At 37.6% G+C, this 72,089-nt stretch overlaps 2 protein-coding genes and 3 long non-coding RNA genes across 11 annotated transcripts; 3 read left to right on the forward strand and 2 right to left on the reverse strand.

The window, feature by feature from the left end:
* Positions 1-31,677: 31,677 nt before the first annotated feature.
* LOC113742524 (glycerophosphodiester phosphodiesterase GDPD6) lies at positions 31,678-38,259 on the forward strand. 7 transcript variants are annotated; one of them, XM_027270355.2, is made up of 8 exons: positions 31,678-31,842; positions 33,493-33,674; positions 34,682-34,865; positions 35,088-35,162; positions 35,964-36,073; positions 36,204-36,422; positions 37,141-37,296; positions 37,749-38,259. In XM_027270355.2, the coding sequence occupies exons 1-8, from the start codon at positions 31,830-31,832 to the stop codon at positions 37,992-37,994; spliced, it is 1,185 nt and encodes a 394-aa protein (XP_027126156.1). In that variant the 5' UTR covers positions 31,678-31,829; the 3' UTR covers positions 37,995-38,259. The 7 variants fall into 7 exon arrangements, with proteins under 7 accessions (XP_027126156.1, XP_027126157.1, XP_027126158.1 ...); XM_027270356.2 differs by having other exon boundaries at positions 33,496-33,674; XM_027270357.2 differs by having other exon boundaries at positions 31,679-31,842; positions 36,012-36,073.
* Positions 38,260-38,509: 250 nt separating this feature from the next.
* On the reverse strand, positions 38,510-40,532 carry LOC140006096 (uncharacterized). Its single transcript, XR_011813703.1, has 2 exons — positions 40,345-40,532; positions 38,510-38,712 (listed from the first exon to the last, which is right to left on the reverse strand). It is a non-coding gene; the product is annotated as an uncharacterized lncRNA (long non-coding RNA).
* Positions 40,533-41,545: 1,013 nt separating this feature from the next.
* LOC113741581 (replication protein A 70 kDa DNA-binding subunit B-like) lies at positions 41,546-45,450 on the reverse strand. Its single transcript, XM_027269133.2, has 12 exons — positions 44,957-45,450; positions 44,386-44,532; positions 44,074-44,298; positions 43,753-43,930; positions 43,400-43,670; positions 43,210-43,312; positions 42,997-43,121; positions 42,838-42,916; positions 42,617-42,761; positions 42,325-42,485; positions 42,121-42,241; positions 41,546-41,989 (listed from the first exon to the last, which is right to left on the reverse strand). Exons 1-12 carry the CDS (start codon positions 45,082-45,084, stop codon positions 41,792-41,794), a joined length of 1,881 nt encoding a protein of 626 aa, XP_027124934.1. The 5' UTR covers positions 45,085-45,450; the 3' UTR covers positions 41,546-41,791.
* Positions 45,451-46,411: 961 nt separating this feature from the next.
* Positions 46,412-47,346, forward strand: LOC140005761 (uncharacterized). Its single transcript, XR_011813330.1, has 3 exons — positions 46,412-46,991; positions 47,088-47,133; positions 47,221-47,346. It is a non-coding gene; the product is annotated as an uncharacterized lncRNA (long non-coding RNA).
* Positions 47,347-69,582: 22,236 nt separating this feature from the next.
* LOC113741785 (uncharacterized) lies at positions 69,583-71,282 on the forward strand. The gene is made up of 2 exons (XR_003460728.2): positions 69,583-69,684; positions 70,885-71,282. It is a non-coding gene; the product is annotated as an uncharacterized lncRNA (long non-coding RNA).
* The last annotated feature ends 807 nt before the right edge of the window (positions 71,283-72,089 follow it).

Genomic DNA, 72,089 nt, shown 5'->3' on the forward strand with positions numbered 1-72,089 from the left:
CGGAGGAGTAAATTTCTGGAACCTCTCAAGAGCCTTATCTTCTCCGATTTCAGGGTTCCGGGGTTGATTCACGGCCATTTGGCCTTGTTGATCCACCAGTCTTGCCAAGATATCTGTCATTTGTTGCATTACCGTTGTCATTTGGTCTTCGGCTTCAACCCTCGTTCCTTGCTCTTGTGCAGCTATTGTTTCTCTTTCCTCTCTTGGCTCTTGAGCTCGTTCATTCCCACGGCCACGTCCACGTCCACGGCTACGTCTCCCGTCCATATATATGTTTTCCCTCTCTTTTCTTTTCCCCCCCAAAAAGGTAATTTAGTAAATAAACACGATAAGGTTACTAAAGTAACTATTGAGGGCACCAAATATGCAAATAAACATATACCCACATAACACGCCATACCAAGAAGATGGATAAGCAAATACACAAATACATATCAAGTTGGATAGATAACCATGTACATACAGGTATACTAACGTCATGTAGTAACAATATACAGGTAAATCAAAAGAAAAAAATAAAGTCGCCCCAGTATCAGCCCGTCTGGTCTCTCACGTCACTTACTATCCAAACTAGATGTCCCTGACCTCTTGTGCTCATTCTAGTCAGACAAAGCCTGTTCATGTTCCCAAAATACAAGTCTCAAGTATTTAGCAGCACCTCAACTATAGAGTACTCAGGCACGAGAATCCGAAATAAGATAATTCACATCTCGAGCTGCAGTCTCAAGAGTAAACTATCTACAATCGGAATTCCTACCTGACATACCTATCTATGGTCTTCAGATACCATGAGAAAGATTTAAGGCCTATAACATTCGCAATTCATAGCTTCACTTAGTCCCTCATACTTTTTCACCACTTAGTCCAGGGTCACTCCACGTAGAAACCACGCGAAGCAGCTATAAGTTTTATCCCTCAATCGCTTAACTTTCAAGTCCAATCAAATCCCACAGTCCGGTATCCTAATATTTAATCTAGGATACACTACAGAGATCTGAAGCCTAAGCTCTGATACCACTTGTGACGACCCCACCTCCCCCTAAGGCGTACCAGAGGGTTCGGCGGGCCGCCTGCCCAGCTCTCGCCGGGACTCAGTCGTTCGCTACAGTCCTCAATTAAAAATTGAAATAAATCACAAGAATAAATAGGGCATTGATTCAAACTTAAAGCGGAACTTATATACATTGCCAACCCAAAAGAGAATATGAACATCAAATATACAAGGGTTCTCAATCCTTCATACGTCCAGCCCGTGCCAAGCACTAGGTGAGAACCACTACAAAAGAAACAAAAGAAACAAAACTAGATTGGCTAGTCTATCTCAAGCTCACGTCCTCGCTCGTCTTTCCCTGTAAGGAAAACAAAACTAAAGGGATGAGCTAAAAGCCCAGTGAGGTTCCGAACACATAATCAGATAATCAATCCAATATATTAAACATGGAGTATCAATAATTCAAGAAACATTTACAATGGAAAGCGGTAGTAACACATTCATTAAAAGGATACGGCTCACGAGGAGCAATTCGTTATTTCGTTCATTCGTTCTCCTGACATTTCCCCTTATTCCTCCAATCATTTGAAAATACATTTTTCGTTTATCAATAAACCCTCGTTCGTTCGTTCGTTCATTCATTCACCCCCGTCCTGGCCGTTGGCCAGTCTCCACCAACCTACAGGGTAATACTCGAGTATACCAAACGTTCACCCAAGTCCCTAATCGCCCGACCGAGTCCGCTTCTGGCTCGAGACGATCGGTAACAAGGGGCAATGGCCAGTTCAGCCCAAAAGGCTTACATTCATGCGCAAGTAACATTTCAATCATTAAATCCTTGAAAATTGCACAGTTATTTAGGTCGAGTGCGATAAAGTACACACTCGCCTAGAAAGCTCGTTTTGAAAATCATTAAAAGCACTTAACACATTAGCAAATGATAACAACAAGCCATAGAATCAAATAAGGAACACTCACCTAGAAATGCAAAATATCCTTCCGGATATTACCCTTAATCACCAATGAAACCTAAGGTTGAACAAGAGAACATATTACAGTTTATCGAGCAAAACATTTAAGGGAAACAAAGAAACCCGACTAATTAGGAGTAAAACGTGTAAAGATGACTTTCAAGTAAGAAGAGGGTTGTTTGAACCCAAGGATGAAAAATCATGTTTTAAAATGGAAAACCGGTCATGGTATTGGCCAAACAAAAGCATACAAGTTCAAATAGAAACCTAGCCATCGAGCGAAAATTTGGGCAGCACGCCCTTTGTGTTTACCTAATTTTCCAGCCATTTTGGCTTCATTATTTTTCCTCAACCACAACCCAACATCACACATAAGCAATTCAAGTCAAGAGCCATTCCATAGGCTCATAATATCATAAGAATAAGAAATACAGTAATAACAAGTGCAGAAATTCAATTTAGCAAAAGACAGATTTGACGTATGAAAGCGGAAATAACTTATCCGAGGCTACGCTTATCGGATTAAGACGGAACCTATGCCGTTTCGAAGCTAAGACCCAGGGCTACAATTTTCATGAAGTTCACTTAGTCCAGTTTCTAATGTAACTTGGTCAAATTCTCGAATTGCTAAACCAGAAACCAATTCATCGGCTGCTTAATCACAGAACACTGTAATGGTCATAACTCAGTGTACAAAAATCCAATTCAGGTGTTCTTAGAGGAATTTTAAAGCTACTTCAGAACACTACAACTTTCATGTTTTGGCCCAGAGCTAAATCAAAATGGATCCTGGTCAAAAAATGTGATAAACTGGACTTAACTGGTGAAACGGACTGCTGGGAAATACTTAGAACAGTAAGGGTATTTTGGACTTTTCACGTCCCACGTTGCTCCGATTGAGCTGAAATTTTGTAGGCACCTATAAAATGCCATTCTATACAACTTTACTTCTTTGAGCTAAGGCCAATTCGGCCTCTAACACACAGATACAAATTCGGACAGAATATTGGGAAAATTTTCCAGATTCTGGAATTTTGAGTTTCTAGTGCAACTTTCCTTAATTTCTTGGTCTAATCACTACCACAACACCCTATAAAACTTCAATTGCAACATATAAGCATCTTACAACAATTTGGGCAGAATTTCCACAAGCCCTAGTTCATCAAATAAATTGGGGAAAACTTCTAAAACATGCTAATCATCCATGATTCCACCACAAAATCAAACTACTAAGCTTAATTTAACAAAATTGAAAGCAAAACTTAGAGAGCTAAACTCTCTTACCTTGAATAAAGGTCACTACAAGTAGCCCAAGCTTTCTCCTTCAAAAAACTCACCACAACTCACTCAATAAACACTCAAGGGTGCCTTTAATCGGTTTAGTTCCTTTGTTTCCTCACTTTGTGACTTGATTCAAGAAGAAATGGAGAAGCTTTTCTCTTGTTTTTGCTCTCTCTCTCTCACGGCTCTTCAGAAAAAATAATGAGGAAGAATGGTGCAATTTTGGGGATAAGAAGGTTGGACAATGTCTTGGTCAATGGCCTCTAATGGTGTGACACTTGTCACAACCCTTACCAAGCAAAATTTCCTTTTCTTTTCTTGTATTTTCAGCCTCTAATTTCGGTCAAGCTTAGCTGGAATTTAGGAGATATTTTGCTCAAATATCAATAAGCTTGTATGGTAAGAAAGTGGTGGTCAAGTGGTGCGTTCAACCGGTAGTGCGCGGGACCCGCCGGTTCGCGCCGTTTTTCTTAAAAACTCATTTACTAGGGTTTTTTCTTCCCATTCACTAACCTTATATCATTGCCACTAGTCACATATTATTTCTCACTTAAAAGTCACTTTTAATCCCCAAATTAATTCTTACTCTGTACCGAAAATTCATCCGGCGAAAAATCGCGAAAACCCTAATTTCGCTCCAAACTTGAAACCGAAGCGTAAAACCCTATTTTCTAGGTTTATCTACACTTAATATGAAATATTTGGGTAGTGGCCTTTGATAAATACTAATTTTCAAATAAAAGGGTATTTTTGAGAAAAATACAAGAAATTTGCGAGTCCTCACATTCTCTCCCCCTTAAAAAAATTTCGTCCTCAAAATTTTACCTTCAGTTGCCTCAGACGAGTCCGGAACTTGTCGGTTGTCTAAAGCATAAACCTTTGCCGGTCCGCTAGTTGGTTTCCCTCCTTCATTCACTTGTGACTTAGCTCCATCCAGTTGCAGAGTATTGCTTTCACGTGACTGTCTCCTCGGACAGTTGCTAACTTGATGATCGCCACTTCCGCAGATTAAACATTTCCGCCCCTTTCTCCAACAATCGCTTTCGACATGATTTGCCTTTCCACAGTACCCACAGACTACGTGAGAAGCCATCTTTTTGCTTTCTTGAAAACTTTTCCCAAATCTGGTTTGGCTTTCTTTTGTAGATCCTTCACCTATCGCCCCTAATGTCCATGGTGGGTGGGACAAAAAGTTCACTTTTTGCACTTTGGAAGGGACTCTCGCTTCACTTAATTCCTCCACTACACTACTCGATGCACTCCTTTTCTGGGTCTGGGAAGCTTTTATCTGTGCCTTTGCAGTCTCGATTCTTTGAGTTTTCTCAAGGGCCTCCGTAAACGTATTCACTTGTACTGCCGCTAATGCTTCTTGGAGTTCCAAATTTAATCCTTGTATAAACCGTCTTACTCTTCGCCGTTCTGTGGCTACCAATTCAGAAGCAAACTTGGATAGTTTCGTAAATTTCGTTTCATATTCGGCCACACTTAACGTTCCCTAGCGTAGTCCAATAAACTCTTCCTCTCTCCTTTCTTGAACTAAAGGAGGGAGGTATTTCTCGTTAAATTCCCTTATGAAATTCGTCCATGTCCATACGGTCTGTTCTCTTTCCCATTTTGCTTTAATAACGTTCCACCACGCTCGGGCCGATCCTTCAAATTGGAACACCGCAAAGTTTACTTGTCTTTGCTCGGTGTAGTTCAAGACGGTGAAAATATTAATCATGGCCTCTAACCATTGTTCGGCTATATCCGGATCAGATCCTCCAAGGAATTTCGGAGGAGTAAATTTCTGGAACCTCTCAAGAGCCTTATCTTCTCCGATTTCAGGGTTCCGGGGTTGATTCACGGCCATTTGGCCTTGTTGATCCACCAGTCTTGCCAAGATATCTGTCATTTGTTGCATTACCGTTGCCATTTGGTCTTCGGCTTCAACCCTCGTTCCTTGCTCTTGTGCAGCTATTGTTTCTCTTTCCTCTCTTGGCTCTTGAGCTCGTTCATTCCCACGGCCACGTCCACGTCCACGGCTACGTCTCCCGTCCATATATATGTTTTCCCTCTCTTTTCTTTTCCCCCCCAAAAAGGTAATTTAGTAAATAAACACGATAAGGTTACTAAAGTAACTATTGAGGGCACCAAATATGCAAATAAACATATACCCACATAACACGCCATACCAAGAAGATGGATAAGCAAATACACAAATACATATCAAGTTGGATAGATAACCATGTACATACAGGTATACTAACGTCATGTAGTAACAATATACAGGTAAATCAAAAGAAAAAAATAAAGTCGCCCCAGTATCAGCCCGTCTGGTCTCTCACGTCACTTACTATCCAAACTAGATGTCCCTGACCTCTTGTGCTCATTCTAGTCAGACAAAGCCTGTTCATGTTCCCAAAATACAAGTCTCAAGTATTTAGCAGCACCTCAACTATAGAGTACTCAGGCACGAGAATCCGAAATAAGATAATTCACATCTCGAGCTGCAGTCTCAAGAGTAAACTATCTACAATCGGAATTCCTACCTGACATACCTATCTATGGTCTTCAGATACCATGAGAAAGATTTAAGGCCTATAACATTCGCAATTCATAGCTTCACTTAGTCCCTCATACTTTTTCACCACTTAGTCCAGGGTCACTCCACGTAGAAACCACGCGAAGCAGCTATAAGTTTTATCCCTCAATCGCTTAACTTTCAAGTCCAATCAAATCCCACAGTCCGGTATCCTAATATTTAATCTAGGATACACTACAGAGATCTGAAGCCTAAGCTCTGATACCACTTGTGACGACCCCACCTCCCCCTAAGGCGTACCAGAGGGTTCGGCGGGCCGCCTGCCCAGCTCTCGCCGGGACTCAGTCGTTCGCTACAGTCCTCAATTAAAAATTGAAATAAATCACAAGAATAAATAGGGCATTGATTCAAACTTAAAGCGGAACTTATATACATTGCCAACCCAAAAGAGAATATGAACATCAAATATACAAGGGTTCTCAATCCTTCATACGTCCAGCCCGTGCCAAGCACTAGGTGAGAACCACTACAAAAGAAACAAAAGAAACAAAACTAGATTGGCTAGTCTATCTCAAGCTCACGTCCTCGCTCGTCTTTCCCTGTAAGGAAAACAAAACTAAAGGGATGAGCTAAAAGCCCAGTGAGGTTCCGAACACATAATCAGATAATCAATCCAATATATTAAACATGGAGTATCAATAATTCAAGAAACATTTACAATGGAAAGCGGTAGTAACACATTCATTAAAAGGATACGGCTCACGAGGAGCAATTCGTTATTTCGTTCATTCGTTCTCCTGACATTTCCCCTTATTCCTCCAATCATTTGAAAATACATTTTTCGTTTATCAATAAACCCTCGTTCGTTCGTTCGTTCATTCATTCACCCCCGTCCTGGCCGTTGGCCAGTCTCCACCAACCTACAGGGTAATACTCGAGTATACCAAACGTTCACCCAAGTCCCTAATCGCCCGACCGAGTCCGCTTCTGGCTCGAGACGATCGGTAACAAGGGGCAATGGCCAGTTCAGCCCAAAAGGCTTACATTCATGCGCAAGTAACATTTCAATCATTAAATCCTTGAAAATTGCACAGTTATTTAGGTCGAGTGCGATAAAGTACACACTCGCCTAGAAAGCTCGTTTTGAAAATCATTAAAAGCACTTAACACATTAGCAAATGATAACAACAAGCCATAGAATCAAATAAGGAACACTCACCTAGAAATGCAAAATATCCTTCCGGATATTACCCTTAATCACCAATGAAACCTAAGGTTGAACAAGAGAACATATTACAGTTTATCGAGCAAAACATTTAAGGGAAACAAAGAAACCCGACTAATTAGGAGTAAAACGTGTAAAGATGACTTTCAAGTAAGAAGAGGGTTGTTTGAACCCAAGGATGAAAAATCATGTTTTAAAATGGAAAACCGGTCATGGTATTGGCCAAACAAAAGCATACAAGTTCAAATAGAAACCTAGCCATCGAGCGAAAATTTGGGCAGCACGCCCTTTGTGTTTACCTAATTTTCCAGCCATTTTGGCTTCATTATTTTTCCTCAACCACAACCCAACATCACACATAAGCAATTCAAGTCAAGAGCCATTCCATAGGCTCATAATATCATAAGAATAAGAAATACAGTAATAACAAGTGCAGAAATTCAATTTAGCAAAAGACAGATTTGACGTATGAAAGCGGAAATAACTTATCCGAGGCTACGCTTATCGGATTAAGACGGAACCTATGCCGTTTCGAAGCTAAGACCCAGGGCTACAATTTTCATGAAGTTCACTTAGTCCAGTTTCTAATGTAACTTGGTCAAATTCTCGAATTGCTAAACCAGAAACCAATTCATCGGCTGCTTAATCACAGAACACTGTAATGGTCATAACTCAGTGTACAAAAATCCAATTCAGGTGTTCTTAGAGGAATTTTAAAGCTACTTCAGAACACTACAACTTTCATGTTTTGGCCCAGAGCTAAATCAAAATGGATCCTGGTCAAAAAATGTGATAAACTGGACTTAACTGGTGAAACGGACTGCTGGGAAATACTTAGAACAGTAAGGGTATTTTGGACTTTTCACGTCCCACGTTGCTCCGATTGAGCTGAAATTTTGTAGGCACCTATAAAATGCCATTCTCTACAACTTTACTTCTTTGAGCTAAGGCCAATTCGGCCTCTAACACACAGATACAAATTCGGACAGAATGTTGGGAAAATTTTCCAGATTCTGGAATTTTGAGTTTCTAGTGCAACTTTCCTTAATTTCTTGGTCTAATCACTACCACAACACCCTATAAAACTTCAATTGCAACATATAAGCATCTTACAACAATTTGGGCAGAATTTCCACAAGCCCTAGTTCATCAAATAAATTGGGGAAAACTTCTAAAACATGCTAATCATCCATGATTCCACCACAAAATCAAACTACTAAGCTTAATTTAACAAAATTGAAAGCAAAACTTAGAGAGATAAACTCTCTTACCTTGAATAAAGGTCACTACAAGTAGCCCAAGCTTTCTCCTTCAAAAAACTCACCACAACTCACTCAATAAACACTCAAGGGTGCCTTTAATCGGTTTAGTTCCTTTGTTTCCTCACTTTGTGACTTGATTCAAGAAGAAATGGAGAAGCTTTTCTCTTGTTTTTGCTCTCTCTCTCTCACGGCTCTTCAGAAAAAATAATGAGGAAGAATGGTGCAATTTTGGGGATAAGAAGGTTGGACAATGTCTTGGTCAATGGCCTCTAATGGTGTGACACTTGTCACAACCCTTACCAAGCAAAATTTCCTTTTCTTTTCTTGTATTTTCAGCCTCTAATTTCGGTCAAGCTTAGCTGGAATTTAGGAGATATTTTGCTCAAATATCAATAAGCTTGTATGGTAAGAAAGTGGTGGTCAAGTGGTGCGTTCAACCGGTAGTGCGCGGGACCCGCCGGTTCGCGCCGTTTTTCTTAAAAACTCATTTACTAGGGTTTTTTCTTCCCATTCACTAACCTTATATCATTGCCACTAGTCACATATTATTTCTCACTTAAAAGTTACTTTTAATCCCCAAATTAATTCTTACTCTGTACCGAAAATTCATCCGGCGAAAAATCGCGAAAACCCTAATTTCGCTCCAAACTTGAAACCGAAGCGTAAAACCCTATTTTCTAGGTTTATCTACACTTAATGTGAAATATTTGGGTAGTGGCCTTTGATAAATACTAATTTTCAAATAAAAGGGTATTTTTGAGAAAAATACAAGAAATTTGCGAGTCCTCACACGGAATCCAAAATGTGTTGTTCAAGTCCATGGGATCGAAGCTAGAACAAGTTCGTGGAAAAATCAATTGAAGTCTGACATTAAAGTCTGCCAAACTCTATAAATAGCTAGATGGCTTGGAGAAAAGGGTAATTGATTCCTTCATTGAGCCAACAAAGAAACTTTGTCTTGTAAAATTTTCTCTCATGTTTAGTGAATAGAGAGAGAGAGAGAGAGAGTAGTGTGCCAAATCTATCTTGTACTACAATCTCTTCATTAATAAAAGAAGAAGTTTTCTTCATAGCTTTTCTTACTTTGCATTTGAGTACGCTTAAAGGTAGGAAACAAAACTAAACTGTGCTGCAAAACTCTAAAGCAACTCTTAAAGGAAGTCACCCTGGTGGTTGAAGGCTGCAACGCCCAAGTAAGAAATTCTCAGGGAGGTAGCCGGAGTTTTGTCGGTCAAAAATCAGATTTAAGGTATGGAAGCATATTGGATCATTTTCTTTTTGTTAATAAGAAATTGTTAGTCTAGATATGGTATGCACTCTATTCTCTTGAAAATTTTATGGACGATACGTCAAGCCTAGTTAGTACTTTATCAATAAATATCACACATCCTGAATATACTTTACAAATAAAAATGTCTTTTACATCAGGAATGATAAATATAAATATCTTGTTAGCCAACCCAAACTTAAATTCTGAATTAAATTTGGGCACCGAAATGGTATCATAGCCCAAAAATGATCTACATATTCCCTTAAATTATAACAATGATTATATTTCTGATGAAGAATATGACGCAAACCCAGTTCCTACTAGATATTTTGATAATGGAATAGAATTTGATGATTCTGATTGGCATTATCCTTCTCCTTAAAATTGAAGAAGGTGAAATATGTGATTCGATGTTATTTCTTATTAAAGAATATGCATATCAGTTACAACAATTAGATGGAAGAATTACATATTATCAAGAAAGGTGGCTTCATGTTACTTTGTATAATTGTAATCCAATCACCTGCCATGATAGATACAAGATCTTAAGAGAAGCTGAACATAAAAAATATTTAATAACTAATAAATATGCACAACTAAACAAAGAATTTATAGCACACTATAGAACTGAACACTTAGATAAATAATGAATAACTAAGAAAGAATAACACATTGCCAAGAATATCAAAATTTTATTAGTAAAGATCTAGCAGCCAAAGCTAAAATAAATAAGGTAAGACATCTTATTGTTAAATATTCCTCTGAAGAAATAATATTAAAAACATTAAATATATTATTAGATATTGAAAAAAGAACCTAAAAAAGATTGTTTCAAATCGAAGCCTCAACAAGTGGTGATCGATGCTATCCAAGGTATATAAATGGTTTGAGCTCCTGGCAAAGGATACATGAGATGGAACGTGCATATTGGTTCATGATCAGGTTGAGTAGAAGACATGTTTCTTGGCTTGCGTTCATCTAGACTTTCTCCAATGTACTCTATTGTAAGCAGTACTTTAATTTGAGGACAAATCGCTTTCACAAGGAAGGGAATGATATGAGCTCGGAGTTCTCCACTAAAAGGGCTGCTCAAATTTATTTGGAAGCAAGATTTTTGTGGACAGAATTTTCTAGCTTATGGAGTTATTAGTTTAGTCATTAGTTAGTCTTTAATTTGGGTCAATTAGTAGTTAATAAAATGGACCAACTTTAAGCTTGGAGTCGACCTTAGCAAGGGTAAAATGGTTCGAACTAGTTAAGTTGTTTGGCCTAGTTTCATTAGGAGTTTTGTAAAGAAATGATAAAATATCGTTTTTCCTCTTTCAATAATAGATTATGGATTTTTAGAACAATCGTTCTTGACAGTTTCTCTTCTTTGGCTCTACGAGCTATCCTTGAACATCTAGAATTGTCTAGTCTTCGTTCGGCTTATCAATCAAGAATACCATCCTTGATTGTGGCGGCTTCTAACAATTTCTAAGATTCACTAATTTGTAAGTTGAGGTTGAAATAGTATCAAGGTTTCAATCATGGGGATTAGAGGGGCCCGGAGTAGGAAATTTCGCCAATTCAAAGCATATTACAATCACCACTGATCCGGGGTTGTTGTTCACGAATTTCATCATCAATGGGATTTGTATCAACGAACCCTAGGGATTCATTCCTAGGGATTCATATCAGCGAATTTTCCAGCTTATGGAGTTATTAGTTGAGTCATTAGTTAGTCTTTAATTTGGGTCAATTAGTAGTTAATAAAATGGACCAACTTTAAGCTTGGAGTCGACCTTAGCAAGGGTAAAATGGTTCGAACTAGTTAAGTTGTTTGGCCTAGTTTCATTAGGAGTTTTGTAAAGAAATGATAAAATATCGTTTTTCCTCTTTCAATAATAGATTATGGATTTTTAGAACAATCGTTCTTGACAGTTTCTCTTCTTTGGCTCTACGAGCTATCCTTGAACATCTAGAATTGTCTAGTCTTCGTTCGGCTTATCAATCAAGAATACCATCCTTGATTGTGGCGGCTTCTAACAATTTCTAAGATTCACTAATTTGTAAGTTGAGGTTGAAATAGTATCAAGGTTTCAATCATGGGGATTAGAGGGGCCCGGAGTAGGAAATTTCGCCAATTCAAAGCATATTACAATCACCACTGATCCGGGGTTGTTGTTCACGAATTTCATCATCAATGGGATTTGTATCAACGAACCCTAGGGATTCATTCCTAGGGATTCATATCAGCGAATTTTCCAGCTTATGGAGTTATTAGTTGAGTCATTAGTTAGTCTTTAATTTGGGTCAATTAGTAGTTAATAAAATGGACTAGCATTAAGGCTGGAATCGACCTTAGCAAGGGTAAACTGGTCTGAATAAGTTAAGTTGTTTGACCTTGTTTCACTAGGAGTTTTGTAAAGAAACGATAAAACATCGTTTTTCCTCTTTAAATAATAGATTACACATTTTTAGAACAATCATTCTTGAGAGTTTCTCTCCTTTGGCTCTCCGAGCTATCCTTGAACATCTAGAAGCATCTAGTGCTCGTTCGGCTTATTAATCAAGAATATCATCCTTGTTTGTGGCGTCTTCTAACAATTCTTAGGGTTTGCTAATTCGTAGGATTGAAGTCAAGATAGTATCAAGGTTCCAATCACGGGGATTAGAGGGGTTCAGTGTGGGAAATTCCACTAATTCCAAACCTGTAACAATCACCATCGATCTGGGGTTGTTCGCGAATTTCATCATCAACAGAATTCGTATCAGCTGGAATTTGGAAATCGATTGAAATCTAGAATTATGCGGTTGTTTCCTTCCCTTTTTCCTAAGGAAACAAGGATTAGAAACTACCTTTAACCCAATTCCCACAAAATTTAGGACAATGACACAAAAAGGAAGGCTGTTTTGAAGGAAATTTCCAATTCCAACTAGGAAAGGTAGTGAAGCTTTTGCAATTTTTTCCTTTGGAATCCCAACCAGATTTGGAAATTGGCAACGTAATTTAACGGAAACAATCCCCTTTCCCCACGTGAAACAATAATTAGAGACTCTTTTGTACCAATCCAAAGTATATTTGGGGAGAAATTGTAGTTAGGAAACTACTGGAACAAACACAGCTCAAATTAAGAAACTAGGAAAGTAAGGCTGTTCTTGTCTCCTTTTCAACAATGGATTGGATCCTTTTGTTTCAAAACTCAACAACAACTTTGTTTTGGAAACCAAATAAGGCTCATTGCATAGAAATTTCGTTCAAGAATTTAAAGGCAACCCACAAAATTCAAGAATTTTTTCAAGATCTTCAAGAACTAACCTTAGGGTTACAAGAACTTCTAAGATTGATATTTATCAATCAAGAACTTCAAGAAAACATAAAACCAACTACAAGACTCAAGAACAACAAGAGACAAACACAAGGTATGGAATATTTTTTCGGATGAATAGTAATGTGAACAGTGACAGCAGGTGAACAGTACCTGGTGAACAGTATTTTTTCTAAGGACTCAAGAGTAACAACAAGCACTAAACACACACAAACGACACAAGGAAATCATAAGAGATTCAAACCCCAGAACGATGAACAGATTTTTTTTTATGAATTGGGTAAGGTTTGGTAAAGGAACAAATAGGAAAACAAGAAAAGAAAAGGATATTAACCTGGATCAAGAGGCAAAACTCTAATACCAACTGATATGACCCCGAATTTCCAAGGACCACTCAAGAAGAAATTGAATCGGTCAGGTAGTGGAAGGATCTATCTTGATCAGATTATGAACACAAAAGAACCTCAACCCGTTGTTCATGTGGACAACGAATTTTGGTATAAGGGATGAACCTAATTCAATCAGGGACCGCTTAAGACGAATTAAGGTTGGTCGGAAGGTGCCACAATCAAACGCATTCTTTGATTGATAAGCCATAGATGAATACTCAAGAACCTATCTAAAGTATTCAAGGGTTCAGCAACAAGTCAAGAGAAAACTCTCTAGAAAAAAAATCAATATTTCTTCCCTTTGAATGAAACTATACAAATATTTATAACCCTACTATACCTAAACTAATGGACTCAACTTAACTTACTTAATACTAATCAACTAACTCACGGCCCAATTAAGAAGCTTATTGCTGGCCGATTATTACACTAGGAAAAAACTAACAAAATGACTCAATTGACCAATAGACTTGACAACTAATTCGGATCCAATTCAACATGAGATTTTGGACCAAGTTTATTCCTACCAAATTAACTAGAAATCTGGAAAATAAGCTACTAAGTTATTAATAAAAACTCTAACTACTTGAAACTTGAAACATGGCCCATAAACAACCCATATTTCTCGCATTAGACAAAATGTGAATAGCAAAAACGAAGGAGAAAAGCTATGATACCTGGTCTTTTAAGACAAACTACAAGTTCGAGTAGCCCATTTAGGATTTTGATTTTCAGGTGCTCTCATTGAATTGTGTCGACCACAAATCTAGTGCATCTAAAGATTTTAGAAAGCTAAATGCGTACTCGTGAATTTCATGCAAGAAATGACAAAACTAAGAATCTCAACTTAGTCTTGTTTCTTAAGTCTATCATAAAGTCTCTGTATGAGCGAAAGAGAATGGAATGCACATAAATATTTATAAAACAACACAACAAGAATAGTCAGTTTGCTCAACAAGAATACAAATGAGAAAAGAAAAGAAAAAGAAAAATCTCTAAAGAACTCCCACCCACTCACTCTCTCTCTCTCTCTCTCTCTCTCTCTCTCTCTCTCTCTCTCTCTGTGTACAAAATGTGTTGGGAACAAAAAAAATTTTTTGATAAATAAGCCATGAAACCACTATAGCATCTCTAAACTTGTGTTTCCAAATGAATTCTCTGTGTTTTGTATTATAGGATCTACTCAAGAATCAAGTAACATTTCTAATTTTCAAAACTTTATCAGACCAAAATTATTGTCAAATGTAGGAGAAACTTTTATATAGGGGAGGGGAAAAGAAAAAGGAAAATACACAAAGTTAGTAAGCAAAATCACAAAATCAGTATGCATGTCCTATGGGTGAGTTCTTTTATGCCAAGAGTTGGCCTAATATGAAAATTGCAATCCTCTAGGGTAGGCACTATTCCTAATGGATCAAATCAATTTATTGATATTTGATTGAAAAACAACCTAAAAAATTGGTCAATTGGAAAGACATGAGATATTTGACCCAATGGAATGAGGACAAAATCCGAATGGATTGATTGCTTTAGATGGCACATGAAAAAATGTTAACAGTCAATTTAATATGAAAGGGCTTATTCTTGAAAGGATTACAACATTTTGACTTGTTTCTTTAGTAGAGCATGGATTGAAACCCTAAGAGAGAATAAACTAGTTCAAATGGATTGGATGGGATTAACGATTTACCCAAGAATCGACTGGATCGCCCACTCATTTGTAGCTCCAAATCTCACAATTTTCATTGCAATGCACTAGTCTATAAGGCTTCTAAAATCAAGATTTGACCTCAATATATTTATTATCTTAAGAACAAAGAATTAATTATAAACATTTTGGATTTAGCATCCTTATGCAAAGGATTTTACCAGGTTTAATAAAATGATCAAAAGGTGATTATTAGAAGCTCATATTCTATAGTGTGCAAAAGTTACTCCACAATCTTCGGTGCCATCATCACGGCAGGATTGGATCCTATCTTTATGTTGTGCACTACTGTTTTAGCTAATACAAAAAGATAAATGTGCAAGTCTCATTAGATTATATATTCATTTACTCCTAACGTAGGATCCCCAAAATGGCATTCCCTCTATGGTTAATACATTATGAAAGTTTATTAAAGCAAATAAATATGCAAAATGTTGTAATTGATAACATGACCTAAAGGAGTCCCATTTGGATGTCAGGGTATGCCTAAAAATTACATGCAATATATATACATAATTTTAATGCAATAAATTGAAATTTAGATATGTAATAATCTATCTAGAAAGGCAGTTTTCCTTAAATGAGCATTGTGCAAAGACTCCTGAAGCTTACGAATACAAGAAAAAAGAAGAAAATATAGTTAGTTCCTTTGATAAATAACATATAACACATTAAAGAAACAAATCGTACAAAATGTAAAGGAAAAGGGATAAAACCCCTCCACTCGTGTCTAGTGTCCCTAATAAGGCAAAAAAGACTCTTCCAAGGCAATTTTACATGGATGCATGAGGTTGAAATTCACTAATACATCTAGACTCCATAAGGCCTTTAGGTCCCCAAGCCTTCAAACTAAAGGCCAAAGGGTCATCAATCCCAAGGTTTCAAGTTGGTGGTTCGAATGATCTCTTAGACACTGCTACATGCATGTCACGCCACAGCCATATGTCTAATAAAGAAGAGTGGTATGACAACCACTAAAAGGAAAAAAATTATAAAGAGTTGAAAAGAATAACGTATGCACATATGAAGTGCTCCTTCAAAAAGAGAGATTAATACTATTAAACATACATGAAGGCTCCTAGAGTAATATCACCCCCACCCCAAATGCAAAGTGTGACAAAAATAAGTAATACAAGTAAATCAATAAACCATTCATCACACACACAGAAAGCGAGAAATGAACATAAGTGTGAAATGCAAAAAATCCCAAAAATTGCAGCTTAATACATCTAAATGTGATTTGTTAAAAAGGTTGGAAAAAGAGAAAAAATGACTAAACCAAGTGCTCGAATTCACTATTGATTCCCAACCTATCGTACGTTGTGAGGATCCGAAAATTTTCTTATTTTCGTCATATATTACTGGTTTATTTAAATAGTTATTCGCTCTTTTTCTCCGAATTATTTAATTCGACTACTTAAAATCCATTTCTATGGAAAAACGCCTCTCTTATGTTTTAAAGCGTTTTGTAAGAAAATTTACTTTTCGAAAACTCGTTTAGTACGAAACAACGAGTACACGTTTTTTGAGACTATATTTGAATCGAGAGTGTATTAATTTTGGAGAAGTAAGAATGATCAATAGTAGATTAAGAAAAGTTAATTTGAGATTTGAGGAGTTAAAACTCGACTCATGTGAGGACTCGCAAAATTTATTATTTTAAATTTCATTTCGAGCTTATTTAAATATTTAATTGTTCATTTACTCCGAATATTATTTTCTAACATATTTAGACCTAAATACATGGAATTATAGCTTCATTATATTTTTAAAGTGACTTGTTTCAAAAATTAATTTTGGAAGCTCGTTTAGTGAAAATAGTGAAAACGTGTTTGGAAATTTTAACCGATTGAGAGTACAATAAGTTTGAAAAATTGGAGACTTACACAATGGTCCTAAAATAGGTAATTTTATGTTTAAGTACTCAAGTGATAGTTATTAGTACTATTGTTATAAGAAATTCTTGGAAGTTTCGTTTTATCGCGCTTAATTTGGAAATACGGGTTTCACACGAGCGATTTAATTGAGGGACTTTAGACCCTTATTTTAGGACAATTAAGAGTGAATAATATTAATATGAACACAAGTGCATTAGAGGTTTAGTGCACAAGTGAAACAAACCCGAGAGGAATCGAGCACAAAACGCGCGCGTACGCGCGCTAGTGAGAGTTGACTTTTGTGCTCAAGGCCACTAACTACCAAGCTTCTCTAGGAAGCCTCTTTTGATCAGCCTTTTCTCCTTTTTCTTCACTCCATGGTCGGCTGCAACTCTTAGCAAGGAGAAGAACAAAGCTTCATTTCATTTCACTTCCAATCTTTCATCCATTTCACCTCAAATTTTGCACACAAGCTCACAACAACTTGGAGCATCACCTAAGCTAGGAAAAGAGCTTGCTTTTCACGGTTTTCTTGGCCAAGGAGAGGACCGAAAATTTCTGTTTTGCACACCAAGTGAAGTAGGTAACGATCAAACCTTGAAAACGTGGTTTATGGAAGTTCTAGTGCTCATATATACTCATGCATGTTAGTGGGTAGCATTATTTTGAGGAAAATTTGGTTGTGTGGGCTCTATGAACTCCCACCTTGGATATATGGACTGATTTTTTATGTTTTGATGGTAATAATGTTTATTTAGTGCTTAAACTAGTGGATTAATGTTGGGTTGTTGATAGAAACTCAAGGATGGTGCAATGACCAAAAGTGACCATTTTGCCCCTGCTTTGTTCTAGCACTTTGGTGTGAAATTTTGAGGTTCTAATGGCTTGTTTATGTTGTTTACATGTTATATTGAGTGTGTAAAAAGTTTCATTGAAAAATAACTTGATTTGGTCACCCAAATGTTGGATTTACGAAAGCTTAGAAATCTGGAAAATATTCCCGTATTCACCCCGGCAGTGTTTTTGTTTCGGCTATAACTCATCGCTCCGATGTCGGAATCGAGTGCCGTTTGTGGCACTGGAAACTAGACATTCCCAGATTTAATTTGGTATAAAATTCATATTCTGGTTCCACTCAAGTGAGCCAAACCATTCGTTTGAAAATTTCTGTCCTGTTTCATTTGTCACAGGGAGGCAGATTATGAACTGCGATTTGATGCTCACGTATGAGCTGGTTATGGACAGATTTTGAAAATGGTTTCTTCTGAGAAAATGTATCCTTATGAATCTATTTTCCAACGCCACCAACCACGCTCAATTCCGAGATGAATTGAGTGATTTATGATAAAAATTCAAAACTGATTTTGTGAAGGAAAACCATGCATTTGGACAGATTTGAAACTAACGATGCTTTGGGACTTGTTATCCGAAACTTCTTGGTGTAAATCACCTATCAAATGTACCTTGGGAATATTTTAGACATTATCTACTGGAATGGACCATATTTGAGATGTTCTTGGCCGAATGTTTGAAAACGGCAAAACAAAAGTTCAAAGGCAGCTTAGTCTTAGAACTTCTTGTGATTTCAACGGTCTCGTTAACTAATTTTTCGTACATATTTTTCTATGAAATTTGGCAAGGGAGTGGCCCTTATATGGTACTATATTCATACTAAATTTGGTGCCATTCCGAGTCCGTTTCGTTGCTCAACTAAACTTCCAAAGTTCATGATTTGAGTTGGAAAACCCTTGATTAACATGGAAATTTTAGTAACTTTGAGCTACAATATCTTGGTTCTCAAAACTCCGAATCTTGTTCCGTTTATTTTGTTTTAAACTTAGATTGCAACTCTAATGGAGTTCCAAATTTCAGAGGTTAGTTCGGATCAAGTGAATTTTGCCAAATTTTCAAATTTGGCCAAAAACCAACCTAAATCTGTCTTCAATGCCCCAGAACAGCAACTTTGAGCTAAATTTTGGATATCTTCCGTTTGGAATCATGGAAAATTGTCTTATAAAAACTTTTAGTACTTTCTAAGAGGTTTCCAACGGTACCAAGTTTTCCAATTCTGGACTTATAGAGAATGAGATACAATTTTTCAAAGTATGGGTGACAAATCTGAAATTTCCGAACTTAAAGGAAATTGAGGGTTGCGAACTCTCTATTTTCCTTCGATATTGCTAAACCGTTTTACACTTGATTTCAAAATGAAAATCAGATTTCACTTGTGTTTTAAAACCCCATTTTTGAGTCTCGATTTACGAGTAATTAAGGCTCATTTTCGTGAAATTTTCTTAGATTGTACAAGTGTGCAATCTTCCTCGATAATTAGGGATTTTAAGCGATAGTGTGTAATAGACAATTACTATTTGCTCAGGTGCTCAAGGAGACCTTCAAGAGGATCTCGAGGGGAACACCTAAAGGCTCGTTTATGCACTTACTCCCTTGTTTCGATTGGTGAGTGTCAAGTGCATGAATTTGTTGCTAAGTGATTAACCGTTTTTATCCGTTATACGAATTTGAACTTTGTGAGACGAATGTGTACTTTACCGCACTCGTTCTCCTTCAAATGAAATTATATTCGTATTTGGCTATGTGAATTCATATTCGACTTGTACTTAGTAATGTGGATATGATTCGTATATGTGATTCCTATTTGGAATCGTCGATTTGAGCGTTGCTCATCGACTTATATTCGTATTCGTATTCATATTCGGGGGACGCCCAAACTCGTTGGCTAACTTTGCGAATCGAGCCAGCATGGACTTGGTCGATAAGCTTAGCAAACCATGAGATATTCGTAGAGCATGATCTATTGGAGAGATCTTGCTCGGCATTACTCGTGCAGTACTGCCATGATATACTCGAGTATTATCAAATAATTTGATGAGCGGGCCTGGTAAGGGGGTGTAACGGTGACGGGATTCGAAGTAAAGTGGTGTATCTACGGATTTGATACTTATGTGGTTGACGGAGTGTCAACATGAGATGTGATCAAGACTTCGACTGGACTACGTGGAATTTAGCTCCTGAGAGCTGCAGTATCCTTGAATTGTTTCTGTTTATTTTTTTTTTCCTATTCGAAATGTGAATTATTCGAACTTATAGCTTTACTTACTATGTAATTTGTGGCTACTTGGATTACATGTTTGCATGTGTGTTTCTTGGCCTCACTGAGTATTGGCTCATCCCATTAGTTTGTTTTCCTTAACAGGAACCCGATTGGAGGGAGTTAAGCAAATGCCGACTTGAGGCACTTTTGTATTAGTGTTGTAATTGTAATCGACTAGACATTTTGGAGGTTGTATATTTATGGGAAAAGTGATTGTAAATTTGAAATTGTGATGTAAGACTGGGTTCGCCTTGGATACCCTTGGGTTCGCCCTTGGGAGAAGTGGAGGCGTCACATACGTCATTTTTTGAAATGAAAAAATCTTTAATGAAAAAATGTGATGCAACCCAGAAACTACATGAGTTCAAGTGGTGAATGCAACCCAAGGAAGAATACAAAGAGGATCAACAAAGCTACCTTATGATTAATGTTTTAGATGTTTGTTCTAGTTATTATTTTCCAACTTAATAAGTCGGCTAGGTTACTTTCTAATTCAATCAAATCCTAGTTGATTAGATTAGTCATTTAAGTAGTTTAATTAGGTGGTTAAATTTGGGCAGCTTAGTGAGTAAAGGCAGCCGAGTTTTAGTCCAAATAGCATTAGGGTTTTGAGTCATTGTAAGGCTATAAATAGCCTAGTCTTTTCCAATGTTTGGGTTAATGAGAATTTTACAGAAATTACGTGAGTTTATTCACTTTCTCTCTCCAAGAGAGCTTTTCTTGAATACTTTAGAATCTTGAGAGTATTCAATTGAACTTATCAATCAAGTATCCACCTTGATTGTGGCGTTCCTCTACCTTACAAATTTGGTTCATTAATTCGATTGGTTACGAGTTGAGATAGTATCAATATTGTTTGTGACTTGTAGGGTTAATTAGGGTCAAGTTTTCCGCTGCCAAACCGTTGGTATTAGTCGTCTAGATCCAGGCCAAACGAATACGGGTTTCGTCTTCGACGGGGTATGTATCAGTTGGTAATCAGAGCTAGTCGACAACCACCGGGTTATATCCTTCTTTTCTTTGTTTCGAGTCTTATATCATCTAGTTTTCGAGTCAATTTCATGTGTCAAAAAAAGCCAAAACAAAAAAATTCCAGTCGCTAGTTAACTATTTCGTGGCTGTCCGCAATTTTTCTCTTGCTGTCCGAATTGTGTCTTTTGTTGCTATTGTGATTCTTGTCTTTAATTTTGTCATAGCATCGTGTGTTATCTTGTTCTTAGGGTTTTGTGTCAATCAAGTCAAAAAAAATTTCTGTTCGTTACCTCCACAAGTCTGTGGCTGGTTTTCCTTGTTTAATTGAAGTCGTGGCTGACCTTGTTGTTTCTTGTTGAAAAACATTTGAAGGCTCTTGAATTTTGGGTAAATCTTGAATTTCTTGAGTTCTTGGATGAAATTCCAGCAATAAACTAGAAGTTCTTGGGGTATTATTGAGTTCTTGAAAATCTTGAAACAAAATCTTGAACCCTAGTCCTTGTTCTTGAACAAAGGTTGCGGCTGAACTTGTGCATGAATTGAGATTGAATCTTGTTCTTTGAGTATTGATCCGAAGTGAAGAAAAAGAAAGAAACACAATCTGTTTAGCATGGAAAAAAAAGAAACAAAGAGAGAAAAAAAAAAAAAAGAGCCACGCAAGAAAAGAGAAAGCCACTCGGATCCTTCTTGAAGTGGAACACGAACGCAACCTGACATTGGGAATTCATGTTGGCTTGGGATTGAAAACAATTCCTAGTCACACTTGACTACCAATTCAGATTTGCCAACTTATTGCACATGTGAAATCCTCCCCAAAAAAAATACTAACCGCTGACCTTCCAAAAACGACCCAAGGAAACCTTGAATAAACTTTCCAAAAATCCCAGCCAAGGTGCAATTTGGGTAGAGCTATTCTAGGCCCCAAAATTTCTGCCAACCTTTTCTTTATTTAAGTCGTTTCTCTAATCTGTCCAGGCCATAAAGTTGTGTCTTTGAGTCAATTTTTTTTTTAAGTTATTTTCGTGTCCAAGTACCAAAAGGAGTCCCAATCAAATTTGACTTCCTAGTTTCCTAAATTGAGTCGTTAGTTTCCTAGTTTGAGTCTACTTGTTCAAGTTAGTTACTTCCAATTTCGTGCCTTTCTTAGTTGATCTATGCCTGGAAATTTTCCAGCACACTTCCGCATATTTGAGTCACTAAAAATCTGTCCAATTTGAAATCATCTCAGCTTAAGCGAATAACATCAAAAAAATGCCACTTCCCTTAGTGACTTGTTGGGGATCAGTCTTGAACCACTTGCAAAATTTCTGATTTCTTCAAGTGAGGAGATTGACGAATTTGAGAGTTGCTTGGTGAGATTATTGGAATGTTTAAAAACTTGAACGATACACGAGGGTGAGTGATACACGTGAGGAAGTGGTGAGATAAAATTTTCTGTCTTATACTAACCCTTTTTTGCAGGTTTAAATCAAAGGCCATGTCTAACGAAGGAGAAAGCACAACAGTTTTCGATTTTTCCCGTTTGACAGAAAGTTTGAAGGAGGAGATGGGACGTCTCTTGGATCAAAAGCTTGAGCCTATGAATGCTCGCCTTGGTAGGCTGGAAAAGGCACAAAGCAGCTCAAAAGGAATTCTTCAAGGTAGGAGGAACCGTGATAGACCCATGCTAGAGTTTAGTGACTCTAACTCGGATGACGAATTCGACCATGGACAACGAAGACCGCGGAGGAGTATCAAACCCGTAGGGGACACAATCAAAGGCATCAAGATGAAAAGTCCACCTTTTCAAGGCAAATCTGATCCAGATACATACCTTGAATGGGAGAGGCAAGTGGACTTAGTCTTTGACTGCAACGATTACACGGATGAGCAAAAGTTGAGATTGGCCGTGGTAGAATTCACCGACTATGCTATAGTTTGGTGGGATCAAGTGGTTACAAGCCGAAGAAGGTGTGGTGACCCATCTATAACCACTTGGACTGAGCTTAAATGCCTCATGAAGAAGCGATTTGTACCAAGTCACTACCATAGAGACTTGTACTAAAAGCTTCAAACCTTGTCCCAAGGAAATCGTTCGGTTGAGGACTACTACAAGGACATGGAAATCTCCATGCTCAGAGCTGACATTCATGAGGATGGGGAAGCGACAATGGTGCATTATCTCAGCGGTTTGAGACCGGAAATTGCTGACCAACTCGAGCTACAATACTATGTCAAACTAGAGGACATGGTGGAGAAGGCGATCAAAATTGAGCGACAGCTCAAGAGGAGGGGTACAACCAGAAATTGTACCTCTATTTACACTTCAAATCAGCGAAATTTCCAGCCTAGGGTAGATGATATAGCCACTGGTAATCCAACAACTCCATGGCTGAAACAAGAGGTATCCATCAACCCTCGACCAAATGCTTCTAAATTTGATTCTAGAGGAGCTTCCAAACCAGTAAACAAGACCTCAAAACCTAGGAATCGAGATACGAGGTGCTGGAAGTGTCAAGGTGTCGATCACATTGCAAACCAATGCCCAAATCAGCAAGTAATGATTGTGCTTCCTAATGGAGACGTCATCACCGATGATGAAAAGGAGTATGACGGAATGCCGCCATTGATGGAGGATGCTGGTGACGAATCAAGTGAAGAGGTTCCTATCGATCAACCCATTGGCTTAGGATTGGTTACAAGGCACAATGCATTGAAGAGGATGTGCAACGGGAGAACATCTTCTATACACGATGTCTTGTTAATGGCAAAGTGTGTAGTTTGATTGTCGATGGTGGGAGTTGTACTAATGTAGTAAGTTCTCTAATGGTGAAGAAACTACAACTACCTACACGGGATCATCCTAGCCCTTATAAACTGCAATGGTTTAGTGATTGTGGTGAAGTACGTGTCTCCAAACAAGCGCCTGTGAAATTTAGCATTAGTAGATATGAAGATGAGCTATTGTGTGACGTGGTGCCGATGCAAGCCACTCATATCATCTTGGGACGCCCATGGCAATACGATAAGAAGGTTATTTATGAAGGTCATACTAACAAATATTCTTTTTTTTATAGGGATAGAAAGATTACTCTTGCCCCACTTACTCCCAAGCAAGTGCGAGAAGATCAAGACATGCTTCAAAGGGAGTGGGACCTAGATAAAGTTGGAAGTAAACAAAAGAATATGCAAAGTGAACAAAGGACGGAGCACGATATAGGAGACAAAGACGAAAATCAGTCCGCCATAGTGGGAAGAAAAGATGGGAAGTTTAGCATGTTTGCACAAGCCATTTGTGCGAAAGATTATTCACTTTCTAACCCACTAACCTTTGTTTTGTTCAACACCGTCTCCTTTATGCAACTGGAGCAAGGAGCAAGTGCATTCCTCTTACTTTGTTCAATTCCTAAATCCTTTTGAGAGCTCGTGTGCCTTCAAGGACTTTGTAGTTCAAGCGACAAATTAGCTCTCCAACACTTCATGCACATGTCTTCTCCTAGAGCTGTCTTCCCTGTCGAAGAGCTTAATCATGTCTCAAAGGGAGTAGTTCCACTTGAATCTTATTCTACACCTCATTCTCCACTCCTACATGACATTGTTCCCATTTTTGAGCAAATTTCTGGTTCTTTAAAGGCTGAATCTTGTAGTTTGCATGCAGGTATTGAAGCTGCCCAGGCCAAGCCAGCCCAAACCACACTAGCAGATTTTCTTGAACAACAACCATCGCTAGATTTTGAAAATTTACGCGATCAATTTGCTAGTTTTGCTCATTTGTTTGCACATCACTATGAAGACCCTTATTTTCTGGATATGACTGGTACATTTGCAGGTGGCGTTCTGTTCATGTTTAGCCATCATGAACCTTTGTTGCAAGACGGTCGATACGTAGTGTGTTCAAGCAGACTCATGGGCCTACATGGAGCAAGTGTAAGCAGATTGTTCATAGGATCCCCACCATACTTCGGTGCGAGAATCGGCTTAGGGCTCATTGGTTCACAACCTCGCTGAAGAAGTTATTTGTGTACATCTGGCGATTGTACAAACGCCATGCGTTACTGCTGGTGCTTATGCGAGTTGCTCCCACACTGTTGCTATCCAAGCGAACCTACGATTTGAGGACAAATCTCTTCCAAGAGGAGGGGAATGATGCAACCCAAGGAACTACATGAGTTCAAGTGGTGAACATGGTTGTCAAAATCGCGATCCGAATCGTAGGATCACACGATCCTACGATCCGGATAACCAAAATCGATCCGGATCGCATTCAGAATCGTAAATTGCATTAATCGACCATAAGATCGAGTAGGATCGGTAGGATCGTGTAGAATCGTATAGAATCGTACGATCCTACGATCCTACATCGATCCTACAAAATTTTGCTAATATGTGAAATATGAGACTCCATTTTGCAAGTAAATGAAAATATTTGGGGTAGGCTTATAATTTATCAAAGAATTGCAGCCTTTAATTGCAATGTTTTAACAATTTTTGCTCAAAAAGTCAAAAAAAGCACCCAAAAATAGGTCCAAACCCCCGAACAGCTCAGCGACACGTAACATAGTCGAATTGCCGTAGGTTGAAAACCTGATTCAAGGCATCCTAACAGATGTTGTGAGAACCCGTAAAATTCCCTTCATTATATTATGTTATTTTCTTTTATTTCACATGCATTTTCTTCCCTTTATTTTAATTTTTCTAAAGATTTTATAAGTGAGTATAGTTTTTAAATCATTTTCCTAGTATAAGATCGTTCATGTTAAATTTGAAGTGTATTATGGGCGTGGGACCCGCTAGTGCACTAAGTGCGATAAATTTTTGACGATTAGTGGATGATTTGTATAAAGGGATATTATTTTACAAGGTGCTAGGAGACAATTAGAGGTTAGCTAGATAAGTTACCATTTGTAGATAAAAGGATAAGATTGAAACCCTAAAGGACAATTTGTCACAAAACCATTGGAAGTTGGATTTTTTACCAAGGTTATTAACTTTACTAAAATCAGATTTTTGACCAAAATTGCTTCATTTTCTTGTCTCTTTTGGCCGAAAAATTGAAAGAGAAACCAAGAGAGTTCTTCATCTTCCACTTCAATTTCTTGTCCAAATCTTGAATTCCAACCGATTAAATCGCAAACTACTCCATAAAAGTGCTAGTTAATGTAGTTTCCAAGGTGTTTGTGGAGCTATTTTGGAAGGAAAGACACTAAGCTACTACCTTCCTGAGGTGTCAAGGTATTTTACTTGGAAACTCACTCTTTGTTCCTAATAGTGGTAAATTAGTGACTTGTGGTAGCTAAATAGGTTGTTTTATGGAAGATTTCATGGATTAAAGTGGAGTTAGATAAATTTCTGATTTTTTTTTTTGGGATTTTTCTGTTTTCTTATGATGGTTATGATTGGCCTTGGATTGATAGCTCTAAATTGTGTTAAATGAAGCCTTTGTGTGTTAATTGCAGTTGTTTGCTTTGTGCGGAAATTTCAGTTTTAGGGTTCCAATCTGCCGTGTTCTGACCGGCTTTATTTGTGCATGTTAGAGGCCGAATCAGGCTTAGGTTAAAACATGAAAGTTGTAGCAAATGGTCTTAACTAGTTGCCTACAAAATTTCAGCTCGATCCGAGCACTGTAACATGTGAAATGACCGAAATACCCTTGACTACCCATGAGCCCTGTTTCGCGGACAGATTTCTGTTTTCGTGGAGATTTCCATTTTTTACCCTGAAAATGCATGATTTGGCTGTAGAAGTCTTCATAAGAAATGTTGACTAATGTCTTGGTTTTGAAACGCTATAAAATTCGTTTCAATCCGATAAGTGTAGGTTCAGTTGTGATTGTTATGCCGAAAGGTGTGTTTATGATTTGTATGTCGAATTGTGATTGATTTGAGATGAGTTGGTGTTGATTGTAGGATGGAAAAGTAAACAAATTTAGGAGAGATGCTGTCCAATTTTCTCGGCCGTTTGGTCCCTTTAAGTTTGAGTTGCCCTTTTTGGTAGAGATGAAGGGCTTTTGGGTCGTTCAAGCCTTAGGTCCTCTCGTTACCTTTTCGTTCCAAAATCACGCTTTTGCACCCTTGCATTTAATTTGATTAGGCATATGACTCATAGTTGAGTTTAATTTGTAAATGTCGTTCCCATAGGAACCATAATTGTTTTACTTTGATCATTTTAGGACGTGCTGGTGATCCAGGAAGTACTTCGGGGGGGGGGAACGTTTGAATTTGTTTTACTTGAACTGGTGAGTGTACCACTTCCCTAATTTGTTGCTTATCTGGCTATCCGTGACTTCTATACACTCTGTATGAAACGAGGGTGTACTTTATCACTCTCGTTTCTCTCGTCTATTTACTTTGTTTCCTGCATACTGTATAAGTCTGTACTTGCTCTCTGTATCTGTTCTCTGCATAAGTCTGCGACCTCCAAACTCAAAACCTGTGGCTAGTTACTCGAGTCGAGCAGGCAAGGGTCAGGTCGATTAGATAACGAACCACAGTAGTCTGTTTCTAAGAATCTTTGGGTATTGAGACTCTTGATTCCGGTATACTCGAGTATTACCACTTCTGTTTCTGTTGAAGTGTTCGGGCCCGGTAAGGGGTAAGTTTGGTGGACGGAATTTGGTGTAAAGTGGGGGTCTACGGACATGGTTGTTCTTCATACGTTGACAGAGAGTTAATGGGTTTGGATCAAGTACTGCAACCGAAAATTTTGGGCTCCTGAGAGCCACCCGTATCCTTTCTATCTATGGTGTTTATTCATTTCTTTATTTGATTTGCATATGTGACTAATTGAATATGATGTTCCATGATTCTTAATTGCTATTATTTTGGTACCTCATTGAGCGTAAGCTCATCCCCTTCCCTTTATCTTTGTTTTCCTTATAGGGAACCACACTTTGAACCGTGATTTTGAGAAAAGGGTTGAGCTAGTGTAAACGTTCTTGTGTTAGCTCTTGTGTAATCAAAACCCTAATTGTCTTTTAATTAAGTATCACGCTTTTAATTGTAAAGTTTTCAATATATGTATATAAGTGTTTTATCATGTACATTAAGTGTATTCATTTGAGATGGTACCTTTGCGTTTGTTGAGATGCTACTTGTAACCATTGGACGATCGAACGGGCGCGGCATTTGAACAAGGAAACAAAATTCTGGCGGGAACTGTTCACCAAATCCGGTCGTATCTTGGTGGGATTGTGATGTGTCCACTTTCCATTTGCATTTTCGTCTTCATTTTCGTTTCCGTTGAGGCGTTTAATCGAAGTACCATGGTACCTTACGGTGTAGAACTCATGTTTCTCAACTTAGTAGTTTTCGATTGATTGTTCTCTTGGGGATTCGTTTGTGCGCTATATTGGGTTTGTGTGATTCAACTCCGTAGTCCTGGCGAGAACTGGGCAGGTGGTCCGCCGAACCCTTTGGTTCGTCTTAGGGTGAAGTGGGGCCGTCACAGATGTCATTGCTTAGATGGCAGCCATGTGTTTAGATTTCATCATTGGAGGTTAATAATTATTTTATATTTGGATATTATGATTGTGTAAACTGTAAAGCATTTGATTTTAAGACTTGAAATCATGACAGATAACAAGTTTATGTTCTCTTCTTTATTACTTGTCATATAGTAAGTAAAAAATGTTATATATTTATGAGTAATTTATTTATTTGATATCTTTTAGGAGGTACAAAATGGTATATGAATTTTAAATTCATTAATTTAGTAAATTTAGGAACTTTTGGTGGAATCTTACGATCCTACGATCCAATTCTGTGAAACTAAAATCGATCCTACGTAGGATCCCGATTTTACAAACCTTGGTGGTGAATGCAGCCAAAGGAAGAATACAAAGAGGATCAACAAAGCTACCTTATGATTAATGTTTTAGATGTTTGTTCTAGTTATTATTTTCCAACTTAATAAGTCAGCTAGGTTACTTTCTAATTCAGCCAAATCCTAGTTGATTAGTTTAGTCATTTAAGTAGTTTAATTAGGTGGTTAAATTCGGGCAGCTTAGTGAGTAAAGGCAGCCGAGTTTTAGTCCAAATAGCATTACGGTTTTGAGTCATTGTAAGGTTATAAATAGCCTAGTCTTTTCCAATGTTTGGGTTATTGAGAATTTTACAGAAATTACGTGAGTTTATTCACTTTCTCTCTCCAAGAGAGCTTTTCTTGAATACTTGAAAATATTGAGAGTATTCAATTGAACTTATCAATCAAGTATCCACATTGATTGTGGCGTTCCTCTACCTTACAAATTTGGTTCATTAATTCGATTGGTTACGAGTTGAGATAGTATCAATATTGTTCGTGACTTTTAGGATTAATTAGGGTCAAGTTTTCCGCTACCAAACCGTTGATATTAGTCGTCTAGATCTAGGCCAAATGAATACGGGTTTCGTCTTCGACGGGGTATGTATGAAAATGTGTTTTCTAAGGTGGCGTTTGGTTCCCATCTTGGAATCGGATTCGGATTTGGGATCATTCATCATGGGTTTGAAATGGAGTCAGTCATTCCAATACATCTGTTTGGTTCAGTACCAAGAATGCATATCATTACTATAGTTGATGTTTGGTTCGTTGGTTCTTTCAAAACGAGATATAAAAAAATTTTCACTAATTAAATGCATTAGTAAATTTAGTATATCTAATTAATAATTTCTATTAGTAAACATGTATAATTATTAGTATAATTTAAAATATCAATTATATTACATATACTAATACACATTATATACTACATATAACTAATAATATCATTATTATAAGTTTGTAACTAATTAAATTAAATATTATATATATAATTATACAAATATTATAATATAAATATAGAATTATAATTATATAATATATATTAATTATATTAATATGTTATATAATTATAATATATATTAAATATAATTATTAGTATATTTATAATAATAAATATAATTATAATTATATAATATATTATTATATGCACATATATATTATAATTATATGCACAGATGATATACATTTATAAATATTATAAATATATTATTATATAATATTAATAAATTTATATTATATATTATATAATTATAATTATATTTAATTAAATAATTATAAAATATATATATTTATTTTATATATGTATATAATAATTATAAATATATTATATAATTATACTAATATTATAATAATTATATAATTATAATTAAATATTATAATTATAATATATATTATATATTAATTTTTTAAAGGGTGGTGGGATGGGCCCCATTTCTAAACGTTAATCAAACTTGGGTTTTATCTAAAACCTTCCAGGTTACTAGGGAATTGGGAAATTCCTAATTTTTAGATATGATTCTAAAATTTCAATTCCAATAGTAGTAACCAAACAACAATTATGAGATTTATTCCAATTCTTCATTCCGAAACCCTCTTATCAAATGCCACATAATTTTAAAAATAAATCAAAAAGGCCTAAAATGAAATTTTGAAAAATGCAACGGTTTTGGCCCAAAAAGATAGTTTAAAAGGGTTTTTAGAAAAATGAAGTCGTCACTTGGTATTGAAATTAGGTATATCAAATCACTCAAAAATGTTTATAGTAAAAAAATGAAAAAACAACAAGTAAGATGACTCCAGATCTTCGAAAATAAAAATAAAACAAGAGGTTCGAGAGTCACTGTTGAAACAAGGGAAGGCAAAGATTTGATCGGATCAAACTTAAGGCATCCTTTCAATCTATCCAAAGTTAGTTATGAGATTTAGTCAAATTTTTCCTGTTTTAATCATTAAACTTATCACATTCGGATATTTTCTACATGGATGCAAAACTAAATCTAAAAAGGGCATCAGAAGGGACACACAAAATTTCTGTCAATATATATATATATGTATATATTTTTTTCTAGAAAATCATTATTTTTGTCGATATATATATTTTGGAGAAAATGAATATATGTAAAAGGGCACACAAATAGGCTGCAAGAATATATATATATATTTATATTTATATTTATATAGCTCAAAAAATTCGTGTCCGCATTAGGTAATAGAAGGTAATGGCTGCATATAGGGCTGTCAACGGGCCGAGTCCGGGCCGGAATTCATTATTCCGGACCCGGACCCGAATTACTGTGCCGGATCCGGATCCGACCCGTTTACCCGACGGGTCTTTTATTCTATGTTCCGGATCCGGATCCGGCGGGTCCCGGATCCGGATCCGGGTCTATCCGAACAAATTTACCAAAATTTATAATTTCTAATAAAAATGAGAAAAAAATATATTTGTAAACTAATTTCTACCTAATGCAAAGAAAAAACCAAATAAGAAAAGAAATCAAATTAACTTTATTAAAATACATCACCCTAATCAAATTATATTTATAAATATATATATTTTAAATTATTAATTCATTTATATCCGGATCCGGGTCTAATACGGGTCGGAATACTATATTCCGTATCCGACCCGTTTTTTTGTTTGACAAAACGGATCCGGATCCGGATCCGGGAAACGGAATTAAATCCCTACCCATACCCACAATAATTTCACGGATCCGGTCCGGATCCGGGTCTAGACCCGACCCGTTGACAGGCCTAGCTGCATAGCTGCAAGAAACAAAAGCAAAGAAACAATAATTAAGAGAGATGACAAGTTAAAGACCGCAAAGTATAAAATTAACAACGAAATTACAAAGAAACCAGCACAAAAGGACATGATTGGAATAAAAATGACAACGTAATATGAGGACAGCAGCAATAGCAGGCAATAAACTCCACAACTGGCCGCCCATAATACTAAAAGACACAAAAATCCAAAATCAGTGGCAAAATTGCATCGAAATCGAGACAATCAACTGTAGCTCATCATTCGGCGTTTTATGTATTTTAGAATTAGGATTAGGATAGAATAGGATTGGGATAGGATAGGTTAGGATATTTCAAACGAGGAGGAATCCGTCAAGGGGCACTAACAGGAACAGGAACGGGGATCCTCATGACGTCAGTCCGTAAGCATCCAAATCCAAATCTTATTTCTTGCCTATAATCTCAATTGTAGAGAATCCATAGGAGAATATACTTATATATGAGATAGATTGAACTAGTTGGTCATGTATGCATTTCTGTCGTTTGTGGCATTCATTCTTCTTTTGTGGATTAATCTGTTGGCAACCGTGGATTGGGAATATACGAATTTGTAGCTAAGTTGAACTAATCGTGGTAAAGGATCTTGGTAATGATTTAGTGAAGTCCGCTTGAGGATTATCTCAGCTTTTTGAGCTTAAATTCAATGAGTAAAGAAAATAAGGCAGCTGAGAACTCCTTGGATAAACCAATGGAACTTGGTTTTGGAAATAAGAATTAGAGTCTTTGGCAGGAAATTGCCTGCAGCTATTGGTGTGAGTTTGTTGATTTTTGGTATAGATTGACCCTATAGGGAGCTGTCAGATATCATAACTTGTGTTTTACTTGACTCCTTGCTTGGGTGGAATTTAGCATTATCTGATGATGGCATTAACAGCATGTTATTTGCAAAGCTTTGTCATGCTTTTGGAAACAGTCATTAATTTGCTCCGAAGGGCTCTGCTTAAACATGTTAGGTTGTTTTTCACCACTGACTTGACCGATTTATTTGCTGAGTGTAGTGCTGTCCGGATGCCTTGTATGCTCAAGGACTTACCTAAATTACTAGCTGACTGTGCAATGATGATAAAAGACACTAACTTTCACGTGCTCAAACTTTGTTTTAATCAGTCTCTCAATGTTGTAAGTGAAATCAAAATTCATACACAAATAAACATGAAGCTCGATGATACCACTTACATGTGGAAATGGAAACTTTGCGGTAATTGCTGCTACCGAAACAAAAACAAAGCTTGACATGAGCTACATTTAGAAGTCCTATTCTCATATAGAATAGAGCTGACATATAATAGCAAGGGATGACAAAGTCAATGAAAGAATGAGTAATGGAGAAATAGAGTTAATATAAATTGGAAAAAAGAGATGAGAGAAATGAGGGTGAGGATGAAGAAGAGATGAGCAACTGAAAAATATTTCTTCTTTTGGGAACTCTTTCCTTAAGATTCAGGGATTTGTACCAGTCTCAAATGTGATTCACTGATCGGCTGATATCTCTTTTATTAACTTATGCCTCTTAAGTGACTCCCTTTCATTCGACTGCCATAAGTATATGACTCATTTAGTGTCCGCTTTGCTTGTTATTATACACCAATTTTGTGCATTCACTCCTTAGTTTTGGCTTAATTATTTGATAGTATCATTACTTTTGGTGGTTTGGGCCAATAGTTACAAACGAGAAAAGCAGCTTTACACCAAAGTTGTAAATCCAGTTTGCATTTAAAGAGTCATCAAGTGATAGAGTGGCGGGATACTCTACCTTTGTTGCCAGATTCTGCTATTTATACATGAAAAGAAAGTCTATTTTTATTTTGCCAGTTTGCAAAAGACTATTTTTATTTTCTGAAAGTGTTACAGAAATTTTGTTTATTGAAATCATGTAAAGACATTGAGAGAAGTGAAAACATCACTCTATTTGAGGAAAATGATATACAAGTGAATCTCATTCCCGTGATTGTGTATGCACATATTTTATGTACTTGCAATAGTTATATAAGCTTTTTCATAAATGCAAATAGCAGGTACTGTAAGTTCCATTTTGCTGCTATTATTGGTTGAGTGTGCTGCAAGGCCTTTCTACCCGCTTCCTAGCAGAAGAAATGATAGAAGTAAACAACCACTGCAAACTTTTCGACCTTACAACATCGCACATCGAGGGTCAAGTGGTGAATTTCCTGAGGAGACTGCCTCTGCATACAAGGTATATATGTAAGGTACATTTATTTATATACTTCAGTCACTTTCACTCCAAATTCGTATGTTCAGTTATACTCATGGACAGTCACAGATTAGGTAGTTCATGCTTCAGTATAATTATTCAATACAAGTTCCTACCAATCATTAGGCAATGAGCGTTTGCGAAAATTTAATCAGCTCAGGGAAATACAGAGATATGTTTGCAAAATGGAACCAGAAACTGTAGGGTGGCAATACTTCTTTAAACAAAATTTGATGCTGAAATAGAAACTGAACTAGCTTTCTTCATAAAGTGATGTAAAACATCTTTGGAGCTGTGGACAAGATTATGAAGAGATCTGGATTCAGCTCAGGGAAATACAGAGATATGTTTGCAAAATGGAACCAGAAACTGTAGGGTGGCAATACTTCTTTAAACAAAATTTGATGCTGAAATAGAAACTGAACTAGCTTTCTCCATAAAGTGATGTAAAACATCTTTGGAGCTGTGGACAAGATTCTGAAGAGATCTGGCCCTGAATCCTAAAGGCCCTAGAGCCAGTTTTGAAGCTGGTCAGATGAGGCAAATTTCTGAGCTCTTCGACTTTGATCCAACTTAGGATCCTTTCCTAGAGAGCTCCAAGGTGGTGCCAGATCTCATGCTGGATTTTGAGATGCTTCTGATCTCAGTCTGGCCTAGGATCCTGCTTTCTTGAGCATTGGATCCAGGGCCGGATCCCATGGTGGACAGATTCGTTACTTGTAGTTATTTTTACATTTTCTTGAGTTATTTCATTCTTTTTTTTGTTATAAGACATTGTAGCCTATAAATAGGTTTCTCTAGGTTTATTTTATTCAGCCTATTCACTCAATAAACATATTTTGGTGGGAACTTTTCCAACTGGTCTTGAGATTTCTCCAGGTTTTCTTGAATCCATAGATTCATTTCTCAGAAGTAATCATGCAATACTTTCCTTGGATTACACTTCTGTCTGACAAAGTCACCCTCCATGAGAGTTCATTTCCTTGCAGAGAGCTATTGAAGAGGGTGCTGACTTCATAGAAACTGATATACTAGCATCCAAAGATGGTATTCTTATATGCTTCCATGATTTAACACTTGATGCTACAACTGACATTGCTCAGCACAAGAAGTTTGAAAGTCGAAAGAGGACCTATGAGGTCCAAGGCAAGAACATCACTGGCTATTTTACCAGTAAGGATATAATGACATTTAGTTCTATTAACCAAATGTCTATGGTCCTTGACTGTTTCAATTTTTTGCATTTAACCTTCGTAGCTTTTTCATTATTATGGTGTTTATTGCTTCTGATGGATAAGGATGACACATAGTATTTACATTTTGAAACTCATCCTTTAAATTAGCCATCATTCCCAGGATTGTATGGTAACCTTCAACAAATACTTTTATGTTTAGTTGATTTCACGCTAGAAGAACTGAAGTCATTGCGTGTCAACCAGAGATCTCCTTTCAGGGATCAACAATACAATGGTCAGTTCATTCTGCTGTCCCTGTTGATTATTTTAGAATTTCATGTTAAACTTGTTATTATGCATTTCTCCACAACTTTGTGACATATCTGTATGTGTAAATATGTAATGAAGTATTCCATGTTTTTATGCTTAATTTCATTTCACTTCTTCATTATCATCAACACTACAGGAGATGTGACTGTTTTCTTGGACCTTTACTACCTGCACATTTATCACTTCAAAATATTGGTACTAAGATTTTGCAAGAACACCATTTGGGACCTATCCTGCTTTATGAAAGTATTCATATTCCAATTTCTTTTGTTATCATCTAAAACAGTATGAAATTATGTGGAAATTTTGTCTATTTTCATGAACCAAATTGGAAGTACAATGCTTAAGTTAAATTGGAGGTTGCCCAATTATTGTGGTTGTTGGTAGTAAGTATAGCAGTGGTGGCATGCGGAGGATGGAAAATAAGACGTCTTATAGTGCATGACCATTCACTTAATCAGCTTTTGTTTCTCAAATAAGCCAACTGATATAGCTATCTTTTGAAAAGAACAACTGTTATGATTAAGAACCCAATGACTCCCCTTATTTTTCTTTTTTACCGTTCCTTAAGTTAATGCATGGTAGACTTTATTCTTTTAGTCAATTTCTTCTATGCTAACAAAACTGAGTTCTGGTAGTTGATGAATTTTGCTATTCAGTTCGCTCTTTGCCATGCTGTGAAAAGCTTTGACACAGTATGTTTTCTTTCATGCATGACAAAATAAAACCCTTTATCCCTGAACTACTTTTTAAAAATATTTCACAGGAAAATTTTCTATTATTATCTTTGAAGATTTCATATCAATTGCACTAGGTGCTCCCAGGGTGGTGGGGATATATCCAGAGATAAAAAATCCAGTATTTATCAACCAACATGTAAGTTCTATATCCCCTTTGCTACAACAGTGTTCCATCTGAATTACCTTTTTACAAATGAAGATACTAAATCTTGCATGGGAACTACATTTTCTGAATATATATTTATTTAGACAGCTATATGCAACAGGTGAAATGGCCAATTGGTAAGAAATTTGAAGACAAGTTTGTGGATACATTGAAGAAGTATGGATACAAGGGAACTTATTTGTCAAAACAATGGTTGAAACAGCCTGCATTTATTCAGTCTTTTGCTCCAACATCTTTGATTTACATCTCACACCTGACAGACCTGCCTAAGATCCTCCTAATTGATGATGCCACTACACCTACTCAAGACACCAATCAGGTTCTCTCTTTAGTTCTTTGGCCTCCTTGTTAACATGTAAAAGTATAGGAATTGTAAGAACGTTTAGAGCTGAAAGTGCCTTCTGACTTGGATTTCTTATGAATACAATTGCTTCATTTGGGTCTTGGAAGATTACTTAATGACATGGAAATCTGTGGATATGATAGCTAGCTAGTTTGTGAAAAAACAGAGCTATTGTTGCTGTCATACTATGAATCCAGCGACCTACTGAGATGCTACAAACTTTTTCTCCTTTTTCTTTCTTGGAGATGATACTTTTTGCTGTATATGGAAGTCTCTCTCATGCATGCTTTCTCCAATTCATTTTTGTTCTTATGACATGATAATCAAATTTGGATTCTGGGAAAAACACTAATCTGTGTTTGAGCAATGGCTTCATTGGGTCTTGTATAACTTTTGCTCCTTTTTCTTTGTGGAGACGGCGCTTTTTTGCTGTCTATGGAAGTCTCTCTCATGCATGCGTCTAGTTTATTACAATTGCTTGCTGGGTTTTGTGTGATCATTTAGTGACATTTAATTAACTTGTTCCCTTTTATATGAAAGACAATATGAAAGACAACATGAACTTCGGCCGAATTGTTATATCAACTTAAAGCTAAGAAATAGTTTGTGTTCAATCCTTACTTCAATGTTTGTAGTTATACCTCGAATACCATTTGTATTTTTTGGGACATTGATATTGACCCTAAAATGTCAGTCATACTGGGAAATCACTTCCAACAGTTACTTTGACTTCATCAAAGATTATGTCGTGGGCATTGGACCTTGGAAAGATTCAATAGTTCCTGCTTCAAATAATTATCTGCAAACACCTACTGATCTTGTTACAAGATCACATGCTTACAACCTTCAGGTATGCTTTTGATTATGCCAAATTTATCTCTAGAGTTATGTTTGCTAAACTGAAGAGGATGCTGGAAAACATCCCATATGAGTTCATGTTGGAGCCAAACGAAGTAGCTGGTGACCATATAGAAAAATTTCCAACGAAAGTTGTGATATTTTGTAATGTTATACATGATTCCCCAATTTTTAAGTTGGTTTCATCTTTTCTACTAGACTTTATCTATCTGTTTATTGTAAAAGGTTCTACCTGGTTAGTGAGATACATGTTTGGGCAACATGACATGTATTTCACTATTTTGTACAATTAACCGCATCCATTATCACTTACCAAAGCGGCATTTGATGTTCCTGATGCTTTTGCTTCTGAATCTGTTATTTTGCTTTTGCTTATTCTTTTTCTTCTCTGAAGCTTTTAAACGAGTGGTAAGATCTTCATTTACTTTTGCTTAACCATTGTAGGTGCACCCATTCACTTGCCGGAATGAGAATGTGTTCTTACATTTTAACTTCAGTCAAGATCCATATAATGAGTACGATTACTGGATCAAGAAGATTGGAGTTGACGGGCTTTTCACGGACTTTACAGGCAGCCTCCATCACTACCAAGAATGGACCAATCCTTTCTCAATGGGAGAGGAAAGTGCATCTAAACTACTAGACAAGATTGCATATATGATCTCCAAATTTAGAAATTCTTATAACTAAATTCCAATTTTATCTTCTTCTTTTTTCTTGGTTTTATGGTATGAGGACTAAGCTAGTGCTTGCAGAATTAAATTTCTCGAGTATTTTGTAATGATTATGTATTTTGGTTAAGAGGTGTTACTGAGAAAATAATATCGCACGTATGTAGAGTTTCTGATTCAGCTTGACAGTTGAAACGGTGTATTGAGTGTATTGCAAAACAGAAGAAACTAATTTGGGATAGGTGTGATGAGACGAAATTGGGATAGGTTTTCTAATTCTTGAACTGGAAATCTTGTCCGTCGATGCTTTGTAATAGACTATAGAGTCCTTTTAACCAGATATCCTTCTTTTGGACGCTTCTTTAACTTTAAAGAAGCTATTCTTTTAGTGCGATCCATTGTGTTTGGATATCAGTTACATGAATGATGAATCATGTGACCATCCCACCTTCTCTTAGGGTGTACTCCGAGTGTTAGCGGACTGTTTGTCTAATTCTCGTCAAAACTAACTAATTCGAAAAGTCACAAAAGTACTAAAACACGTAATTTAACTTTCAATCATCAACCCAAAACTATGTACAATAAAATCTCTAACATTCAATTTAAAATATAAGCTAGAATATCCAAACTTATACAAACATATGTGAGGTTTATTAATACAGAGGAGTTTAAACAAAAATAAAATTATAATTAACTCAACTCTTTTTTCCAAAATCACACTCCAAAAATTTCGCCCCCTGTAAGAAAAATAAAGATAACAGAGTAAGCTTTCGCCCAATGAGGTACCAAAAGGTCACGCAGTCACAAATCACATAATTAAAATTTTAATCGATCAAATATAAGCATCAAATAAAGGTATAAATAAACACCACAATTTATACAGAGTAGTTCCAGTAAAGGACATAGATGGCTCTCAAGAGCCAATTTTTCCGTTGCATTAATTTGATCTAAATCCGTTGACACTCCGTCAACGTTTAAAGAAGCCAAAACAATGACCGTAGATCCCCACTTTACACCAATTTTTGTCCACCAAACATATCTCTTACCGGGTCTAAACACCAAATAGAAACAGTGGTGGTAATATTCGAGTATACCAAATATTAGAAGGTTTCAGTATTCAGTGAATCAATAACAGTTTCCTCATGGTTCGTCAATCTATCTCGACCAAGCCCTTCCTAACTCAATTCGATTAACTACCAATGAGGTTTGACCTCAAATTTCACAATAAGGTCGCTGGATATTAGAGTCCAAACTATATCAATTCATGTACAAGTAACAGATTTTAATTGCACAGTAAACCAGTTAAACAATCAAGGGGAAACGAGTGTGATAAAGTACGCACTCGTCTCGTCCAGGATAAACTAAAGCCACTGTCATTCAAATCATAAATTTCAATCACACGTAAATCGGTTTAAGCAACAAGTTATATGAGTTCAAACAAAATAACGTCAAAAGTTTGCCTCCGAGTTATGCCCTTAATCTCCAACAAACCCTAAGAACAATCAAGATAAAGTATTATCGTTCAACTATCCAAAGTTTAGGTGAACCAAAGAAAATTCAAGTAATTACTAGTGCAAATATTCAAATATGGTTTTGGAGTGAAAAGAGAGCAATTGGACTCAAGGGACATAAGTAACCAAGGAGTTCCTTATTCTAATTCATGGCTGGAATTTTCACCAATAAAATAGTTAAAAAGACAACCAACCTCGACCTTAAAGTGAAACAAATGCAACTAGAAAGCATGCTAGAAGAAACCATCACTTTTCCTCTTATTTTACACATGATTTGTCAAAATTTCAGCTTATACGTTACCATCAAAGTGCACCCAAGAAATCACATGTAACCTAAGTCCAAACTAACCCAAAATCACCCATCTAATATCACTTATTTCACAAGAAAGGAAGTAATAAAAATTTCAGCAGCACTTTCCCTTATTTTCTTTACTTTTCCATCCAAACTCAGCACCTATATTCATCCCAATCCAACCCCAATCACAACCACAAGTTATAGGCTATAAAGTACACTTATTTAAGATCATAAAACCATCCAATATAGCCAATTTTATAGCTTAAAATCAACTACAACCAAGCTGAAATTTTGAAACCCTAAGTTGAAATTTTCAACTACAAATTGAAATTTTCCATAGGCAAACCAAAATAACATATAAAAATTAGAAGATTCACATGGCAAAACTACTAGTTCATGGCCAATCTCAAAACATCATATCAAAGCTGAAATTTCACCATCAAAGCTGAAAATTTTCAATTACCACTTAAACCATGAAAATTTTCATTTAAACTACCAAATCAATACCTAAATCTACTCATATGCAAGTAATAAAAGAAAAGAGAGTTTCTTAATATAATTACCTTGAAACCCTAATAAGAAATGGAAGCCAAGAGTTTCTTTCTCCAAAATCTTTTCACCAAAGCCCTTAATTTTTCCTAAAGGTCAACTTTTATGGAGTAGATTACAAGTTTATGGTGAAAACTCAAAGATTCAAGCAAAAAATAGAGGTTAAAGTTGAAGCTTTTTTTTTCTCTCTTTTCTCTCTCAAGCATTCGGCCAAGAAACAGAAAGATGATGGTTATTTTTGGTCAATTTTTTTTGTTTTTATTAAAGGACAAGAATAGTCCAAATCAAAGTCAAAGCTCCATGGATTTTGTGACAAATGTCCTTCCAAGGTTAATCCTCATTTCTTTTGTCTTTCAATTACTAAAATATCTTGCTAATCTCTAATTATTCCATAACACCTTATGAAATAATATTCCTTTGCACAAAATTTCTCCTAATCTTAAAAAATTTATCGCACCTACCTCATTAATGGATCTTACTTCTCTAATGTACTACGAACTTAACATGTACTAACTTATACAAGAAAAATGATTTAAAAATTTGATTCACTTATAAAAATATCTAGAAAATTAAGGCAATAAAGTAAAGTAATGAAAATGTATTTGAAGAAATAAAATAAAATAAAGAAATTTTTTCGGATCCTCACAAATCAACAATTTAATTTGAAGCGACAAAATTGGAAAAGGTAGTCATAAACTGTGAGACTAGGAGTTTTACTCCTGAAAAGATTAGGCTTACTCTTGGAAGACTGGTATAATGTAATGAATCCGGTTGAATTAAATGTTTCCTTGAAAATCAAATACTAAACTTACTAGTAAGTTTTCGTTTGGAAGCTGGGTGCGCCAGAAATATTGCACACATTCCTGTGATATATTTAATTAAGTTCTATGGGTTTCTAGCATGCCTGAAGCAACAAAAGAACAATTTTGTTTTGCTTCTTACAGAAGGCAGGAAGTGAAGCAACTGTTTTCTTATTTCACGTGATTAAGGCTATGAAACTGAGAATCCAGTTTACCTGGTCAAATTTCCTTTGTAGCTTGCCTCAAAGCCAAACCTGTAGCTCAAATATCCTGATTCATTGTTTTTCTAGTTTTGTTTGAACAAAGTGGTATACATACTATCATAGCTTTCAAGAGCACAGAACCTCGTGTGAAGAGTAGCAAAGAATCAGCAATTCTGGAAAAAAAATTATAAAATACATGAAACATCACTCTATTAAGAAAAGGAATGGCCTTGGCTCCATAAATTAGTCAACAGTTAGAATGCACTGAATTCTAGCAACTGCTTAATTACATCCTTGAAAAAGCAAAGATCGAGCTATGCTATCAAAAGAGCACATATTTTACACTGGCATGATATAGCCCATGGAGTCAGTAGTCATTATCATGCCAAAACACCTTTAAAAAGATGAAAGCGCATTGACTAAATATCATGATTCAAGCAAAACAACATCCAGCCATACTACTGAGAGATTTTCATTTTTGATATTTCTTCCATCAAATATCTGGATTCTGCTGCATAATCAAGAGGAACAATAGCTCTGACTGTTATCCTCTGCCTCCTATCATTATTGTATTCATGTGGTGTGACACTAACTCGGAAAAGGTGAGGCACCCATGTAGCTTCCTTCAATTTCATTTGGTAAGATGTTTCCCCTTCCTGACAAAGTCAACATTTAAACAATCAATTAGAAATATGGTAAGGAAGAGATTGCACTAGACTCGAGTATTATCCATCAGGAACATGGAAAACAAAGTACTGGATCAAATTTCGAAATGCAGACTTTTCACCTCAGTTTTTAACTTATTAAGCTCATCTGCAGAGCATCCAAGTATTTTCTCTGCTTCTTCATTGAAAACAGAGAGCCAGGCCTCATCACTTGCATCAGATACCTTAACTACCATTATATATCTGAAATCAAGACAAAGCATTTGTAACATTTCAAAAAATATGATTAGCAAACTGACAAACTAGTTTATATTTGAGGTTTGAACCTCAAACTGCACTCATTATCATCCTTCTGGCATCCCTCACACCAGTAGCCAGACCCAATAGCTTCTGTTACTTTCTTGTTACATGTCTTGCATGCCCTATACCACATTGTTTGATCTGGCTTGATGTAACTCACATATGCCTTTATGCTGAAAAAGACAGGCTGCCCAAAACAAAGAACATGCAGTTAAGGATAGCAATGCTAATAGAACAGTACTCTGAAGACGTCTTTGGCAACACTCTACGCAGCAAGGTAGAAGTTTGAATGTTTGCAAAAGTCTAAGGAACAAATACCTTGTCCTCTCCCAAAGATGAATTACTGACAATATGAGACAGAAAGACTCGGTCAGAGTACATGGATCTTGCTCCACCTTTGGTAGTGGGACTCAAACCAGCACCAACAGAGGCTAGTGAAGTTTCTTTGCCTTCAGAATCAAACCTGCACAGATAATCAAAAAACCTTCTAAGGGATTACATATAGTGGCATCTTACTAACATCTGGAATGGCAGTTTACCAGTTCCTCAACTTCTTTGCTTCAGGTATTTCAGGATTAATTGCTACAACGCTTTTGCTCAAAGTTGACAAAGAGACACCTAAAACATTGTAGCAAAAAATTTTAGAAGTCTTATTGAAAATTTTAAATTATCAATTGTTATTGGGACATAATCATTACCTTGAAAATCTCCAACTTTAAGGGTCTTGATTGCAACTACTGGAGATTTATCAGCCATATCCACCAATTCTTGTCCAACAGTGGTGGCCAGATCATTCCATAAAGAAATCACAACAGTCTTCTTCCTGGAAATATATTCTTATTGTTTTTATCAACCTTAAAATTAACAAAAGGAATAATTACTATAAGACAAAACCATGAGGGGTAGCTTACGTTTCATCTGCAATAGTTATGTCACGTTTTGGGATGGTCTCATTGTTACTTTTCCTCCTAATGCTCACAGTAGGAGACACACTTTGAACTACACCAATAACGTCTACAAGACAAAGTCATCCAAATCATTAAATTGCTCTTAGGGAAAAAGGATAAATAATAGTACAAATAGCTGAAGGAAGGTGTTTACCAACAAGCTCCCTCCCATTGACATAGGGACCCAATTCATCAATTGGGACAAAAATGTACTTTGTTTCAGGAATAAAAGCTGCTTCGTTGCTCACCTCCTCCACTTCAGAATTTTCATTCAAGTTCATCTCATAATCATTTTTTACAGTATTGAATTGCTTGTTAGCAACTCTAAGAGTTCCCTTTGATATGTAATAAACCTTTCCCAATGCAAACTTATCGTAGAACTTCCTTGCAGCATCATTGAACATTGTGGCTTGTATTTGTGTACCCTGAAAGACAATTAATGATTATATGACAAAATAGAGTACCAATACATCAGGCTTTGTACAGAAGATGAAAATCATAACTTACATCTTCATCTGTTAACTCTATATTGAACACACACCCTTCACCTCTGGCATTTTTGTAAGTTCGCACACTCCCCTTGGAAGTAACACGGACCTTAATTGTCCACATTCCTTGATAAGGATTCAATGAAAGAAGTGGATAAATTCTTCTGTTCATTCCCATTCGAGCAGCAGGTGCCATACTGAAATCAATCACAACTTAACAAGATCAGGCCTCATAGGGAAGCTTTACATTTGCTTGAACAAAAGGAATCAGCAAATAACCTAGTCATCCTACAAATTACGACCTATGTATTAAAATGCAAGCACATCATATAGTGCTTACTTTACATTCTGTTCATTCACAATCTGAGCAGCCGATTTGGCAACAATTTCTTGCTTAGGCTTTAAAATGATGCCAGGCCCTCCATTCTTCACTTCCATTTTCATAACATCAACTTCCTCCTTTGGATTCAAGACAATGCTAGTTTCTTCAGCATTATTAGCCTCAGCCTTGTATTCAGCATCAAGTGCTGGAGACACTGCCTCACATCTCGTTACAATCAAGTATCTACACAACAACCATACATAAATACATTAAAACAACTATTCATACTTCTGTAAACTGAAGAATTAGGCATTGATTATAGAAACTCACTTTTCATTCTTGGTTGGGATGTCATTGAGTGTATAATCAAGAATTCGCACAAGGCCTAAATTCTGAATATTCCCTGATACAACTTCAGACGACAAACCAGATTGCAGAATGGCCTTGAGCTTCATTTTCCCATCACTGGCTGTGAACCTGAACCACGAATCAAAAACTATTTTTCTTAAATGTTTCAAATTGTTCAAAACCCTAACGAAATCAAAATTCAAAACTTTCTAAAGTACAGAATCTCACCCCAATACAAATTACTCTTAAGGGCTAAATCCAGGTAGGCGGTAGCTAGACCAGAACACAGTTCTTCATAAAACTCAATAATAACTTGTTAAATTTAAACATCAAGGAAAAAAAATCAATACCTATACCTAATCAAACTTCAAAAATAAAGAAAACTGCGCATCTTAAATTCTCAATAATCAATCTCAATTTAGTATTTCTCTTAAATCTGAATTAGTACAGTCATATTCTGAAATTTATAAAGAATATAAAGCAGGAACGCTCTACGGAAACAATAAACGGATCTAAAAGCATATAAGAAAAATCAAGACAGAAAAGGACTAACATATATCGATTGCCAGTGGGCTTGAGATCCAGAACTTGGACCACGATTTCGGGTAGATCAGAGGAAGACTCCGGTGATGGGTTGGCTAAAATGGTGGAAATCGCTTCAGGACTCACCGTTTTCGCCATCTCTCTTCAACCTCTCCTTCTGCTCTATGTATATCAGTTTCTATCAACTATGTAGAAAGCAAAATTAGAAATTCAACTGAGAGTAAAAAGCTTGTTCCTGAGAGAAATCGTCGGTGAGAAGCTAGAGAGAGAAGAGTGAAGATTGAAAAAGGAGAAATGAATAAAGAGACTAGAGGGAGGAAGGGTTCTTGTATTTTGGGGGGAGATTGGCGGCTTCTGCAGAAAGGTTTTTGAAAATTTTCATCCTTTGGACTTTTTGGCGGGATTTTGTTAAAATGTATGTTTTGACTTATTGGCAGAGATTTGGAGGCTTGGTGCTGTGGCCTGGGGAAGGTGGGGGGATAAATTTGGCGCCAGATGTTTGGGGCAGGGCGGGTTAGGCGGTAATATAAAATTCAATGGGCGTCCTCATTGATTTATTAACTTTTGCCTGACGAAGCAAAAGAGTACAAGTCTTTGGCGTGGTCCAAATTGAACCCAATCGGGCGCAGAACGGGTAAGCAACTTACTTGTCAAATCAATTTTAGACCTTAATTTTAGCGGGGTTAATTGAGAAATTTTATCTGGATCTAGAGTCGCTACTTGGTAAAAATAATAAGGCATAAATAACTTCACCTATAATTCGTTAAAACATAAATAATGAGAACGTGATTCAAATAATCCGTTAACTTTTTCAATAAACCACTTTTAGTCCTCATATTTTCGTTTGGGATGATGTAATTTTTCAATTGTTATTTTTGGACCAACTGGATCCCCATGTAATCGTGCGTGCCACCACCAACTTTATCAATTTAGGGATGATAACGGGGATTGGGTGCCCGCCCCGTAGAGAGAGAAATGGTGTGGGAATTGGGGTGTGACTGGAGGGAATTTGTTGCCCTCCCCCGCCTATCTGTGTGTGTATAATATGAAATAAATATTATATTATTGTTATTATATAAATATATTTGTATGAAATAAATAAAATGTTATATTGTTATGATAAAATGATGTGATTTTTTGTTAAAACTTCAAAAGAATGATTAATTAAACTATCACTAGATTTATATAAATAGAAAAAGTAAATAAAATAAAAAATTAATAATGAAAATGAAGGGGTGGGGCAAGGGCACAAACAGGGATAGCGGGGAGAGGTAGGGGTTGGCGGAGTGGGGATAGCATGAGGGCGGAGGAAACCTTTTGTAGAGCGGGACTAGGGGCAGGAAAGCTTTTCTTGCCCCAAAACTGGAGCCATTGCTATCCTTAATTGGTTTGCATTACACTAACTTGCTTTTGTTTATTAACATATCTAGTCTATGTGCGAATACCGTTGTTTCCAATTGAGTTCCAATTGCTGACGTGGCACGTTGGTATTGGCTGATTGATCGTCCGGCCTGTGCGAATTTTCAATTGATGGTCGTCCATTCCCACTCGCGAATTCGTTTGTTTGCTCAGACATTTAGCAATCCTTTTGTTTCTTTGTTTGTTGTTTGCTGGGACTTGACAATTTGACAGCTTTTTGGGGGCAATTAAACCACTTCCTCTCTCCGTAACAGCTTTTTTTGGTGGGATTTGACTGGGAGTTGGGCTCGATGCATCAAAAGTCTCCTCTTTCCCTCTTTGTTCATCGACCGTCACTCTCTAAACCTCTTAGAGCAACTTTCTCTCTTCTTCTTCATCTTCCACCTGAGAACAACAATGACCAACATGGTTTTCTTCATCTTCCAATTGCTGGGAGTTTTGTTGGCTTGAAAAAAGTAAGAAACGATTTTTTTCTCTTTCATTTTTTCCATCATCGTCTCTCTTTATCTTATCTTCCTCTTCATCAATTATCCCCCTATTTCTCTCATCTTCTTCATCTTTTTCTTTTCTTTTCGATTTTGACTGAGAACAACTACAACAAGGAGGATGGTTGGGATTTTTTTTGGGTTTGTAATCTCTTCTTCTTTCTCTCTCTAGCCATTTGGATCTTTTTTTTGTGGGGGGTTTAGCAGTCAAATTTTTATATATCTTTGCTATTGCAGGTGCAAAAAATTGGAAACATCTTTCAGCCTCAGCATCTCAATGAGAGTAGGGTTGTGTAATTTTTTCCCTTTTTATAAAGTGAGTCTCTTTTGTTTTTCTATTTCCTTCCTAAGTTACTGCCTGATTTTTCAGCAACTGGTAGTGGAATCCTCTGGAATGTATATGTTGGAAGAGCTTTCAGGTTAGATTTTGAGATCTAAAGAAGCCCTTACCGTCAAGATTTTGCATAAATCCTAAGGTTAGAATTTTGGAACCCCATCTCGTGTCTTGATGTTTTAACTAATATGCTCCAAGAGATCTAGGATCTTTCAGAAAAATATGGAGTGTCGTTTTATGTATTTGTATACATTGATTTATTGTGTTTTTATTTGTTTATTTGTTATTGTTAGGGTATAGGTGGAGAATTAAGAGGTGAATTTGACAAAAAATTTGCAGGTTTGGAGTGAATGGTTCCAATAGAGCAAAACGAAAGCTTCCCAAAATATCATACCCAAGGGTTCTCTCTCTCTCACACACATACACATAAAGTGTGCGTTTTTATCTGTTTAATCCACTATTGATTAATTAAGTTTCAAATATGAAATTTTTTTACTGCAAATATCCTTATCTTAGTATAATTTGCTTTAAATTACTGGTAGTTTAAAATGCTTGAAGTATAATTTTTTTGTATTGAAAAATTTTGAAAGTAATCTTACTTGATGGTCAAAGTAGAACCATACGAGGCCCTGCTGGAGTTATTACAAGCATTTTTTTTATATTGACGATATTGAGGACTCTTAAATGATAGGGAAGGTGGGTATGTGATTTATGAGGTATAAAAATTGCTAATGAGTCAGGAAATCCTGAAACAAGGTCTCTGACCCTAGGCTTGAGAAATCTTGAAGGTTTCTGAACCTCCTGATTTGGCTTGCCTCTCCATGTTCTGTAATTTTGTTTTTCAGAATTAGTGATTTGTATCATTTTTATACTGTAATAGCGTCACAAAGAAAGCTGCACTTTTTCTCTCTTGAATTTCTTTCTGATAGACGACAACAAAATTAAAAAGTTGGCTGGAACTTTTTTGCTTCAAATACCCTCATTGCTTCATTTTTTCCAAAGTATCTTTATTAGTCTTTTAGTTCTTTTTTTCCTACTATTATTTACAATTTTTTCCCTTTCTGATGGACATAAACAAAATCAAAAGACTGGCTGGAATCTTTTTTACTTCAAAAACTCTTCTTACTTCTTTTTTCTAAAGCATCTTTATTAGCCTTTTGGTTTTTTTTTCTTCCTATTATTTACCAGATTAGTTGTCTAATTTTTTCCCTTTTATTATGTTGTGATGTTGCAGTTACATAATCTGGAAATTTCCTCCACCATCTTCATGCGGTTTTCTAAGTCTTGTTTTTCCCTTTCAAAGGTAGATTCTATAAGGTTATTTTCTAAAAAAGGTGTATTCTTTAACATTGTTTCTCATGCCTGTCGAACCCTCTCAGTTTAAGGAAAAAAATAGAAAAAGCATATCAATGTTCCTGAAATAAATCACATGCTCTTATTTTTTTTCTTTTCACATGTAAATGCATATTTTTCCTTGGCCTCGTTAGCAGAATATTTTGTGCTATCTCGTTCTTTTGGCCGCTTGGCAAATTGATTCGATAATATTCTTAAATCTTAACTGAATTCTTTTGGCATTTAGGAAGCTTCATTTTATTTTCTTAAATTTGTTTTCTAACAACCTTCCTGATACGTTCCTCGATCAACTTGTTTTGAGACACATAGCACGTTGCCCAAGGATCTAGCGAGGTTGTCCAACGCTTGGTTTGCGGAACCTAGAATCAAACGGACGACACGTTTTGATTAAAGGCGGTAGAACGACACTCCGATGAAGGTGAATACTCCAGGGGAATAGGTCGGTTAAACAATCAAGGACAGGACGCAAGATTGCTCAAGAACCCTTGCCAAAGCAAGTTAAAGGCTCGAATTCTCTCTTAAGAAGAAAACGAAAATACTAAGAACTTTATTCATAAAACTTGTGTTTAGAACCTTACAAAGCTAGCCTTTTTATAGGCTAAAGGTTACTAAAAACCCTAGAAACCCTAAGGGAAGCAGTTGGCCATCTTGGTGTCAAGATGGGCCGGCCCATGATCTACTAAAACGACTAAACTAACTCTAAGTAAATTCTAAGGCTTAAAGCCCTACTCGGCCAACTCTCTTGGAGGCCCACTTGACTCTTCATGGGCTTGGATCATGGTGTAGATGATTTGGTTGTCTCCTTCCAAGCCTTCAATATCTCTATGGACTCCATGTTGGTCTTGGACAACACGAACAAGGCCTTGGAGGGATTCTTTGAAGAGCTTGGCCCGTGCACGTGTGACCGGGCCCAATGGAACCCGGACTGGGTCATTACATGGGCTGAGGTCCATGCACACATCAGTCCCCTCCTCTTGAGAAGGGTTTGCCCTCAAATCTGGGTCCTCCTCGTCAAGAAACGGGCTCAAATCCGCGACATTGAAGGTCGCACTAACATTATACTCCCCAGGTAACTCCAGTTTATAAGCGTTGTCATTAACTCGTTGGAGCACTCGAAAGGGTCCATCTCCCCTTGGGGATAACTTGCTTTGTCGCTGCTTGGGAAATCTCTCCTTCCTCAAGTGAAGCCAAACCCAGTCCCCAGGCTTAAAAATCATCTTACGACGGTGCTTGTTGGCTTGCTGGATGTATTGCTGAGTACGCCTCTCAATGTTTGCCCTAACGGCTTCATGTAACCTGCGCACAAAATCAGCCTTCTTTTTCCCATCTAAGCTTGTGTGCTCAGAGGAAGGTAAGGGTACCAAATCCAGGGGGGCAAGGGGTTAAAGCCATAGATAACCTCAAAAGGTGAGTAGTGTGTTGCACTATGAACAGTTCGATTGTAGGCAAATTCAACATGAGGCAAACACTCTTCCCAAGTTTTAAGATTCTTTTTAATCAAAGCCCGAAGTAGAGTACCAAGTGTGCAATTGACAACTTCAGTTCGTCCATCGCTTTGTGGATGACTGGTGGTGGAGAATAACAACCTAGTGCCCAACTTAGACCACAAAGTCTTCCAGAAATAACTCAAGAAGTTTGCATCTCTATCACTAACAATGGTTTTAGGCATGCCATGCAAACGGACAATTTCTTTGAAGAACAAAGTAGCAATATGAGATGCATCGTCAGTTTTGTGACAGGGAATAAAATGTGCCATCTTAGAGAATCTATCAACTACGACAAAGATGGAATCATGACCCCTTGGTGACCTAGGTAGGCCTAAGACAAAGTCCATAGACAAGTCTACCCAAGGAAAGTGAGGAATAGGCAATGGGGTATATATACAGGCCATTTGGATTTGTTTTAGACTTTGCCCTATGACAAGTGACACATCTACGAACCATGCGTTCAACATCCCTACGCATGTCCAGCCAGTAAAAGTGCTTTTGTAACATGGCTAGAGTCTTAACAATGCCAAAGTGTCCCATGAGACCACCACTGTGTGCCTCTCTAACCAAAAGATCACGAATGGAAGAGTTAGGGGCACACAATTTATCCACATAAAATAAAAATCCATTGTGCAAGAAATACTTTCCATGTGGACTTTTTATGCAAGATGCATAGATTTCCCCAAAGTCATGGTCATGGGTATATATCTCTTTGATCATCTCAAACCCTAACAACTTGGCATCAAGAACAGCTAGCAAAGAATGTCTACGAGATAAAGCATCAGCTACCACATTTGTTTTGCCAGTTTTGTACTTAATGACATAGGAGAAGGTGTCAATGAAGCTTACCCAGTTGACATGTCTCTTACTTAACTTAGGTTGCCCTTTGAGATACTTCAATGACTCGTGATCGGTGTGTATCACGAACTCCCGAGGGCGGAGATAGTGTTGCCAGGTCTCCAAGGCCCTCACCAGTGCGTACAACTCCTTGTCGTACGTGGGATAGTTGACGGCAGCTCCTCCCAGTTTCTCGCTAAAGAAGGCACAATTCATTTTGTCTTGCATGAGGACGGCGCCAATACCTACACCAGAAGCATCACATTTGATTTCAAAAGTTTTGTTGAAGTTGGGTAATGCTAAAACAGGTGCGTGTGTGAGTTTGCTTTTGAGGGAAAGAAATGCTTGTTCTTGGGTTTCCCCCCAATGGAATTTGTCATTCTTCTTGGTCACGGCGGTCAATGGGGCGGCAACGGTGCTAAAGTCTTTGACAAAACGCCGATAGAAGCCTGCCAACCCAAGAAAGCTGCGCACCTCAGGGACAGATATAGGAGTTGGCCATTGCTTGATGGCCTCAATCTTGGACTCGTCCACTTTGATGCCCTGCGAACTTACTACATAGCCCAAAAACACAAGCTCATTAGTACAAAAGGTGCACTTCTTAAGGTTAGCGTATAGACACGCCTGTCGAAGTGTCTCAAGAACTAGTCTCACATGCTCCAAATACTCATGTTCACTGCGGCTGTATACCAGAATGTCATCAAAGTAAACAATGACAAATTTGCCAATAAAATTTCTCAAAACATGGTTCATTAGTTGCATGAAGGTGCTAGGGACATTAGTCAATCTAAAGGGCATGACTAGCCACTCTGATGAGGGGCTCAAGGCTGGTCAAACACAAGTTGCACAAGTCATTCAAGTACCAAGTGGTCCAGTCACAAGAGCTCGTGCCAAGAAGATGCGTGAATCTTTATAAGCCCTTGTGAGTACAATCCAAGGCCGCATTGGAGATGATTTAAAGATTATTGAAGGCTTGGAGAATGAAGATTCAAAACTTTACACATTGCTCCAAGTAGAAGACCCTCCAGCGCCTGTTGCTAGTTAGGCGTGCCCTCACCTAGCTGTCACGCTTAAGGGAGAGTTAAGCTAGTTCTATTATTTACCTTTTTATAGTTAAATATTAATTAAAGTCAGTCCATTATGAACTTAGGGCTGGCCGATTCCTTTTCATTAATTGGTAGGGTTAGTTTAGTCAATTTTGGGATTAGGGTTAATGCTTGTAAAGGCTATAAATAGCCATACTTCCTCCTTGTTAAGGGATTTTCAGAAATTACATAATATTTGTGAGTTTATTCACTTTTCTCCTCCAAGAGAGCTTTGCTTGAATACTTGAGAGTTTTCTTGAGTTATTCAAATTGAACTTATCAATCAAGTATACACCTTGATTGTGGCGTTCTTCTATCCAGATCGTTGGTTCACTAAATCGTTAGTTGTTGGGTTGAGATTCATCTTAGTTCATCAACTCGGGGTTTAGAGGGGTCATACGTGCCGCCTTTTCAACTTGATTGTTCGTCTAGATCCGCGCATTCGTATCAGTTGGTATCAAGAGCTAGTCGACGACATCAAGTATATCCCATTGCGTCTTGTAAGTTTTCCTTCAAAAAAAAAAAAAATTTTCCGTTTCTTATAGTGTTAAATTCTGGTCGTATAGGAATTCCATAAGCGGCTAGGGTTTTGTCTTGTGTTCTTGTTGTTTTATCCTTGTTTTCGTTGATTGTCTTGAATTTTCGTGTTGGTTGTTGTCCGCAATTCATCCATCGTGTGTCTTGATTTCGTGGGTCTTGTGTCTTGTATCTTGAAGTCTTGAATTCATATAGAGTCATCCCAAAAAAAAAAAAAAAAGTTACTGTTCATCGGGTACTATTCACCCGAAAACACTGTTCATCCGAAAAAGAGAGGGAAAAACCTATTTTCTGGTTGTGTCTTGATGAAACCATGGCTGACCTTGAAATTTCCTAGCTTCCTTGATATTGTGGGGATTGAATCTTGAAGTTCTTGGGCTGCAAAATTGATATCTTGAACTTCTTGAAAATTGGTGTTAGGGTTTTCTTGGAAATTACGCTAGGGTTTTGTAGTTTCTTGAATTTTTGTGGGCTGCCATCAAGTTTTTGTTGGATATTGTTGTTCAAACTCTTGAAATCTGGAAATTTTGATTGAATCTTGAAGTTCTTGGGTGGGAAAACAAGGGTTCTTGAAAATCTTGTTCTCAACCTTTCCAAATCTTGAACCTTCAAAACAAAACCAAAGTTCTTGTCTCGAACTTGCGGCTGCCCTTGCTCAAATTTGACACAAAAAAAAAATCTTGTTTCTTGTGTGTAGGATCCGAATTGAAAAAGAAAGAAAGATCCATCTTGTCAAAAAAAAAAAAAAAAAAACAACGCAAGAAAGAAAAAGAAAACACAAATCGGATTTCAAGAACAAGAAAATAATTTGCTTGGGTAGCCTAGCCGAGCTTGGGTTGAAAGAACAAACCTTGTTGCCTTCAATCTTGAACTATTGGCCGCCTCTCTTTGTCCACGAAATACCAGAAAACCAGCAGCCATTAACACCCCAAAACAACCAAGAAACCTTGCTATTAAATAGCCACAAAAGGTGGGAAGATAAGATAGGGTTTCCTACTTTGTAGCCACCTCTTGCTTTTGTTTCTTGATTGTGGTTTGTGCCAATTGCCCAGCCGATCCTTGGTGCATATTTTATAGTATTTCCAGCCAATAAAAACGTGGTTTACAAGTCCCAAGAGTCCTACTCAGTTTTGGATTCCACTTGGTAGTTAACTCCTAAAATTAGCTACTAGTCACAAACCAAATTTTCCCTTTCTTGATTTTTTTTGGGCGGACAGCTTAGGGTATTTTTCCAGCATATTATACATTTCCTTTTGTGTCTTAAAATCAGTCCAATAAACTTCCAAAAATCACAGCCTTCATCCGCCACACTTGGGTGTAATTTGGTTCAAGTTTGATTGAATTTCTTCAAGAAAATTCTGATTTCTTCAAGAAAAGCAATCTAGTGACTTGAGAAGTGATTGGTGAGATCATTAGAGTGTTTTAATACACTTAAGTGAAACACGAGTGTGAGTGATATACTAAGGGAGTGAGTGAGGTGTTATTTCCACTAACCCTATTTTTGCAGGATTACCTCAACATGTCCGAAGGGAAGGAAACTACTCCTTTTGATATTCAACTTGTGATGGATGCTATGACTGATAAATTGCTCAAGATAATGAAACAGGAATTAGAACCATTGCATGAGAGGATGGATAGTCTCGAACACTCCCAAACCAATTCTAAGTCCCGGAGACACAAAGCACCAACCCGTGACTATGAAAGTTCCAACTCCGAGGAGGAATATGGGTCGAGGACATGGAGGAATAAACACCGCAAAGCTGGTGTGGATCCAATCAAAGGCGTTAAAATGCAATTGCCTACTTTCCAAGGCAAATCCGACCCCGATGTCTATTTGGAATGGGAGAAACGAGTGGAGTTGATCTTTGATTGCAATGATTACACCGAGGAGCAGCAAATGAGACTTGCAGTCATGCAATTCACCGACTACGCCATAGTGTGGTGGGATCAAATCACTACTAGTAGAAGGCGAAGTGGTGAATACCCTATCACTACATGGACCGAATTGAAGGGTGTCATGAAAAAACGCTTTGTTCCTAGTTACTACCACCGTGACTTGTACCTCAAACTTCAAAATTTGACACAAGGAACCAAAAGCGTGGAGGACTACCATAAGGAGATGGAGATAGCCATGTTAAGGGCTGACATTGTCGAGGACCGGGAAGCTACTATGGCACGATTTTTAAGTGGATTGAGGCCTGAAATAGCGGATCAAGTGGAGATGCACCATTATGTGGACCTCCATGATATGCTAGACAAAGCTATTAAGATTGAAAGGAGGCTCAAGAGGAGGGGTCCAATTCGACAAAATTCCAACTTTCAAGCTGGAATTTGGAGAAACCAACCCTTCAAGAGGGAGGTCAGCCCCTCTAGTGCATTCCCTTTGACCAAACAAGGTGGGACAACCAAGGAATCACTAAGGCCGAATGCAACTTCCTCAAAACCACCCTCAAGGGGCGATGGTAGGCCTACTCATGAGGTAAGCAAAGTTCGAAACCGAGACACTAAGTGCTTTAAGTGTCAAGGATTTGGACATATTGCTTCCCAATGCCCAAATCAAAGGGTTATGCTTATGCTACCAAATGGGGAAGTACAAACGGATGAGGAGGATGAGTGTGAGTGTGACGACCCCACCTCCCCCTAAGGCGTACCAAAGGGTTCGGCGGACCGCCTGCCCAGCTCTCGCCAGGACTCACTCACTATCTCAATCGAGTCACGTACACACATTCATGAACCATAAATAACATTCCCAATTCAAGCTTATAATTTACATTAATAGAAATCGAAGTACGAAGTCTCAATACACCAAACTAGATCAAAACGAATACAATCCAAATACAACATGTTCCATCCGAGGAATAGCGTGAGTACAAGTCAAAATCAAACAGCTAGTCTATGCTAGACTTTACATATCTCACACCTCGCTCGTACCCCTGAAAGGAAAACAAATGGAGTGGAATGAGCTAAAAGCCCAGTGAGGTTCCAAATAGCAAATTGACCATTATTTATAAGTACGAGTTTTCGATATAGCAAAGTAACGAGCATAAATTGTTCATAAATGTGAACAGTAACACGTCAAGTAGAAATCTTAAAATGAGCGAATGTAGAAAATTTTTCAAAAGAAACAATAATCCAATAAACAATAACTACTCCAAAGTATAAGGATACGGATGACTCTCAGGAGCCAAATTCCCATTACATTACTAGAAGCTTGATCCCGTAGTAGTTGACACTCCGTCAACTTTCAAGTAAGTAACCAATCCAGTAGAACACCACTTAAACGACTCTCCGTCCACCGTTCAACCCCCAGCTGGGCCCAAAATCCTCAAGAACACGGGTGGTAATACTCGAGTATACCGATTAGTCGAGGAGATATCACTCCACTCGACAATACAAGAGACCCAGGGTTCGTTACCCAATCGACCAAGCCCTTGCCGGCTCGACTAGAGTAACTCGCCACAGGGTTTCTGGAATTCCAAGAAGTGCGCGCATCATAAACAAGTATATCAAGTCAATTGCAACAATAAACAAGTATATCACGTAAGGGCAAGTGCGATAAAGTACACTCTTGCCTTTACAATTCACGTATATAACATGTAATCAGATTGGTCACGTATCAAGTTCAAGTATCAAGTTCAATTCGGTATTTGAAAGCACTCACCCAAAAGATATAGTGCTACTGGTCACTTTCAGGTTATACTCCGAGTTCGGAGTCCAAATCTGCGATAAAACTCAATTTGAGAACTTTGAAACATGACTAGAGTTCGAAACTTAGACGTTTCGTTCAATAAGAATCAAGAAATTGAAATTCACTTGGAGAATACTCGTGAGATACTCGCTCACTTTTTAAACGATAAAACTTTGTAACATTTATACTTGAAATGGTCATGCGAGTCGAAAGTACAAGGGAAAACGTATTTTGAGCAATCATTATTTCATTTCTCAAGGGTACAAGTTCGGCCAAGTCCTTACTTATATACCTCGAACAAGAAGACTCAAGTACCCTAGACGGTTCAAGTACTATTCATATCAACTCGACCCAAGTCGCAAGTGTATTTATATAGTCCTCGAGCGTAAATTTGGGCAGCATGCCCTTTGTGTTTACCTAATTTTCCAGCCATTTAGGCTTCATTGTTTTTCTCAAACACAACCCAACATCATACATATAAGCAATTCAGGTCAAGAGCCGTTCCATAGGCTCATAATATCATAATAATAAGATTCGCATCAATAGCAAGAACAGAAATTCCATATAGCCGAAAGACAGATTTGACGTATAAAAGCGGAAATAACTTATCCGAGGCTACGCTAATCAGATTAAGGCGAAACCTATGCCGTTTCGAAGCTAAGACTCAGGGCTACAATGTTCATGAATATCACTAAGTCCAGTTTCTAATGTAACTTGGTCAAATTCGCCAATTACTAAACTAGAAACCAATTCGTCGGCTGTTTAAACGCAGAACACTGTAATGGTCATAACTCAGTGTACACAAGTCCGAATCAGGTGTTCTTTGAGGTATTTTAAAGCTACTTCAGAACACTACAACTTTCAAGTTTCGGCCCAGAGCTAAATCAGAATGGATCCTGGTCAAAAATCGTGATAAACTGGACTGAACTGAAGAAACGGACTGCTGGGAAATTCTTAAAACAGTAGGGGTATTTTGGACTTTTCACAACCTCCGTTGCTCCGATTGAGCTGAAATTTTACAGGCACCTATAAAATGCCATTCTCTACAACTTTCCTTATTTGATCAAAGGCCAAATCGGCCTCTAACATATAGATACAATTTCGGACAGAATGCTTGGGAAATTTTCCAGAAATCTGGAATGTTTAGCTCTAAGTGTAATTTCCTCAAATTTCTGGTTCTAATCACCACTAAACAACCTTATATAACCTTAATTGCAACATTTACACATCATACATCACATTGAGCAGAAAATCAGAACCCCTAGTTCATCAAATAAATTGGGGAAAACCTCTAAATCATGCTAATCATCCATGATTCCACCACTATAATCAAACTACTAACTTAATTTAACAAAATCAAAAGCAAAACTTAGAGAGATGAGTTCTCTTACCTTGGTTAGAAGTCTCTAAAAGCAGCCCCAAGCTTTCCTTTTCCAAACTTTCACCACCAAACACTAACTAACCACTCAAAGACAAGATTAATCGGTTTCTTTTGTTTGATTTCTCACTTTGTTGGTGGATTGAAGAAGAAATGGAGAAGAGTTTTGTTTTTCCTCTCTTATTCTTACTCTCTCTCTCTCTCGGCTCTTGGCAGCAGAAAATGAAGAGAAATGAAGCTGATTTTTGTCTTATAAGGAGTAAGAAGGTTAGAGTTAATTAAGACCACAATTTGGCTAACACTTGGACAATTCTTAGCCACTAATTTTTCTCTTTCTTCCCCTTACTTATAAGCTACAAATTTCGGTCCCCTTAGCTGTAATATAAGAAGATATTTTGGCTCAAATATCAATAAGCTTGTGGTGCAAGAAAGTGGTGGTCCAGTGGTGCGTTCAAACGGTAGTGCGCGGGACCCGCCGGTTCGCGCCGTTTTTCTTAAAAACTCACGTACTAGGGTTTTTACTTCCCATTCACTAACCTTATATTACTGCTACTACTCACATATTATTTTTCACTTAAAAGTCACTTTTAATCTCCAAATTTAATCCTTACTCTGTACCGAAAATTCATCCGGCGAAAAATCGCGAAAACCCTAATTTTACTCCAAACTTGAAACCAAAGCGTAAAACCTTATTTTCTAGGTTTAATTACACTTATCATGGAATAATTGGATAGTAGGGCTTTAATAAATGATAATCTTCAAATAAAAAGAAATTTTTAAGAAAACGTGAGGAATTTTCCAATTCCAGTAATTAAAATTAGGGTTTCAATTAAAATATGAGACATTTAGGAAAACCGGTTAGTCACAAGTAAACTAGGGTTTTTGGCTACAATATTAGGGTTTCTAGTCTTTTAAACCAAAATAAGGTTTTAAATCAACCCAAAGAAATACACTTTAATATTTTCTTCACAAACAACCTCCTAATATTCGGGATGTTACAGTGAGGACATGCCTCCCTTGGTTGAGGAAGATGAGGAATTTGAGGAGATACCAGCTCATGGTAAAGTTGGTATGGTTGCAAGGCGAGCTCTAACTACTCAAGCTGGTAAAGATGACCTTCAACGAGAGAACATATTTTACTCAAGGTGCCATGTGATGGACAAGCTTTGTAGCTTGGTAATTGACCCAGGGAGCTGTACCAATGTTGCTAGTGCACTCATGGTGGAACGATTGAACTTGCCAACAAGTGATCACCCCCGACCTTACAAACTACAATGGTTGAATAATAGTGGTGAGGTACGTGTTCATAAGCAAGTTTTAATTAATTTTGCCATTGGTAGATGTAACGATGATGTTTTATGTGATGTTGTGCCTATGCAAGCTACTCATATTATTTTGGGTCGGCCATGGCAATTTGATAAAAGGGTCATTTTTGATGGATTTATTGAATAAGTATTCCTTTGCGCATAATACTAAAAAGATCACACTTGCACCTCTTACACCTCAACAAGTGCATGAGGACCAAATTGGGTTGCAAAAGGAATATGACATGCATTGTGACAATAAAAAGAAAATTTTACATGATACAAAGAGCAAAATGGCTGAACCATCTTCTCATAAAATTGACACTTCACATTCGGCCATTGAAGGAAAGAAGGAGAGAAAATCCATCATGCTTGCTAGAACTAGAGATGTGAGAAAGGCTTTGCACTCTAACCAGATTTTGCTTATCTTGTTTTGTAAAGAGTCTTTGCTCACTAATGAACTTGGTGCTTCCTTGCCTAGTGCTATTGCTAACCTTTTACAGGAGTACCAAGATGTATTCCCTGAGGATATACCTAATGGGTTACCACCTTTGAGGGGAATTGAACATCAAATTGATTTCATTCCTGGCTCTTCCCTTCCAAATAAGGCACCATATAGGACTAATCCAGAGGAAACTAAGGAGCAATAAAGGCAAGTAGAGGACTTACTTAGTAAGGGCTGGATTCAAGAGAGTCTAAGTCCTTGTGCTGTACCTGTCCTACTTGTGCCAAAGAAAGATGGAGGATGGAGGATGTGCACCGATTGTAGAGCCATAAATGCCATAACGGTAAAGTATCGCCATCCCATACCTCGATTAGATGATATGCTTGATGAGTTACATGGTGCTATTATATTTACTAAGATTGACTTGAAAAGTGGTTATCACCAAATACGCATGAAAGAAGGGGATGAGTGGAAAACAGCATTTAAAACAAAACATGGTCTGTATGAGTGGTTGGTCATGCCTTTTGGCTTAACTAATGCACCTAGTACCTTCATGAGGTTAATGAACCATGTTTTGCGTTCTTTTATTGGTCAATTTGTGGTAGTCTACTTTGATGACATTTTGATCTATAGTAAGAGTGCAGAAGAGCATGTTGTGCATGTACGAATGGTCTTAGATGCACTTCGAAAGGCAAGCCTCTATGCTAACCTTAAGAAGTGTACTTTTTGCACTAACCAACTTGTCTTCCTAGGTTATGTTGTGAGTGAACAGGGAATACGAGTTGACCAAGAAAAGGTGAAGGCCATAAATGAGTGGCCAATTCCAACCAGTGTAAGTGAGGTAAGGAGTTTTCATGGCTTGGCAAGCTTCTATAGACGCTTTGTCAAGGATTTCAGCACCATTGCTGCCCCACTTACAGCCATTATCAAGAAAAATGTGCCGTTCCAATGGGAAGAAGAACAAGCTAAGTCTTTCCAATTACTTAAACACAAGCTCACACATGCACCTGTATTAAGTTTACCTAATTTTGACAAGGCTTTTGAAGTAGAGTGTGATGCTTCTGGTGTAGGTATTGGAGCTGTGCTAATTCAAGAGGGGAAACCAGTGGCCTACTTTAGTGAGAAGTTGAATGGTGCTTCGTTGAACTACTCAACTTATGACAAGGAGTTGATGGCCTTGGTGCGAGCTCTCCAAACTTGGCAACACTACCTCAGACCTCGGGAATTCATACTCCACACTGATCATGAATCGCTCAAACACATCAAATCACAAACCAAATTGAGCAAAAGGCATGCGAGGTGGGTAGCTTTCATTGATAGTTTTGCTTTTGTCATCAAATATAAGGTTGGAAAGACTAATGTAGTGGCTGATGCACTTTCTAGAAGGTATACACTAATCACTACATTAGACACTAAGTTGCTTGGCTTTGAATTCATTAAGGATTTATATGCAGCTGACCTAGACTTTGGTGAGATTTTCACAACCTTGCCACGAGTTACTCGTGAGCATTATTCTATGTCGCAGGGGTTCTTGTACTACAAAGGTAAACTATGTATTCCAATGTGCTCCATGCGACTTTTGTTGGTTAGAGAGGCTCATGGTGGAGGCCTCATGGGACATTTTGGAGTGGCCAAGACCTTGTTAATTCTCCAAGAGCATTTCTACTGGCCTCGCATGAAGAGGGATGTCGAGAGGCATACACAAAGGTGTGTAACTTGTCACCAAGCAAAATCAAAGGTACATCCTTATGGACTCTACACTCCTTTACCCATTCCACATGAACCTTGGGTAGATTTGTCTATGGAATTTGTACTTGGATTGCCCAGAACTAGACAAGGGCATGATTCCATTTATGTGGTAGTTGATCGTTTCTCAAAGATGGCTCACTTCATTCCTTGCCATAAAACTGATGATGCTAAACATGTGGCTGATTTATTCTTTAGAGACATAGTGCGTTTACATGGGGTACCTCGTACCATTGTTTCTGATAGGGATGTAAGGTTCCTTAGCTACTTTTGGAAAACTTTGTGGTGTAAACTAGGGACTAAATTGCTTTTTTCTACTTCTAGTCACCCACAAACTGATGGACAAACTGAAGTGGTTAATCAGACTTTATCTACATTGTTGGGAGCAATTATTAAAAAGAACATTACATCTTGGGAAGATTGCTTGCCTCATGTTGAATTTGCATATAATCGCACTGTGCATACTTCTACTCAATTTTCATCTTTTGAAATTGTTTATAGATTTAACCCTCTCACACCTTTAGACTTGTCTCCTTTACCTATTTCTGAGAGAGTTAACCTAGATGGTAAGAAAAAGGCTGAGTTCGTGCGGGATTTGCATACCAAAGCTAGAGCTAATATTGAGAAACGTACCCTTCAATACATTCAAAGTGCCAACAAGGGACGTCGCAAGATGGTGTTTGAACCAGGTGATTGGGTTTGGATACACATGAGAAATGAGCGTTTTCCAAACCAAAGGCGCAACAAACTACTTCCACGGGGTGATGGCCCATTTCAAGTTGTGGAGCGCATCAATGACAATGCCTACAAACTTGACCTTCCAGGTGAGTATGGAGTACATGCTACATTCAATGTGGCTGACTTGAGTCCTTTTCATGCAGATGACGAGCTTGATTTGGGGACAAATCGCCTTCAAGAGGAGGGGATTGATGAGGGGCTCAAGGCTGGTCAAACGCAAGTTGCACAAGTCATTCAAGTACCAAGTGGTCCAGTCACAAGAGCTCGTGCCAAGAAGATGCATGAATCTTTACAAGCCCTTGTGAGTACAATCCAAGGCCGCATTCGAGATGATTTAAAGATTATTGAAGGCTTGGAGAATGAAGATTCAAAACTTTACACATTGCTCCAAGTAGAAGACCCTCCAGCGCCTGTTACTAGTTAGGCGTGCCCTCACCTAGCGGTCACGCTTAAGGGAGAGTTAAGCTAGTTCTATTATTTACCTTTTTATAGTTAAATATTAATTAAAGTCAGTCCATTATGAACTTAGGGCTGGCCGATTCCTTTTCATTAATTGGTAGGGTTAGTTTAGTCAATTTTGGGATTAGGGTTAATGCTTGTAAAGGCTATAAATAGCCATACTTCCTCCTTGTTAAGGGATTTTCAGAAATTACATAATATTTGTGAGTTTATTCACTTTTCTCTTCCAAGAGAGCTTTGCTTGAATACTTGAGAGTTTTCTTGAGTTATTCAAATTGAACTTATCAATCAAGTATACACCTTGATTGTGGCGTTCTTCTATCCAGATCGTTGGTTCACTAAATCGTTAGTTGTTGGGTTGAGATTCATCTTAGTTCATCAACTCGGGGTTTAGAGGGGTCATACGTGCCGCCTTTTCAACTTGATTGTTCGTCTAGATCCGTGCATTCGTATCACACTCATAGAGACCATGTTTGGTTTTGAAGGCCGTTTTCCACTCATCGCCTTCTTTCATCCTAATTTGATGATAGCCACTCCTTAAATCAATTTTGGTGAAAATGATAGCACCATCGAGTTCATCAAGCATATCATCAAGTCTAGGAATGGGATGACAGTATTTGACAGTGATAGCATTTACAGCCCTACAGTCAGTGCACATGCGTCAAGTACCATCCTTTTTGGGGACAAGTACCACAGGCACAACACAAGGACTTAAACTCTCTTTTACCCCAACCCTTACCTAAGAGGCCATCAACTTGCCTTTGAAGCTCCTTTGTTTCCTCAAGACCCATGCGGTATGTTGGTTTGTTGGGTAGGGGTGCTCCAGGAATCAGGTCTATTTGATGCTCAATCCCTCGAATGGGTGGTAAACCGTCAGGGACCTCATCAGGGAATACATCCTCGAATTCCTGCAAAAGAGCAACCATACTCGAAGGCAATGCCTTATCGAACTCTGCAACATCTAAGAGCACATGTTTGCAAATCATGAGAAGCACAGGCTGGTCAGAATTCATAACTTTTCTAACGTCCTTAGCCTTAATGATCATGTTTTGCTTTCTAGTGGAAGGTGTAGTGGGGGATTTGGCATGCGTAACACTAGGTGTGCTCACTTGACCCTTGGTCGATGGCTCACTTGTAGAAGTAGAGCTCTTGCCAGGGTCGGATGTCTTTTGCTTTCGCTTTTGACGGTCTATGTCACACTCCCTTTGTAATTTTAGTTGGTTCTCATAAACTTGTGCAGGTGTGAGTGGTGTGAGGACCTTACGCTTGCCTTCGTGCAAAAGTGTGTACGTATTTGCCCTTCCATCAAATGTGACGTGTTTGTCAAATTGCCATGGTCTCCCCAAGATGACATGTGCAGCATGTATAGGCACGACGTCACATACGACTTCATCAGTGTATCTACCAATTGAGAAGGGAACGCTTACCTGTTTGAAGGCATATACCTCGCCATCCTCACTCAGCCATTGGAGGCGGTAAGGATGTGGATGTCGGGTAGTTGGGAGCCCTAGACTCTCAACCATGAGCAAGCTCGCCACATTCGTGCAACTCCCACCATCGACGATGAGGCTACACACTTTGTCATCGATCGTACAACGAGTATAGAATAGGTTCTCTCTTTGTAGTTGCTCGTCCTCCTTGACTCGGGCGGTTAGCACTCGTCGTGCCACCAAGCAACCTACTTCCCCTTCGGTAGGCGAGCAAGCATCCGCAGCTGGATCATCCTCCAGGCAATCATCGTTGACTAATTCGGGCACCTCCTTACATTCGTCGTCATCGAACACGATCTCGCCATTGTGAGTGATTAACATGACCCGTTGGTTTGGACATTGAGACTGGATATGGCCAAACCCTTGGCATTTAAAACACTTGATGTCCCTACTCCTAGTCTTAGGAGTCTCATGTGGTGCCTTAGAGGTAGACCTGGATGCATCAAGAGCTTTGTTAGGGGTAAAATTAGTATTATGGGCAGAGGCATTACCTTGAATCCGACTAGAGGAAATTGGTGTAGCCGAATTTCCAGCTTCGTGGGTTGCTCGCCGTGGGAGGTTTCCCTTCCAGGAAGGCGAGTTGGAAGTTTGGTAGGTACGGGCCCCACGCCTTAATTTCTTTCCCCTCTCGGCCTTGATGGCAAGTTCAAGGAGGTCATGGATGTCCACATAATGTTGGAGCTCCAAGGCTTCCTGAAGGTCAGGATTGAGACCTCTAAAAAACCTGGCCATGGTCGCTTCACCATCCTCTTGAATGTTTGCCCTCATCATGGCCATTTCGATCTCCTTGTAATAGTCCTCTACACTCATGTTGCCTTGAGTGAGGGTTTGCAGTTTGGAGTGGAGATCTCGATTGTAGTAGCTTGGAACGAATCTCTTACGCATCAATGCCTTGAGTTCTCGCCAAGTTCGGACGCGTGGTTCTCCCATTCTCTTTCTATGGGTCCTTACTTGGTCCCACCAGACTAGGGCGTAGTCGGTGAACTCAACGGTGGCAACCTTTACCTTTTGTTCCTCACTATAGTCATAACAGTCGAAGACCATCTTGATACGGCCTTCCCATTCCAAGTAAGCCTCAGGATCACTCTTGCCTTTGAACGCGGGGACTTGAATCTTAAGCCCCTTGAGTTCGTTCTTAGACGTGTCCCTCTTAGGCCTCTCGGCATGTTTATCATCCTCACTACCCGAGTAGCTTTCGCCATTGGCATCCCTGGTGTCACGGTTACTCCGGTTGTGAGATCGAGAACGAGAGCCTCATGTGAGACTCTTGGAGAGTTCATCAAAGCGAGTGTGCAATTCCTCCATTTGTTGCTCACTAATTCGCCTGAGCTCGTTCTTCATGGTGGTGAACATCAAGGAATAGTCAGTGGGTGGTTGTTGTTGCTCCATGTCTCTTTTGATGCCCTGCAAAAGGTTAGTAACAAGAAGGAATAGTACAAATATATATCCTCACTTCACTCCCTTAGTGTATCACTCACGCTCGTGTATGGCACTCAAAACGCTCTATTAGACTTACCAAGTACCTTTACCTGTTGGATTAGGTAGTTGAGAAATATTGCTCGAGTCCAATAATCGTCACCAACTTTTCCCACAAGAGTAAGCAAGAGTGTAGGACACAATTGGGTGAGATTTTGAGAAGGAATGGACGAGATTTGAAAGGTTATGGGTAGCGGGCAGATTTGGAAATAACGCTAAGGAAGGAAACCCTAGATTTCCTAAGATGTAGGAGAGGTTCCTAAAACGTAGGAGTGAAAGTAGGGGTGGTTTCCTAAAACCAAGGAGTTATTATAGGAGAGTATCCAAGTGGGACAAGGAGTTATCCAAGTGTTGTACTTAGTCTCCTAAATGAATTTTGGAAAACAAGTTGGGTTTGGAAACTTCTTAGAAAAACCCTTCTTTTGAACAACTTTAGAAACCTCCAAATTCCTCTCCAAAACAGATTTGGTTTCTTTCCTCCCTCAACCGAAAGTTTCCAGAATTTTCCTCCTTAAAAAACCCTTCCCCAAGTCGGCTACTCCCTTATAAAACTCTCTCTCTCACAGCCGCAACTTTCTCCAAGACACTCCAAGAAACTCGGCCCCTTCACACTTCAAAGAACAAAACAACTCGGCTCCCCCCCTCTCTTTGCAAGGCAAGGCAGCCTTGGTTCTTGTTTCAAGACAATGGCCTCCCAAGATAATGTGAGCAATGTCACTCAAGGATCCCCCCAATGGGCTGCTCAAGAAACTCCCACGAAGTTTAGTCCTAAACCAAGAAAGCCCCGTATGGATGCAAGAACATACAAGAAACTTTTTATTCGAAGGGAGGTGCAAGTTTTCAAGAAACAAGATGGTCAAGACTTTCAAGAACCTCAAAGGGTGGTTCAAGTGATCAAGGCTCAAGGTGATCAAGAATTTCAAGAAGAGGTAGGCCAAAACTTTTGAGTTTCTTTCTTTTGTTTGTTCAAATTTTCTGGTTGGCTTAGAAACAATATGTAATGGTTGTTGTCTTGGCAATAAAAAACCCAAGTCCTTCCTTTCTTCTTGTCCGGCCTTTGTTCCACCCGAATTGCTTTCTTCTTTTCTTTTTTCGATTCTGTTTTTTTTTTGACTTAACCAACAACACAAATACCCGGCCGAAGTAGTAAAAATTCCAGAAATAATGCAGCCCCTCAACTCACACAATCGAATAGCCGAAAACTCCAAGATCTTGCAAGATACTTCCAAGAATTTCAAGAACTTCTAGGTGGTAACCAAGATCTTCAAGAAACTCAAAAAAAATCTGGTAGGTTCCCTTCAAGATTCCCACCCCAACAAGTTTTAACCAAAAATTCAGTTTAGAAAATTAATAAAAAACAGCTTGGACGGCTCACAACGGATTTGGACAGATTTGGAAGGAGACAACAAAACCCCTAGCGCGCAAGGAAACCCTAGCCGCCTCTAGTTTTCGACTTTCTTGCTGCCCAAGGGACACTACGTGAGCAAGACAGGTTTGGGTAGGTTCAAGACAGAATTTTGCATGCCACCAATGCTCACAAAACCCGCGGACAGATTGCAACTCAACGTTCGCGACAAGGGTGAAACCCTAGCTGCCGCACGCGTGGCTTTCTCCTTTTTTTTTTTTTGTTACACAACGAACTACACGGACAGAATACTTCGAACAGCAACACACAAAGAATACGGGCAGAATTGAACAACAAAGTCACGACTGAATTGACGCAACAAGACACAAGAAAAATTGCGGACAGATTTTTTTTTTTGACAAACGACGCAACAAAGGATATAACTAGACGAACAGAATTTTTTGAAACAAGGCTGCAGAATCAACTAAAAACTAAGACAAAGCTACGGATATAACGGAAGATACCTCCACCAAAGCTCTGATACCAACTGATACGTTCCTCGATCAACTTGTTTCGAGACACGTAGCACGTTGCCCAAGGATCTAGCGAGGTTGTCCAACGCTTGGTTTGCGGAACCTAGAATCAAACGGACGACACGTTTTGATTAAAGGCGGTAGAACGACACTCCGATGAAAGTGAATACTCCAGGGGAATAGGTCGGTTGAACAATCAAGGACAGGACGCAAGATTGCTCAAAAACCCTTGCCAAAGCAAGTTAAAGGCTCGAATTCTCTCTTAAGAAGAAACCGAAAATATTAAGAACTTTATTCATAAAACTTGTGTTTAGAACCTTACAAAGCTAGCCTTTTTATAGGCTAAAGGTTACTAAAAACCCTAGAAACCCTAAGGGAAGCAGTCGGCCATCTTGGTGTCAAGATGGGCCGGCCCCTGCTCTACTAAAGCGCCTAAACTAACTCTAAGTAAATTCTAAGGCTTAAAGCCCTACTCGGCCAACTCTCTTGGAGGCCCACTTGACTCTTCATGGGCTTGGATCATGGTGTAGATGATTTGGTTGTCTCCTTCTAAGCCTTCAATATCTCTATGGACTCCATGTTGGTCTTGGACAACACGAACAAGGCCTTGGAGGGATTCTTTGAAGAGCTTGGCCCATGCACGTGTGACCGGGCCCAATTGAACCCGGACTGGGTCATTACATGGGCTGAGGTCCATGCACACATCACTTCCATTCTTTGTTTGCTCACTACATATTCAAATGCAATTTATTTTTGTATGATATTGTGCATTTTTTTAATTCTTCTTTTTCCTTTGCTTGCATATAGTTTTGGGATAATCTGTTGTTTATACATTTTCCCCTTTGCTTGCTTTGTTTGTAAAACCTGTCATTCTATAATTCTTTAGGGGCCAGATTTTTTTCTTCTGATAGAGTTGTTGGACGATAGGCTCAAGGCAGAAAAGGGGCTGGTAATCTCCCCCCCTTCCCTCTATCGATTTCTCCCATTTCTGCCTCTTGTTCTTCTTCATCTCCCTCCCTCCCTCTCTCGAGTGATTATAGCTAATTTTTTCTATTTTTCTGCCATCTTCTTGGCAAAAAACAATCAATTTTTCCCTCCTCTTTCGTGTCGTTTTCAGAAACAGCGAGAAAGGGAAGTTCAATATTTCGTCCCGACTATCTATGCGAATTTGTAGAATACAGATATGGTAATTTTTCTTCCCTTTTCTTTCTGTGATTAATGTATTTGTTGCATTTCAGTTTTTTATTTTTAGTTCCAAGAAAAACTTTTAATATGATCTAAGATGGTGAATAATTGATTATTAGCTAGCTTTTAGATATTTATTTACTTTATTTTTGGTACCTACTTGATTTTTATTGTTCCATTTTTCTTTTTCAATTTTGCCTTTCTTGGATTTCTTCTGCAGCAGGGAGGAAAAATGACCACTCGTGAAAGGCAACTGCTGTGGGAAAAATGTAAGTTTTGTTTTATTATTCTGATTTAACTTTTTTCTTTAAATTGCTCTCTTCATACCTCAAATGATGGTATGCTTTTCTTTTTAGCCATTTTCTTTGGCATTTGCTCTTTTTGAGTTTTCTTTTTAGTCATTTTCTTGTGTCTTTCGTGCAGGTGTTTTGTTGATCTCCAGCTCAGAAAAAGCAATCCATATGGTAACTAAAAAGATTCACTTGTTTAAAATAGATTTTTTGATCTTTAAAATGTCTTTCTATTTGCTTCAGTTTTTCCTGTTCCCTTTTCTTCATTGGATTTTCAACACTTGATGAATATACTTCTCCTCTGGGAATCAGGAACTTCCCTGTCAAGTTAATCGTTGATCAAAATTTTGAGTTACACTAGTAGTACCTATTATCTTTTGCTTGAAGATGATTAATGCAAAAGATATTAAAGCCAAATTTATAATCGAGGCAGCTAATCATCCTACTAATCCAGAGGTAGATGAGGTTAGTATAGAGGTCAAAAGGCATAGCGTCTCAAAGCAAAAATAACATGTGCAGGGAAGCAACTTAACTAACCTTGGCTTTACTTTACAGATATTAACAAAGAAGGGAGTTGTTATACTCCCAGACATATAGGCAAATTCCGGAGGTGTTACAGTCAGTTACTTCAAGTGGGTTCAGGTATCCATTTAGCCCTTCATTTCATAATAATCCAGAAAACCTCTGGTCTTAGTTCAGCACCTGTAGTGGTTTTTTCCTCACAAAAAAAGCATGCTATGTCTTTGTGTTTGTTTTCCTAAAATTTTTTCTAAACTCCTCAATCACTATATGGAATGCAAGTCATGGTTTTCTTTTCTTTTCTTTTTTTTTTATCTCTCTCGTAAGGATTTAGCTGACTTTTTCAATATATTTTTTTAGTAGATTATGTTGGACTTGGAGAGATGGCTGTGTTTTTCATTTTCTTTCTTCAAGTGGAAGATGATAAAGAAGATTGAAGATGAAATGATTGTGATTTTAATGGATGTTCTGACATTATTTTATTCACGAAGTGATTATTAACTTAATAATTGTTTTTAGAGTTTCCTTTTTTATCCCTATTCTAAAACTCGCGTCTTGTTTTAATGGCAGTTATGTGATAGAAGAAGAATGAACAACAACTATTGGTAGGTTTTTCCTTTTAGTAATTTCATGTCTTTTCTTCCATGCAAAATGTTTGTTAAACTCCTAGCTCACAAAGGGTATTCTTTATGGTTCCCTGGGTTTTTAAGAACTAGAGAAGTAAGCATTTTCATGTTTGTTTCTTTCTCTTGTCTCTTTTATCTTGTGCTTCAATTATTATTATTTTTTTGCTAAACATCTGGTCAAGTGGAAACAATGGAACAAGGCTTTCTTTTATGTATGTGTATGTGTGGTTAAAAAATAAATGATTATTTTGAGCAAGATAATGAACAAATGATAAATTGTGAGATTGGCATTTAATGGATGGGAAGATGTCTTGCTGGAGTTATCTCATGTCAAGAGTGTTCCAATCCTTTCTATCAAAGAAAAAAAAACTATTCCCTCTTCTTTCTATGCAAAAAACAAATTTTCCCTCTTTGCTGGTGGGTGAAATACAAATTCATGTATCTGCAACAAATTCTTATATCCACCTTTTCTCAATTAGGCAACTAGAATTTTCTAACACCTTTATGTAAAAAAGAAAATTAAAATCTAAGAATTACATAGAGAATAAATTGCGTTTCAAGATTTAAAAAGTAAACTCTTAACAAATACCAAACTAATATATTGAAATTTCTTTGTAGCTTTTGCTTTATTTTTTGGAGCTTTTTGTTCTATCATTGAGCTTTTTAAGAAAGAAGAGAAAATTTTCTTTTAGTTTAAATTAATGTCCTATGTTCATTCATGTTGTCTTGGTGAAAATGTGGCATGAATGAAATATAACTACAGGATTTATAAGCTAAAATGCATATGTTGTTTTTGATTTTCTGTTCTTTATTTGTTTACCTAGCATTCATGTTTAAGAAAAAATTGGTTGGCAGGAGGTATTTATCCGAATAAGATGGTGGCTCAAAATGCATCTGCTGTTTATTGGCTTTCTATTCTTTATTTATATATCCAACATTAATGTTTGAGAAAAAGTTGAATGGCAAGAGGTATTATTCAAATATAATGGTGGCTCAAACTTAGGAGTAGGGAATGTGTTCTTGACGACTTTGTTTATATTTCATGTTTTACTATTTCCTTACAATTTTGCAATGAAGTGTGGCGAAAACTACGGGTGCGTTACCTGTGATTTAGCAAGATTGTCATTCTACTATTTACACAAAATGTTATTAAATTCTAATATGATTCATTCTTGGCAGATCTGATTGATATTTGGATAGCTGGAACTTGGAAGCTAATGGAAACTTATGGAGTTTTGTCATGAATGCTTGATACTTTGTTTTATCCTTTCCAATATCTTTACCAGAAGTCATTAGTTACTTCAACAGGCACTTGCTATAGTAGAGATATCAAACTTTGTGATGCTTTATTTTTTGAAATTTTCACCACTAATACATAGTTCCACTATAATTGGCTGATTGAACGCGACGGAAGATAAGAAAGACGAGAGGCATTTCTAGATATAGCAGTCAATATTTTTGGATGAATGTATCTTATGTCTTAAATTGTAACTTTTCACAGGTAATGAGATGCATCGTACAGTTGGTGAGCTTACCTCAATTATGTGTTATTATGCTCTTCAACTTTATTAGTGTTATTTCTTTTCTTAATTGAAATGTTGACAAAATGCTTCATTATCTACCACATACAAAAAATGATAAAAAAATAATTTATGGTTGGAAAAATAAAGCCAATGAGGGCTCTGGTCATATTAGCCTTTTAACTTCCCACTGGGCATGTTAAACTTGTAACTTCACACCACACATAGTGCGGTGTTCCTCTCCTAGTGTAGTGTAGTATAGAAACAATCACATAGATTGAAAGATGAGTAAATGTAATAATTCTTCTAACTTGATTACTTTTTGCCAATTAAGTTTGCATCTTTGTTATGTATTAGATCTATAATTGAATTAGAAATATTTGAGTAAATAAAGTTAAAGTTTGTATAAGGTATACATGAGAACAATAATATGAATATTTATAACTTTCAAAGATTTTTCATTTAGCACATTTGATGCATTGAATTTGTTTTCATCATTCAAAAACCAATATACCTAAACATCCTTTAGAAGTTGTCTAAGCATTTCTCACCTAAATATTTATTGAACTACGCATATTAATAATTTTTGAGTATTAAGGTCAAACGACAAATTTACTGACTAGGCAAGGCATCGCTTTTATAATTGAAATATGAGAAGATTATCCAAAAATTCACATATAGAGTTCCACATGTTAGCTTTTGCAAACCCAATATGCTCGAGTGGGTCAGTGCATTAGATTAAGCACTCGGTGTAGTTGAATGCTTGATCACAAATTATGTTTTAGCGCGAACAAACATGTTATGTTGTTTTTCACATCTGCACTGGTAGGGTCTCTCTTGCATGAAAGCTTGTTCTCTCTCTAG

Source organism: Coffea arabica, chromosome 4e (assembly GCF_036785885.1).
Source record: "Coffea arabica cultivar ET-39 chromosome 4e, Coffea Arabica ET-39 HiFi, whole genome shotgun sequence".
In the NCBI taxonomy this organism is placed as follows: Eukaryota; Viridiplantae; Streptophyta; class Magnoliopsida; order Gentianales; family Rubiaceae; genus Coffea; species Coffea arabica.

Excerpts from the sequence above, each read along its gene's own strand:
- LOC113742524 (XM_027270355.2), top strand. Across the intron at positions 33,675-34,681 it reads AGACTGCCTCTGCATACAAG|AGAGCTATTGAAGAGGGTGC; the intron begins GTATATATGTAA and ends ATTTCCTTGCAG. Across the intron at positions 34,866-35,087 it reads CATCACTGGCTATTTTACCA|TTGATTTCACGCTAGAAGAA; the intron begins GTAAGGATATAA and ends TTTTATGTTTAG.
- LOC113741581 (XM_027269133.2), bottom strand. The coding sequence starts at position 45,084 with ATGGCGAAAACGGTGAGTCCTGAAGCGATTTCCACCATTTTAGCCAAC. Across the intron at positions 44,533-44,956 it reads CCCACTGGCAATCGATATAT|GTTCACAGCCAGTGATGGGA; the intron begins GTTAGTCCTTTT and ends TTCGTGGTTCAG. Across the intron at positions 43,313-43,399 it reads CAATGGGAGGGAGCTTGTTG|ACGTTATTGGTGTAGTTCAA; the intron begins GTAAACACCTTC and ends TTTGTCTTGTAG.